Raw genomic sequence first — 72,089 nt, forward strand, 5'->3', positions numbered from 1 at the left:
TACTTGGAAACTCGAGTTAAGAAATGAGAATCATGTTTCCACAAAGTAACCCAAAGGAGATTGCCCAAATCAGATAATTTCCAAGAAGCCTAAAATTGGAGAAAGGCAAGTCATGCCTTAATCTAATTATTAAAGCATCAGAGATGATCAAATAATTTAATTACTTAGGCATGGCATATATATCACAAGTATAATAATGAACTCATATTGAAAAGTGACCCTTGAATCTGTCCCATGATGTTTTTGAAGTTCAAATCTCTACAAACCAGCACGCACAAAAAGTTATATCTAGATGTGAAACACCAACAACTCAAGACCATTGATCAAGTTAATCTTGTTCTACTAGGAAATATATGTGTTGTCTAATAATTAAATCAGCATACAATCTATTATAAAAAATAGTGTGTACTCTTAAGTTTGAGATATCTAATGGAAACCACTATCTAATTTGCTCTTTTCTAGGACACAAGTTGAAGAAAAATGGCAGCTATGCTTGAATCATGACTTCGTCTAAGTTGAAGAAAAGCTCCAGATATATAGTTTGAGCTATGCTTGAATTCTAATTTGCTTGTTTTCTGGGAAACAAGTTGAAGAAACAAGTTAGAGATGTCTAATAGAAACCACTGTCTAATTTACTTTTTTTTTTTCCGGCTTACATGATATCATCTCTTGAATCATACAGTGCGGAAAAATTAAATCCAAAGTTTTCATTAACGAAAGATTTCACACTCTGGGAGAATAATCTAGGAAGTTTCTTAAAGTATGCTTAATCTGAATTTTACGAATTTGAAAAACTGTACGAAACTTTTACTTTAAAAGATCTGTGTGATTACATGAAAATACACTTACTAGGATCAAGCTGGATGCTAATGAGCTCTAAGAGAACATATTTTCTGGCAAGTGATATGTGAAACCATCAAGGCCTGTAGTTGCAGCACTGGAATTCTTGTCTTTTGCTTTCAAAGAAACCTTAGATGCCATCGATGTGCCCTTTCTGCTCTTTGATCTTCGCATAAATTCAAAGAAGAGGAGGAGGGAGAAGAATAATCAGGTATGAAGGAGTAGATGAAGGACAAAGGACTAAGGAGAGAAGATGAAGTCGCCAGGATCGCAATGGGCATGGAGAGAAGAGACACAGAGAGGAGAGAATTTGGTTAAGGCATTGTGGTCATTTGACACTTCAAATTAATGTCAACAAAAGACTTTAATTTGGAATTTCTCCCAAGTCCTTCTCAAAAAACTTAGATTTGGTAAGGTCTTTATTAACAATTTTCCCTTTAAATTTTACATCAAACTATCTTGCTGTTGTTCAAACTAATAATATATATATATATATATATATATATTTTGTTTACAAATCACACATACCGTGGAATACTTCTCATGAAAATATTTCTCTGATATTAGTATGTCAAAATGTGCTAATGCTATATATTACTTCCTTCAGTCCTATTTATAGGACACCTTATAGAAGTAATTTTTGATCTAAAATATAAGACACTTTATAATAATTAAACCACTTTTTTTAATTTTACCCATTCTTGATTAGCTTGAAGGTATTTAATATAGTTGTATTATTAGTTAAATTTAAGAGTAAAAATAAAAGTACATTTTACTTTTTTATTATAGCAAGAAAAAAATTAACTTTTCTTAAAATGCATGAAATGATCGAAAGTGTCTAGTAATAAAAATCGAAGGGAATATATCACAATGACCGTCTTCTAATTCCATATAGAAAATATTACCTTGAAAGTTCCAGAACCAAAGGACGTAATGTTTAGGGTGTGAGTAAAAGGTGAGTTTATGTTTAGAATGTGAGTAAATGGGTGATATTGAATATACACGCATGGATTATTGGATTTGATTTTTGGTGGATAATATGCCTTTGCTTTTCCAGTTCCATAGCAATGATATTTTTGGTGTGATGTTCATAATCTCCAACAACACTATTTTAGGGTATGATCGAAGTTTAAATCCATCCCGCACCAAAAAATGAATTACACATATGATTATAAATATTTTACTTTAAAAAGATCGAATTGAAGTCGCTAAAATAAAATTGAAGAGGTTTCTTACAGTGAAAAATTGGAGCTTCTAAAGTAAGAGGTCAGAACTCACTAGATTGATTAAAAAAGAAGGGATAGGACTCTAGAACAAATAGGTAATAATGGTGAGAAATGGAATTAGAAGCAGACTTTGAATGATTGGTTTATGAAGAAATAACAAAAGAAATAGGTATTCATAAAACTCAAAAGGAAGGTCTGTGAGGTATGAGTAAATGTAGAGGGGGCATGTGAAAAGTGTAAAATACATGACTGCAATTAGAAAATACTCTTCCATTAAAAAATATAAAATATTTTTAATTAAATTTTACCTCCAACAAAGTTATTGTTTACTTTTAAACTAACCTATCTTTTCATATATATCTCTATTAAATATTTTACAATAAATATAAAATCATTATTAATAGGGGTATTTTTGAAAAAAAGGCAATGATTACATCTCGAAAGACTAAAAATATTTTATATTTTTAAATATTCAATTTCTCAAAAAATATCTTATATTTTTGAATGGAGAAAGTGTGTAATGACAAGCTTAGCATGATTGTTAAATGTCGAACATGCAATGACTAGCTTCAAATGACCGCCAAGTGCCAAATTTACTATGACAAGCTCCGCATGAGCATCAAGTGTCAAATATGCAATGACAACTGCAACATGATTGTCAAGTGTCAAACATGCAATAGAAAATGTGGTATGGCTGTCAGGTGTTAAATATATACAAGTGATATATATAGCCTGTAAAATTTTGATGTTAATTAAGTTTTTTTTTTCTAAGGAAGGTTGTGTGGTACAAGTAAATATATAAGGCATGTATGTGAGAATTTGGATTTTTTCTGAAAACAAAGATGATTGATAAGGGGTAAGGGGAAAAGGAAAGTAATGAACTGCAGCATGATAATCAATGGTCAGGTATTCAATGACAATAGCTACTGTCAAGTGTGAAACATATCATGACAAGAACGACATGCAGTTATAAAAAAAATATTCATATTTTTTAGAAAATAAAATAAAAATAATGTTTCAAAAGTAAGAAAAAAATTTAATCATAGGTTTTATAAAAAATAATAATCTATTCTATGAAAAAATATTGAGCTAAAATCAATACTTAGAAAAGGATAAAATTATTTATTCAACAACGTAGTATCATATAATAAATCAAAAGAGTGTGAAACTGTAACAAATGGGATCAACGAGTTTTAAGAATGCGGGCGAAGTGTTGATCATGTCTACATACCCTTTCGAATTAATTTTAAATCCTAAAACTACGATTTTGTAAAAATATATTAAAACATTCCTATTATATACTAAAATTAATTTCAAATTTAAAATCATGATTTTTTAAAATATCCAAATATCCCTAATACATGTTAAAATTAATTATAAATTCAAAATTATTGTTTTATTAAAAAATATCTAAACACTCTTATACATGCCAAAATTAATTATGAACCCAAAATTATTGTTTATAAAATAGAGTTTATATGGTTTTGGAAAATTTTTATGAAAGTACAATTGCAAAATACAATATAAATTGAAAAGCAGGTATTAATAACTTGTGAGATAACTATAATTTTGAGTTTATAATTAATTTTGAAAGAAGTCTAATAGAGAAATAAAAGAAATTGCGAAAAGTTTTGTACTCTAGTTTGATATGAAAATACTAAAAGCTCTTTTTATTTGTTATCACCGAAAATTTTGATAATTTGTTCAGGCTAGAGATTTGTATAACAAAGCTCTCATGCTCCCTATTTATCTTCCTTTTAGTATCTTGATGGTTCAATTCGAGTTTCTATCCTAGTAGCTCATCGATGAACTACTCCCAAGTTTCCCCCTAGTGATTTATCCATGAACCACTTCTAAGTTTCTCACATAGTGATTCATTTCTCAAAGAATCATTTTTAAGTTTTTTTGACTAGTGATTCATTCCTCAAAGAATCATTTTTAAGTTTCAAGTTAGTGATTCATTTTTTTGAGAATCACTCTTAAGTTTTTACCCAGTGATTTGTTTGTTTGATAATCATTTCTGAGTTCCCACCTAGTGATTCACTTCTTTGAGAATTACTCTCGAATTTTTTAACCAATGATTCGTTCTTCAAGAATCACTTTCAAGTTTGTTGCCCAGTAATTCATCCTCTAAGAATCACTCTAAGGTTTTGTTTGGTGATGATTTTTGAATCATAAGGTTCTAATCAATGCTATCAAGTTTGTTAGTTAGGACTGCCAAAGCCTTGGTAAACATTAATGGAATTTAAGTTTGATTAGTGTGGTTTTTTTGGACCATTTGTGATTCAATAAGGTCAAGCCAAGGTTTAAGAGAGTTAAGCTCTTATTTAAGCAAAACTTAGTTACTATATTGGTTTCAAATGGTCATGTAAGAGAAGGGTTGACAAAAAGAAAAATATTGTATAAGTTATTATCAAAACTTGGTTAACAGGCTCTAATACCAAGAAAGAAGGCAGAAGAGAAATAAAGAAGACTGAGAAAAATATCATACTTTATTAATCTATAAAGCCTTTTTCTGATAATCACTAATGAATATTCTAATAATATCAAATGAATACAAAATAATAGTAAATCTCAATAGAATATAAATTTCAATAGATAACAAATTTCCACATAATATATCTCCAAAGATAATATATTATAGCATATTTTAATGTGCATAGCAATCTAATTAAAAGGTCAAGAGAATTTCATTTAAAAATCACAATAGTTATTTATTTACAAATCACACTCAAAAAAAAATCTAAAAATCCACTCCAAGATTGGAGGACCTAATTGAAATAAATTTTTGATATGAAATGACCAAATTGCCCTAATGTTTAAAAACAAACATAATGAGATTAACAAGTAATGTTGGCAAATTTACAAATAAAGTCGATAATTTAACAAGTTATGATTGATAGATTTAACATAAGTTAGATATAAATGCAGAATTAAAGTTACGAACTTAACAAGTAAAACAAAGAAATTAACAAGTATAATTTTACAAGTACAATTAATAATTTGACAAGGTGTGATGAATGGATTTAATACAAGTTAGATAATATACAAGTAAAGTTATGGAGTTAACAAGTAATACAAGAAAATTAACAAGTCATGCTAATGATTTTACAAGTAAAGTTAATGATTTAACAAGTCTTGGTAGATAGATTTACTAAATGTTAGACAATGTACAACTAATATTATTGATTTAACAAGTAATATTCTTCTATTGAAAAAAATTCTATTCGAGGTATGGTCAGATATTAAACATAGATATCTCTCTTAAGGAGGATTTAAACCTAAATTTGTCACTCTATGAGGACTACCCCTCTCCATTAGACCTAATCCTTTTTGTTTTTTTTTAAATTTTAAATATTCTAATTTGCAAAGTAAGGTCTGGTGAAAGTTTTGAATGTTGTAGTTGTAGGCTTAATTTTTTTTTATATTAAAATTTAGCTTAAAATATCACTAGTTTATTCCCACTCAAAATTTTAAATTATTTAATTAATTTTTAGCTATATATTTTCTGAAGATTGTATGTGAAGATTCTCATGGCTAAGAGCATTTTATGATAACGCAAGCGCATGTTTTTATTTTTAACGATACCATATGTAATTTACATAAAATTAATTTCAAATGGTTACTAACAGTTTGAGATTAATGTGATATATTTTTTCTCTTGTTTTGTCACCCATTACTCTCAAAATCCAGAAACATCGTCTTTATAGGTCATACTAGTAAATCAACAACATAAATCAATAAATAAAATCTACCAGATATATTTAAATAATAAAACTCAAGATAATACATAAATTGTCATTACTTTTACATTAAACATATAAAACAAAGATATACTCCAGTTGTATATCTGTTCTGTGATAATCATAATATTTTGATACATTAGATAATTTGCATAACTTAATTAACATAAAATTGTAAATGATAATCACTTTACTCCATATGTATGAAGTCTGGCCCCTATCTGATGTCCTGAGTGATTTCTTCACTGGAAATTTTGAAGAAGAAAATCTTCACTAAGCATCATCTTTCTCCAGGACGATCTTCACCTTTCATGAAATAATCTTCAGCTAATATTGTTATTTAATTAAAGTAAAGATGTTGATATGCTTCCCCATCTTTGGTATTATTATTATTATTATTATTATTATTATTATTATTATTATTATTATTAAAAGAAGCATATATAGAAAATGGCAGAACAGAGGAGGAGACGGAGAAAGTTGCTGTATTTGGAGTCAACTTTTACTCATTTCTTAATCAGTTCCTTCCTCTGATCTCACTTTCATATATGCTTACTCTTAATTATTTTAAGTAATATAATTAATTAATTAATTGACCTCAATACCCTTCTCAATTCTTCCTCCTGCATAAAGTGTGATAAAAAAAATATTAATATAAAACTTAAATGTCTAAAATGTAAAACAGAGACATCTCAATTCTCACATGTGCAAAATGGAGAGTGGCCATTTTATCCCAAAAGGAGTGTGTGTATATATATATATAACTACTTTAGATATTTTAATAAGATCAGGTATCAAAACTAATAATTTACTGATAAAAGTTAATGTTTTTAATGTTTTTATATTAAATAAACACCTGGTATTAACGGCCATTGAAGCACTCACTCAGCTCCAAATCATCACGTCGCCATCACTGTGAAAAAAGTTGTCAAATATAAGTTTAAGGAAAATCATATCCAACCCCCTCTCAAATAAATTAATCACATATAAAGATCAGTGTGTAACAGATTATTGTTCAAATAGGAGCATGACTTTTTTTTTTTTTTAAATGGGACTTGTTGTTGGTTCTTATTTGTGATAAATGTTTTTGAGAGGAGGTTGGATGTAATTTTTTCTAGCTATAAAGACAATGAAATATCTATTTTCATGAAAAGACTAAAATGTAATAATTTATTCATACCATTAACTCCAAACAAGATCACCTCCCTCGGTATTAACTGCAAACAAAATGTTCAAAAGGCTAGTTGCATTAAAAATGGGCAACGCAGTGCAAGAATTTGAAATTGCACCTTAATTACCTTTATACCCTCGACATACTTGTTGCTAAGCCTGTTCCATCTTCTCGAGCACCTTCGCAGACTCTTGATTGTGCATAAGGGAAGCTCTTGAAAAGTGAAAAAAAGGCTCTGAGAAGGAACATTGGAGGTTGAAAGATATCTTGTTTGGACGGACGGGCGTAATGTATGAGGATGCTTATAATGTTTGGAATGTGAGTAAATAAGATGACTATAAGCATAAGGTTTGAGATTTGATTCTCGGACGATGATGATATTTGTATCCTCTCTCCCATCTGTGACCTGCAATGGAGAAATTAGGAAGTATATTGGAATGAACAAGCATGGTAGGATTATTTCTCCCTTTTGGCACATCAATGGAGGAACTGAAACCTAGACCAAACGTGATTGAACCCATGAGAAAGATGTTGAAGAATGAAAAGGAGGTAAGGGTATTTATAGAATTGAAAAGGCACTATGTGATGCTGATATACAAGGTGTGACAAGCATGATCCACACAGCTTACAGTTTCAGAAAAGAATGGATCTTCTGCTTTTAAACTTAAATTTTGGTTTGTAGGCTTGATCTGATAGCTAAGAAAGGGACTTAATCTTACGGTTGTAATACACATTGGCCATTGGATCAAGTATCTCTCATCAAATCAACAGATTAGATTTTAGGAGGAGGAAAAGCAATAGAGTATCGTATATTAGATGATCCAAATCTACTTTAGTAACGTTCTTTAATCACATACAGAGAACATGAATTTTGTTGATACAGTGCATGACAGTTTATAGCACTGTCAAAGTTAAACTATGACAAATAATTTAGAGCTGTCAAAGTTAGCTTAATCAGCAAGGAAATAGATATCCTTTTAAAAACAATTTTGTACTTTCCCATTTGAAATATGGTCTATTGATTTAAATCATTTTAGTAACGCTCTTTAATCAAATACCAGGAAATATGAATTATTGATATAATCATACAATGCATGGCAGATTATATTGAGCTGTCAAAGTTATAGCTTCACCAGAAAGGAAATGGATGTCCTTTTAAAAATCATATTTTATTCTCCTCTTTGAAATATGGTTTTGTTAATTTCATTCATTTTAGTAACGCTCTGTAATCAAATACAAAGAACATGAAATATGTTGATACAATGCACAAAAAGTGATATTGAACTGTCAGAGTTAAGGCTTCGCAAGCAATGAAACGGATATCCTTTTAAAAATCATATTTTACTCTCCTTGGTTTTTTGCCAGAAATTTTACCCTCCCATTTGAAATATGGTTTTGTTGATTTAATTCATTTTAGCAATGCTCTTTAATCAAATACGAAATACATTAATTATGTTGATGCAATACATCATAGATGATATTGAGCTGTGTAAGTTATAGCTTCGTCAGAAAGGAAATGAATGTCTTTTGAAATATGGTTTGTTGATTTAATCCATTTCAGCAATGCTCTTTAATCAAATGCAAAGAACATGGATCATAATGATACAACGTGTGACAGATAATATGGAGCTGTCAAAGTTATATTATAGCTTTTCTAGCAAAGAAATTGATATCCTTTTAAAATCTTGTATTCTCCTATTTGAAATATGAAATATGGTTTGCTTACTTAATCTATTAGGAAAGAGAATTGATCCAACAACCATAAATGAGCGTTACATAAATTACTGGTTGATCAAGTCTCTCTCTTAGTCATTGGATTAAACCAATGAAGTAAATTCTGTAAGGAAATAAGGAAAGAACAATTCAATTTTTTATATAGGAGATGATCTAAATCCTCTTAAACAACACTTAAATCAAATAGAGAGCATAAATATTGATGATATAGATCATGCCAAGTATTCATCAAAGCTGTCAAACTTACCATTTTAATAAGAAAATACACACTCACATTTTCTTTTGGTGAAATTGTTCTACTCCTCTTTAAAATCTAGTTTGTTGGCCTGATCCAACGATGTGCAACACATTACATATATTAACCATTGGATTAAATCTCTCTCTCAGTAGTTGGACCAAGCCAACAAACTAGATTTTGAACAAGAGAGAACAACTATAAATAATACGAGATCCGAACACATTTCAATAAAGTAACACTTAAATCAAATATAGAGAGAGTGATATAAAAAAGACAAACTTTAAGTTATACTTTGAAAAAATGACAGAGAGACCACAGGAGAATAAATTAATTTAATTTAAATTTCAAGTGCTAACTTTCAGTGATTTACAAGTTTGACTTTTAATTTTATAACTTTGTTATAATAAATTTGTAACTTATTTTTTAAATTTTAACATAGTTGTAAAATAAATAAATTTATCTTTTCTATTAAAATTTGAAATATAAGTTACAGATTTATCATAATAAAATTATAAAATTGAGAGTTGAACTTGTAAATTTTTAAAAGTTAATACTTAGAACCTATGTTAAATTAATTAATTCTTTTAGAATTTCTTTGTCATTCTTCTTTATATTTTTGCCAAGGAAGTATATCCTTTTCTTTTGAAAACCGTGTTATTCCTTCTTATTTGAATTTTGGTATGTTAGCTTCATCCAACATCTTGGGAAGGGACTTGATTCAACATATTATACAATGAAAATAACATGATTTTTTTATAGGAAAGGATCCAAATTCATTCCAACAGCTCTTAAATCAAGCACAAAGGGAACAGATCATGCTAGTGCGGGGCATGACAAGTATGATTTATCATTTTCAGACTTATGGTTTCTGCAAAGAAATAGCTATTCTCCTTTCACAAGGCATGTTGTACTTTACTGATCAAAATTTACTTTGTTAATGTTAACTTGATTCAAATGCAAGGACTACTATTATACTTAAGTTAGGATATATATTGAGCTCAAGAAAATCGAATTAGATCTGTTTTACTTTGATCACTTAGGTCAATTAAACTTCATTTGTTTAATTAGTTCAATTTAAATTGGAACTCCCTTAATACACAAGAAAAGAGGAATTGAAAGATAATTCCAGACTGTTACTCACTTATCCCTCACTAATAAGCCAATAAGGGATTATTGATAAAATGCTTTCTTTTTTTGGGGCTAAAGCGATAAAATGTAAATTTAATCCAAATGAGTTTGCACAGTACGCGTTATTTCCTTGCTGATTCTAAATTTGCCCAATATTAATAAACGTTGAAGGCACTTGATACTGACTTCAAACCTTAAAATATTGGATAATTTCTTCATTTCACTTTAGTTCAGTTTCAAACCTTAAAATATTGAATAACTTCTTCATTTCACTTTAGTTCAGTTAAAACCCTTGGATCCTCATGCGTGACACTGCTATTTCATTCTAAAACAATTGATACATGATCTTAATGCACTTACCAACCCCTATTTAACAATTCAAGAAAATCTAAACATTCCATTTTTCAAAATCCTTGGTCATCGTGATTCAATGGACAATTAGTCAATTACACACAATCGGAATTTGATGATACATGGTGTTACATGCAAACTAAGATACTGTACTGATTCTAATAGTATTGAGTCAACCTAATTTCTAATTCCTAATTTTCATATTACATAAGTTATTTTCTGTCAAATAATAATTGCAAGCCGAACATGTCAGGCTCCCATGGAATCAAGAACGTACGAAACAATCGAAGCAGCAAGTGCTCCAGAGGATTTCAATCTCACCAAGGCCTTCCTATTCCCCCAAGCCTACGAGCCAGCTCAAAATCCTTTTTCACTGGGGTAACAGAAGAAGCAAATAAAACAGATTGCTAAACAAGGAAAACAAAGATGTACGGTATTTTTCACACCATTTATACATCTCTTTAGTTACTTCTTCACCAATGATTCTCTTTCCCCCCTCTTCCATTTCTGTTATTATGGACAAAGGGTATTCTAAGACTTCGTTGAGAAAGAATTCACTTGGGCATTTTTAAGGACGCATTTCACCACAGCAATTCAGTACTTACAGAATTTTAGTCCCGTAGTGCTCCCAAAAAGAATTGAACACAGAATAATAAAGCAGATCAATACTCTTTCTAAACAAGTTAAGTAGTTAACTCACCCAAGTTACTTTACCAATGATTTGAAGTTAAAAAAGAAAAAAATTAGTGTAGGCTACTTTCTATAATAAGATATCAGATACCAGGGAAGGGTGAAAAATTGACGATGTAAAACTAGCACAACTAAATATTCATGAAGAAAAAAACAAATCAAAGTAATAAGCAGCCTGACAGAAGGAATAAAATTCTGGGATTTACAAATTCCAACTAGGGTCTAAATTAGGATGCCACGTTACTCACCAGAAGAAGCACCAAATTCACAATTAAACATAACTTATCAGCTTCTCATGACCATGGTAATCACTATACAGTTAGGTGTTGACTTAGTGGACCATATCCACGTTCATTCACCTTACCTTGAGATGATAGCTATTATTACTTACAGGGATTAAAAAATAGTAATCAAAACCATCATCACCACCAAAAGTAAAAAATAAAGGGGGGGGGAATGCATTGTTATATTGAAAAATTTTAACTTTTTATGTTTTAATTAGAAATACGTTGACCGTATTCCTTAATTAAGTGTTTGTGCTGAATTAGCTGCAAAGTTCCAGTCCCCTATCGATAAAGCATGTTTGCACTCAACCTTCTCTAAAGCCAAGAGAAAACTTTTCCAGACAACTTCCTAGAAGCATGGTACCACAGAAATGAAAGGTTGAGAGTGAATTGAACCGAAATAGGGCTACTCAGAATTTCAAAACTCAGTGCTCTATCTAAAAACAACAGGCAAAATGTTACATAAAATGAGCGCACGTGCCCTCCCATTGCAGAACTGCATCGATTTCTGCAAGTCCCAAACAAACATTCGCTGCTTCCCTCATGACCAACCCAACCACAAAGAGTAGAATGTTTGTTTTATAAGGTAACAAATTGTGATAAGCATTCGCCAGAAACAATGAAAGCAGCCAGAGATTAAAAGAAGAAAGATAAGCACATAATTGAACGAATTTATGACGATTGAAGGAAGAAAATTTAGAGAAATATATTAAAACAATTGTGTCAACTTACTAAGAGTAACACGCTTTGCATGAATAGCACACAGCATTCCATCCTCAAACAAATGAACCAGATAATCTTCAGCTGCCTGCAAGATTAATAAATAAAAATTCAGAATGAAATCATAAATGAACAATTATGTTACAGACCATGATAACATAAATCTTTCTTGAAGAAGCTAAAAGCGTTTGAATGCAAACCCTTGAAAGAACAAGTGATGTGTAGTCAAAAAAGAACTGGTGATGGCAGATTAGAACTTAGTATATGGGGTTATGACGGTAAAGGATATTACTGCGAATTGTAATAGTAAAACTCCAGGTCAGCAACTCAGCAAACAGAAAATGTTAAAAGAGTACAGTCAGTGAAAAAAAAAAAAAAAATCTCAGATTGATTAGTCATATTCAAATTTGCCACATGTGTAGAAAGATAATGTATCACATGTGTAGAAGCTTTAATTAGTGCGTAAAGAAGCATGTATGGCATTTGCACCCCATAAAAGCATCCTATCCCCAGAATTAACAAGAAATAAGGAAGTTTTTATTTATTTTATTTTCAAAATATTTCATTAAAAACAAGGAACTAGAGCTAATTGCCTTCTCACTTCTCAAACATATGGGGTTAAAAAAAAAAAAGTCTATCATCCAATAAGCTATGGATTCATTTCCACGAGATGTCGCAACAAGCATTCACGCATAATAAAGGGAAAATATCATATAACAATCAAGTGAATATCTTTTAATAACAATCAAATGAATCAGTTTGTTTGCACTTTGCCCTTTATGAATCAGTCAGTTAATTGCCCACATCTGCAATTTTCTCTGCAAGAATACTTCTACGATGAGCAATTTTTTGTCAGATGCTTTAACAGAAAGGGAGAGGGGTAAAATGCTTAGTTTCTAGCATCATAAACCACATGAAGTATAGTGCACCAGGATCAAACTACAAGGGAGTAAAGACCAGAAATGTGATCAGACATGCATCTGCTATGCGAATGTTTTGTTAAAATGTCGAAAGGAAATAATCGAAAGCCAAACTTTGTTAGCAGAACAAACCAAGGGATAAATGGCTCACATTGAACGATATGGCAAGAGGCAAATGAGCCAAATTAGAGTTCATTTTATATTTACCCTAGAAAATATTAATTAATTGGTCAAAGCACCAGATTATAATTTCTAATCATGTAGAGCATCAGAAATTTTGCATTTCAATCATAAGCAAAACATTGTCCAGGAGAAGCTAAGGAAATATAAGACGATTTTAAAAAAAAAACAACACCTACATGATAATTTCGATAAAATGCAGGCGCCACCGCACACTGACAAGTAATTACTGAGAATAGAGAGGAAAATGATATATACCTCTTGAAGAGCTAGCAAGGCTTCGGGTGTCCAGCGACTGACCTGTGTGGATAATTGGAATGTAATCTGTTTCACCTACAGCAAGATTAGAAACATTTCAATAAGCAACATTCCGTACTTATAAATCCAAAACCTAACCTGATGCATGCCAACATAGTTAATACCAAACTAATGAATATTGAGACCATATTCCTCATGAACTTTTAAAGAAAGAATGTAAGTAAAAGAAAAAGAAAAGCCATCAAAATGACATTATGAGAAAAATATACTATACAAGCATTAATCTACTGTTCTTATCTTCAAATAACTAACTAGATTGAAAACTTTAAATGGAGGTGCACCGACACCCCAAAACAAGTTTTTTTACCATGTCTAAACTCACAAGGACGGCAAGTTCTTTTATGAGACAAAAAGGTCATTTTGAAAAATAGGCTGAAATATAAGTACTGGCATTATCCAAAATAATCATACTAATACTAAAACAGCCAATATAATCTCCTAGTATTCACTTAATTACATCCAATGATCTCCAAAGCTGCAAATATGCCACAAAGTTCCATTGATCTATAATTACAAAGAGGTTAAAAGAGTGTCTGTGAGCTTTGTTTTTCTTTCCATGCACTGAAGCATGGGATATGCAGTCATCGTGTATAACATCTATAAACTCAACGAAAACCTACATTAGCATGACAAATGAAGTTAATAACTCACACATCTTATAAAAGGGGCAGCAGGGATTAGAAGTGTGACACTCTTCTGATAGTGACGAATTTCACGAAGAGCCACTGTTCCTGCTTTTATAGCGATGTTTTTTCTTCGACCTCCGGCTTCCTGATGCCATAATTTTATATTTAAACAGAAGATGAAAATTTAAAAACCATAAACTAGCAGAATCCAATTCTCCAACTAAATTAACTTATGGAGAAGATGACTTCAAGAAACTATAAGCACATACTTTGAGGCTGCTCTTCACTCCTCGGCGCACTTGTAGCTGCAGGCTTCAGAATACTCAATAGAAACAAAATATTAAAGAATAAAGTAGATTTGTTCCGAGAAAGTAAAGATGCAAAAATCATTAAGCTTAAAAACTAGAATATGAACATGGAAACAAAGACACATGAATTACAATTACAAGTTACAACTACATGCAAATGCTAATTTATTCCACATTGCGCTGTGGCTTTGGCAGTTATATTCTTTCATCAGTTTTAGACTTTTGAAATGAGACTCAATCCCTAAATCTACGGCAGGAAAAATTATATCGTAACCCTGCTCCAACACAATTTGAGGTTTTGACTTGGGCATCATAGAAGTTATCCGCGGACCAAAAACAAAACAATAAACGATGACCTATAAACACCAAAATGAACAAGAATCATCATGAGAAAAAAAAAAGGAGTTATTATTTGGATTACTTTGAAATTATGAGAAGAGAATTTATAGTTTCTGAATCCTGAGTTGACTTGGCATTGTTTGAATGAGAAAACCCACGTATATACAATCCCGATCTTCGGATTAAGGATAAATTGCAGGCAGCAAGATAAGGCGTCACAAATTCCAAAATAAGTCGTGAGTAAGCTCACATCTTCAGCTTAGCATAGATGAAGCGCATAACAATAGAATTCAATTTCCAACGCTTTGTCAGCTACCAAACACGACCAACAACAATCCCGATAACACAGATAGAGAGAATCTTACCGATTGTGGTGGTGGTGCGGCCTTCCTACCTGTGAATTTAGAGGAAAACAGATTTAGGTTTTCGAAAGGCAAAGGGGAATAAACTAAGAACACCAGAGAGAGAAAGGAAGCACCTCTTGTGCGAGAAGCTGGCGTATGCTTGATTCTAGCCATTAGAAAGAGCAATGCGGGTGGGCAAAGTACCCAGTGCTAAAGCGCGAAGGGCACACGCTGCTTGCAATTTTGCAGAAACCTGCTTTGCTGTCTGCCTCGTTCAAATTCTCGCGCGCCTTTAGTAGCCAAAAATAATTTCTGCTGCCCATTTTCTTTTTTAATTTCACACACACACACAGGGTGGGGTTAAAAATGTAATAATCGTTAAATTTCTTCAAAACAATTATTAGTAAGAATGATGCAGAGATAGATATTACTCGTTGTCGGCCTCTAGAGTCATGAGCCCATATTGGGAATCAAAAGCATGGGCTGAACACTGACAGCCCAATCCGTAATTACATTCCCTCGGCTGTTGTGGTTGAACTTCCAAGAGAGGCTGACGGGCCTCCTGTGGGCCTAAAGTTTACTGAAGCGGCCACTTCAGCTCTGGTGCCGTATCTTAGGCTCTTACCTAAAACAGAAATAAAGATTCTATTTAAATAAAAATTTAGATTTTAAAATTAAATTTTTTTAAAATAATTGAGCTAGAGGGCCTAACCTTAATAAATTTTATAAAAAAGAACTCGAGCTTATACAGTCCTTCAAATCCTGTTATATTATTAATATTTTTTTTGTGGAATATATGTTTGAAGTCAAGAAGGACTTGCTCGCTTGAAGTTTTGATCCTACACTCATTATATTATTATTAATTTTAATTTATTATTTTAATAAATATCAGTGTACAGTATAAATTTTTTAATATTTTTTATTTTTTTATAATTATTATATTTGTGTATTTATAAAAAATAAATTATTTTTTAATCAAGATTTAAATTTTCTTACTAGACTTATGAAAGTGTGTTGTTTAATTTTTAAAACCTTATAAGGATTTTTATTTTTTTAATGTCAAAATATTTTAATTAATTTATAGTGCTTAATTTTTTTTAATTAGCCCTTCAAATAAAGGTTAGGCCTCAAAAAAAAGATAAAAAATAAAAAATCAGACTTAAAGGCTCAGGGGTCCACCCGTTTATCCTATCTCTATAGTTTCACCCATGTCTGCAGTCACCCATGAACTAAACAATATACTCCCTCTGATCTTATTTATAAAATATCTTTTAAAAATAATTTTTTATTCAAAATATAAAATATTTGTAATAATTAAATTATTTTTTAAATTTTATTCTTTATTGATTAGTGTAAAAATATTTTTATATAATTATATTATTATAAAAAGTTAATAATAAAAGTAAAATTTATTTTATTTTTTATAAAAAATTAAATTTTTTTAAAATGCATAAAATAATTAAAAGTGTCTTTCAATAACATGAGCAAATAGCACTTAAATGTGCTTAGAAGACCATTGGAGCCTACTCTGTCTTAAATGTCGAAGGCTCTTCATTAATGATGAGACACCAGCAAAGAGGGAGTCATTATCGGCTTCACCTAAGAGCTCAAAGAAGAGAAGCTCCTGCAAAAATATTAAGAAACAAATCAAGTGTGTAAGGGGAGGAAGACAAAGGCAAGCCATGGTAGTAGTAACATCAAAAGGCAGGGTGAACAAGTACGAATTAATTTTCTGGAAGGGGCGTTTGTGTTTGGGGAAGATGATTTGTCAGAGAAGGGGGAAATTCCTGAGTCAAATGTCGATGGTAAGGATGAACCCGCTACTGGTGCATATGAAAATACTATCTTAAACTTTCAAGGGTTAGGAGTTCCCTTGACAATTAAAATTCTCAAGGATGAGTGTAGAAAGAATAATCCCCAAATAGTTTTCCTTATGGAAACTAAACAAGAGAAGCGGTATGTTAGTAAAATTAAAAGGAAATGTAGTTTTGAGGAGGTGTGGATTGTGGATCCGATTGGTAGGAAGGGGGCTTGCTGTTTGGTAAAAGCATGATGTTGTTATTTCATCTTCTATAAGTGTGATTCATACCATTATCTTCTCATCTACTCAGGATACCTTTTATTGTATCTCATTTATTTATGGTCTACCCAAAGAATGTGAAAGATTGTAGGTATGGTAGATGATAGCTGTGTAGGCATTAGGGCATTCAGGACTTGTGGATTTGTCTAGGTGATTTTAATGATATTATGTCTCATAAAGAGAAGGAGGGAGGAAAGCCTCGTACAGTTTAAAAGATGCTCAACTTTAAAGATTCATTATTGACTTTTCATTAATAGACTTGGGTTATAATGGTTCTTGTCTTACTTGGTGCAACGGGAGACAGGATCTAAAGACTATCGAGGAGTGCATTGATCGAGCTCTTAGGAATGAGATATTATGTGAAGTTTTTCGAAAAGTACAAGTTTTCAATATAGACCCAATAGGATCTGATCAATCCCTTGTCAGTGGATCTCTGTCATACAGTTGGTAAATCGGCCATATCTTTTAAATTTGAAACTTTTCTGGACCTCTCAACCTTAGTTCTTGCACGTGGTATGATAGCTAGAGGCACTAGAATGATTAGCAACAAGTTAATGAGATAGAAGTTTTTACTTCTAAACTTCAAGCTTACAAGTAGTCTCTCATTAAGTGGAGTGCAAAAGCTTTTCCTAACAATGAGAAGGGTATTAACCAATTGAGACACAAATTAGTAGACTATAGAAAAAGGGCTTTAAATGAGGACGGCATCAAGCTAGCAGATAAGATCAAAGCTGAGATCGAGGAGCTCGTGGATAGAGAGGAAGTGTCTCGGATGGCAATGCTCTAGGATCTCTTGGTCACAAGCAAGTGATAGAAATTCTAAATTTTTTCATCCATCTATAATTACAAGGCATCAAAGGAATAGCATCCTCAAGATCAAAGATGAATCAGGTTGTTGGCTAAATAATCAATTTGATATCTCACATAGTTTTCTGAGTTATTATAATAATCTTTTTACTGCCTCTATCCATACTCTTTTGATGTTGCACTTAGCTATCTAGATCTAAGAATTAATGATTTGTTAACGAGAGGTTGTTGCTATTGGATAGGGAGGTGCAATGAAAATTAAAATTTTAAAGTCTTCTATCCTGATATGAACCGAATAAACTCATTTAAGTCAAGGTGGATAGAAGATTATCTTTTAATTCTTTGAACTTGGCGCATGTTTTCTTCAAGAATTTGGATCTTAGGAGCTGACAATATAGATCTGCTCCCTATACCGGTATCCACACGAATAACTTTTTAACTCAAATAGCGTGTACTAGCGCTTCCAACGTCCGTTCTTCTTGAACGTTAGTTTTCCTTTTCTATAAGGTGTTTCGTGACTCTCAAAATTTTTTACTATCAAAACTTTTATAACCTCTCCTTCTTCATAAAAGACGTCCTTATCATATGGATCATAGTTTTCGATCTCATCCTTATCTATATATAGTATATGGATCATAGTTTTCGTCTTCCACTTAAAAAGCCCACTAAAACTTAATTAAATTTATTTCATAAATTTAATTCATGATATCATATCTAATTTAAATTTATCTTATAAATTTAAATTATAAAACTAACATGATATTTTGTCATATCATGTTAGTTATTAATTAATCTATCATATAAAATTAAATTTAAAACTAACACAATATAATATAATATAATAATACATATACATATACATATATATATATATATATTACATATACGTATTATATTTTATATATATATACACACACATATATTTCAAAAATTATATATATATTATATTTAATTTTTTATATCACATACATATGCATATATCGATACACACACATATGAATATATATATATTATATTTCAAATATATATAATTATATTTTAAATTTTATATTTCATATATAAATGTTTATCAAATAAATATTCATATATATATATATATAATTCATTCACCCTATATTACATTCATTAAATCTAGACATATTTCACATTCAATGAATTTGGACATTATAACTTAAGTTGGCTGTTCTTTGTGTGACCCTGTAGGTCCATATGAAGTTGGCAGTAGACTAATTATGCTATTAACCTCATAAGTCACAAATGGCTTCTAGCAAGACATTGCAACTACCTGATTCACATAGGGATTAATAATTCGATATAACTTATCAAGCAACCGTATCACTTCCCTTTTATTATATGATATTTTGGTCAAGTGTGAGACATGGAATTATCATTTTCCTTTACTTGATTGTTACTTTCTCGATCTTGAGTAGACTGATTATAACAATGGAAAAACTTTTTTCATTATAGTATGGCCATATATTTTCTCAGTCTTACTCATCGAGGGGCCAGTAATATCTCTCACTTAATGTGAGGGACAATTTCATCTTGACCACTCATGTTCCTCTGCATGGATATCACTAAACTCAATCATAGCCTTTATGATCACCCGGTCAAAGGTGACTTTTAATTAGGTCAAAGTTCAGTGCATCATGTAAAAAGCTATGATGACCTCAAGTTAAAGGGCTTAGTGATATAGTTACATATGAGATAAGCTTATGACTTGTACTATGCAGCTTTCTCATAGTAGGTCAATCCAGCACTTTTGTATTCTTTCAAGTGCTTATGACTTGGATTTGTATCTTTATAATTAATTCAAAGTTATACTAATCTTGTTTCATCCATGATCCCTCATAGATGACCGACTAGGGACATTTAAGATAATCACTATAGTTTGTCCAAGGATACAGTTATTATAATGAACATGCAACTGATATGATAATAAAAAAAAATTTATTAAATAACAAGGTGCATAGTATAATGATTGGCTTTAAGGGTATAATTTTCAATAGTTGTTTCCAGTTACTTTGAGTGAAGTGCCTGATACTACTTTTAGTTTGGGAGCTTCTAAAGCTCCAGGTCCTGATGGTTTCTCAAGCAAATTATTTCAATCTATTTTTGCTATGGTTAGGAATTTCTTTTATGGTAGTATTAGTGTGGTTGAAATTAATAAAGCCAATATTACTCTTATTCCTAAGATTGATAAACCTAAGTTCGTGTCTCATTTTTGACCTATTGAGCTTTGTAGTTTCTCTTACAAGGTTATTTCTAAAATCCTTGCTACTAGATTGAAGCCTACCTTAATAAGTGCACAAATCCTAGTCAAGGTGCTTTTTATTTTAGGGAGATGTATTCAAGACAATATTATTACCGTCCATGAAGTCTATCATTATCTTAGAAGGAAATATAACTATAAGAAATTCAAGTTTGCTCTTAAGATGGACATGAGCAATGCTCATGATAGGGTGGAATGGGACTTTCTTTGTCATGTGATCTTGAAATTTGGTTTTTATAGTTGTTGATTCAATTTGATTATGAATTGTGTGAATCTGTGAATCTAAACCTGTGCTTATTAGGTTGTAAGGCTGTATCTATTAAGTCAGGAAGGGGCTTAAGACAAGATGATCCATTATCACCATATCTCTTTATTCTTGTATTGGAGGTCCTGTCCAATATGATTCAAAAATCTCAGGAACAACACCTATTGGCTGGCATTAGAATGAGTAGAGATTGCCCTGAGGTGACTCATAATTCTTTGAAATGATTTTCTTTTCTTTATGAATGCCTCTATTCAGAACTATAGATATCTAGCTAAGCTTTCGAAAATTTATTGTGAGGCATTGGGTTAGGGACAAATCTACGATTTTTTTTCTAAATAAGAACACACCAATTTTGATCAGAAATGCAATTCGTGCTACTTTGAATATTGGTGCTGCTGCTGATGACCCTGGGAAGTATTTGGGCATCCCAAGTGTTTGGGGGAAAACCAAGTATCAAGCAGTCTCTTTTGTTCAAGATAGAGAGTGCAACAAAGTAAATGCATGGAGAAGAAAATTCCTCTCACAAACAGGACGCGAGACCTTGATCAAAGCTGTGATTAATATTATTCCGACCTTTTCTATGCTATGCTTCAAAATTTTGGTGCAAACTTGTATAGCCTCGATAGTCTTATCTCCAACTTTTGGTGGTATGGCTCTGATGCTGGTAATAAAATTCACTGGTTAGCTTGGAAAATATGACTGCCCCAAAGGAGGAGGGAGGTGTGGGGTTTAAAGACTTTATATGTTATAATTAATCTCTGCTAGCTAAAACAGGCTTATTCAAAATACTAATGAGTTGCGGGCACGAATGTTAAAAGGGAACTATTTTCCTAAGCATCACTTACTTGATTCTAAGAAAGGGTCTCATGCTTTTTGGTGTTGGTCGAATTTAGTTAAGCGTCGTGACTTCTCAAAACCTAATCTGTGTTGGCAAATTGGAGATGGCCTCTCTGTCCAGATTTAGAAGGATAAGTGGATTCCCTCTCTTCCCTCTAATCGTCTAACTATTGATAACTAAGCATTGGCCAAATCCAATATTATGGTTTCTACACTAATTACTAATCGATAATGGATGTTTGACGGACTGCGAAATCTAGTTGATGATCAATCTTTAACGGCAATCTTGCATATCCCTTTAGCAGCCCTTGTGTCTTGTAATAAAGTGTTCTGATACTTGGCGGATAATAGACAATACACTGTTAAATGTAGGTATGCTAAGGCGATGGAGGCAAAGAAAATCCAAAATTCTGATGTGGCTCACTTGTAGTTTCAGGTGTTGTTTGGAAAAAGGTATGGAAAATTAAAACCATCCCCCGCATTACTCATTTTTATAGCGTGTCTTATCTAGGCGTCTTGCTACAAATGAGGCCTTAGTTTGTCGTCGTAGAAGGCTTGTAAGCTTTGTCCTGTATGTGAAATTGATATTGAAACTATAGAGCACCTCTTTTTCCTTTGTCCTTGGACCCGTTGCATTTGGTTTGGTAGTGGCCTTACATTAAAAACTAATCTACTGCAACTTAAGAATTTTAGGGATTGGTGGGCTGACATTATTTCTGGAAATGGGGTTATTAAAGAGTTTAGGTGGCCCTTATTTGTTGGATTTTATGGCTCATTTGGAAGGCTCAAAATGATAAAGTTTTCAATCATTTGGATGTTAATCCAAGCTTAGTGATTGAAAATGCAAAGACAGGCATTGATGAGTACTGGAATGCCTGTGGTTTTTTCTCTGATGCTGCCCTTGCTAATCTTGAACATGCTTGTGTGCATTTCTGGAGTCTACCTCCAGCTGGGTTTTGGTAACATCTATCAAAGACACAAAGGAGGCTACCGTAGGTGTTATTTGCATAGATGGTTCTGGTTTTTTTTTTTTTTGTGGTGGGGTTTTATTGATAAAAGTAAAATCCATTTCCACATACATGACTGAAGCCCTTGTGCTTGGAAGGGCGCTGCTGCTGGTTCTGGATCTTAGTTGTGATAAAATAATATTTGAAAGCAACTGCTTATTGCTGGTAAATTGTATTCAAATGGGCCAACCTGATCTTGGTGATTGGAGATGCAGGAGCATTATTGATGATATTATCAGTCTCATGGCTACCAAAGCTAGGTTTTCTATCACCTTTGTTCTGTGCGAAAGTAATTTTGCAGCTGCCTCTCTCTCTCAAGGAAGTGAATCCGATGGATGGGTGTTTTCACCATTACCTCTTTTGTCCCTGGTTCTAGCTAAGGATGCTGTGACCCATGGAATGTCTTTAACCTTGGACGTGCCTTCTTCCTCAGGTATTGACGTTGGTTGATCTGTTTATGTCATTCTTGTATGTTCTGCTTTTGCTGTGTTTTTGACGCTTTGCTCGTTGTATTTGTTCGGTGACACTTTCTATGATTAATAGAATGGAGTACTTCCTTGGCCAAAAAATTAAATCGTGAATTTTCTATGTTTTATATTGAATGTTAACATGCATTGATTTTGATATTATAATTATAAAAAAAACTAAAGTGTTTTTCATCAGTAACAAAAACTGCCCCCTCAAGAGATTTTGAAGACACAGATGAATTTTGTTGTTACATGATGTGTACTACACGAGGTTATTGCCGTTATAATTCCACTCTTTAGCAAACAAAAAAGAATACAAAATAAGTTTTGTTTGGAGAATTTAAAAAATTATTAATTGTACATTATTCAACAATGAAATTTGAAATCATAATTTAGTTTTCTTATGTGAGAAAAGCTTAAATGAGTTAGATCATACAAGCTCGTCAGAGAGGCAGGCTTCCAGAGCCAAAGCAATTATAAAGATAATTACAGATAATCAACCAGCAAAATTCTTATATTGACATTGAGATTTGATTTCACAATCTAAGTTATAAATCAAATCCTTCATCAACCGAATCAATTTTTATTGATAAAATCAAAATTTAGTTTTCCAGTTATCCCTGTCTTACACACACACACACACACACACACACACACACACACCATTTTCACATTATTTTAGAACTACCCTCCATCTGTTCGTTTGCCACCTGTTTGATCATGTAATTCCAACCACAGTTGAAGCTCCTAAACGATGTCTGGGTGAAAATAATTAGAAGTAGAACAAAGTAGAACAAACCAAAATCACATTTTGTCAAAAGCTAAAGTAATAACGTAGTTTTAACTTGTTCCCACATTTTTTTTCTTCCAAATTTACACGGAGCTGCTGAGCAGAAGTGTCAACTAAATGCGCTATTGTTGTTTCAACAACAAAAGGTGACATCACCAATTTTCAATAATGTTCAGCGCTCATATTGACAAGGGGGAAAATCAAAAGGAGCAATTGTTAATCAAAATAACTTTCTTTCTCTCTTTAAAAGTCCTCTTTACCATTATTAGTTTTATAAATTAATCAAACAACTGACTTCATGTCAACAACAGAAGTTTGTACTAGGAGACAGTATTTTTTTTTTTTTAATCTTAAATAGCCAAAGCCGATTTAGACAATAAAAGAAAGAAAGAAACACAACTGTTGACATATGAAAGATCAAAAGAAAGATCGTTTAAGAAGAGAACTATCAACTCAAAAAATTACCATAAGACAAAGAACAAATCTCAACAGGACAAACGCAGTCACTTGGAATCTTGGACAAATAACAAAGCTTTTTAAACAAACAAGCTCCAGCCTGAGTAATGGGTAATATTAAAACCTGCTGTTTGTCGCTTTCATAGAAGATCAAAAAAGTAATCCAAACCTTGGCCAATTTCCCAGATTGAAATACCACATCCCCATAAACGGGCTTCCTCTAGGCGCAAAGAAATTGACTTTAAAGAAGGATAGAACACGACGTGCTTATTATCCTCGTCGTCAATGTAAAAGAAGAAATGCTCACCACTATTCTCATCCCACTGTAGTAAAGGGCGGTGCTTCTCCAAAAGTGATAGGTAATCCCTTCCGAGAATAGCTCCCCCTCCTGAACCTGCACTTCCAAATTTTAATGAACAACAAAGATGCCTGCATTAATTTTTTGAATGCTAAAAAGAGAGAGTAAAATATCGTGCAAAGTTCCCGTCAATATCAATATAAATATAAATTATCAAATCTATAAGAGATCAGATCATACTCTTTACAAGCCACAAACAACTGGCTCATTTCTCAGACTCATGCAATCCACATAATTATCTAATTGATTAATTGTGTAAAAAATGAAAAGGCTTTAGGTGTGCTTTTTAAGATCATCCTGGTTTTTTAATTAAAAAAAACATGAAAACATGACACGTAGGGAAAAAATTCAACTCAATTGATTTAAAAAAAAAAAAAAGAGTACCTACATATGCTATATTTTTATGTGCTTAATCAAAGTCTTATCCTATCAGAAGCCCCCAAAATAAAAACGTGCAAGATCTAGTGCAATAATGGCTTTGTAAGTAATATACTCAAATCCACCAAGGATGACAAAAGTCCTATTCAATCATCTCCAACAGTTGGGGATGAAATAGCACGGTCTTATAAATTGACAGATAAACCAAAAAAAATGGTAGACCTTGATAAGGTGCACCTCCGGAAAAGAATCAAGCTATGCATATACTGCATGTAAATCAAGGAATCAAAGCAAGCAGAAACCTCTGGAAAGGGAGAAATCATTTCCATAAAAGTTGATGCCAAGGAGTATCTTATTGGTGAGGCTCTTGGCTCTGTGGCCAGGGGTGCTAAGAAGCAGATTCAAAGTAAACTGAATCCACTTCAATGGTGCATTAGGGCCTGGGTTATGAGGACTGGAGAAGTCATATGTCATTAAAGAAAATCCATCCACAGCTTCACTCAAGCTCTCAAGATCTTTTGGACCAAAGTCATGCTCTTGGAGCTTCTCTGAAGATGGTGGGCCTATGACATAAATCAACTGCAACTGCTGTTCAACATTTCTGCCTGATGCAGAATGCAAAGCTTCTCCAAGGTGTTTTATAAACAGCAACGCCTGTACTTGAAAAAAAGGAAAAGCACAACATCAAGTACTATCATGAGCAAAATGTTGAACTGTGGCCCATGGAAAACATAACCGTTGGGCTTATAACGTTCTATTTGCCTATATGCTGAGAGAATGACAGCATTAAAATATGTCTCAGGCATGCAGGTGAAAAGATACCAAAAAAGAAACAAGTCCAAATAATTTGCAGATAAATAGCCAAATAAAGATACATGTGAAAAGGGAACTATTTAGACTGAATTTAAAGACCATAAAATTTTAAACCATCAATATGTAATATAACTAGTAGATTCTTTTTGACCAACAGTAATACCATTAGACGAAGTGCCTAAACCTAGGAAGCAGAATGGTACTTCGACAATTAGTAGCCATATCCATGAAAAAAGCGTAAACTGAATATTAGCCCTATATTATTTAAAACAGAGTTCCAACCTCCAAACAATAATTTTGCCCAATAAAAGTCTTTGGTAATGATGAAAAGGATGAACTACTCACCAAATTTCGCATGTTTGGCTCATGCAAGATCCCATAAGCTACCCATCTCGACCAAGATTCCAAGACAATACCATCATATCCCATTTCCCTACAGGCAGAGAGTATCCACATAAAAGATGGATCAGTGTACAGAATTTAACAAGAAATAAAAGGCATTATGTATAGATTTTTAATGAAGATTCATAATAGCAGTTCAATGATAGACAACTCTTCCTTTTTCAGGTTTAGATGTTTGGATTTTCCTAGCATACAGATTCTGAAATTGTCTAAAAAGATGAGTCCAGAAGAAAGATAGGATCTTTACTTGCACTCTGTGATTATAAGGTTAATAGCTTTGTTCCTTTGTTTCTTCTTTGTCAACAACTCTACTGGCGATGCTTCCAAGACAACTCTAGGCAAAATCTGCATGTAAAGTTAAATAAGGTCAGAGTTAAAGAAGAGGAGAACAATATTCAAAGGCAGATAAATAAATGCAAGGTATCACAAACTATTAAACTAGCCTTAAATAAAGGTGGTCAAAGAAGAGGTAACACGTGTATCTGATAGAGCTGGAAAACTTATCAAGACATATGAGAGGAAATTGAGGGGGAGACAAGGGACAGAGAGGAAAGATCCAGCAGTTTAAGGTTATTGCACTAAGGGTCCTGAAAATAGGGAGAAGTCATGATACTTGTGAAGTGGCTGTAGACTCAGCATAGAAGCTAGAGTTACTTTTGGGTTGCTTTAATATTGTACTTTGTTTTGGGAAGGAGTCATGAAGAATGTTTTGGAGAGAAGATACAAGTGAGGAGAGTCCTGGTCTCTCGAAAAACCAGCGAGGGGCTGTTTCAACATTTGTTCTTGTAATCTTGGTACTGAATAGGGAATAGGGTTTTGGCCAGAATCAGTGAAAGTCCTTTTGTAACACTAATTCGGTTATTCAATCATTAATAGCAAAACCTCAGCATTTCCCTCATTAATTGCTGGTTTTATAGTTTTATGTTGTTGTGCATTTAATTTTAGAGTTGGGTTCTATCAGTATCCTTATTCGTTACTAAGTTCTGAGAGGGCAAGTGGTAAAAGATAATGAAATTCATCACAATCACTCTTGGCTAAGGGACAGTAACAAAGCATTCAACATGACTTACATCGGGGATAGTGGCAATAAGAAGATTGCAATCTTTGAGGCTTGGAAAATATTCCATTTCTAGATGTGAATTTTCAAGTTACTTTTTGTTCTTAGTCATTTAAGGTGTCACATTCTATTACAGGGTTTAAAGTGGCCAAATATTTGAATGGATAAGAGATTGAACACAGTGAACCAAATCCAAACCAACTTCCTAAATCACCACCACTCCCATCAGCAAATTCATACATAATTCCCCAATTCAATTCTGACGTTCTGCTTTTTTGTTTAGAAATCCACAATCAAGAATATCATCAACTGTATAGCTTTCAAAATTAAAATCAGCTATGAGCAAAATTAATGAGTTGACCGAGGATGAAGTCAATTCAATGATGGCAAAATCCACAATCATGAGATTTACTTATTCTTACCAAAGCATCTCGTGTATTTTTAAGCTCTGAGATCCATCCCTTGTCAGCATTATGTCTTCCCTTCAAAACTAAGCTATTCTGTTGGCTGGCAATGAGAATTGATGAAGCAAACAATAGAGCAAGATAATGATGATGATGATAATTTAATAGAAACTTTCTAATTAACCCCCAGCCTTTATTAATATACACTTAAAATTCCTCTACAATGAAGAAAATTCAGATGATCCCTTTGGTTATAATATCTGTTTGAAACATTAATTTGCAAAGAAAACCTTAGCATATAACACCCTCATTCCTCCTATTCTTCAGTAAGTCATCTTGGACTTATTGATTACCTCTTCAACTCATACCAAACAGGTGATAAATGTGTGAACTTTGAGTTGAAACGTTTTGCCAATTCATAACCCTTGGAATTCCTGCAATATTTAACACATAAAGATACATAATGTGAAGATGCCTTCAATGGGGGGAATTGTTCATAGAGGAAAGTATCCGGCTAGAATATATACAATCAGAATTGAATTTTAATTACCAATATATGACGATTTTTCTTTGAGTGCATCACCTAAACAAGCAATGCTAAAGGATACATGCCTTTTACAAAAACATGGCTCTTGTAATGAATAGCGTGCATACTATAAAGTCGTTTTCCTTCTTCAAAAGGATCACCTTCCAAGACCAAACTCTAGTATGCTAATAACCATTTTCAGCAGCACTTGAATGTTAGAAACTAGGTTCAAATAAGGTTATACGATTTCCTCATTAAGTAACAAGTATTACATGTCAGGTATCAGAGTTCTATTTTAAAAGTACTAAGTTTAGAGTGGCCCCTGCACAAGGAATCGAGAATATTACTAAGTTTGTTTTTTTTTTTTTTTTTTGCGGCAAACTCAACGAGAAGCTACAAAAACATACCACGGAGTAACGTAGCCAAGCACAGGATAATCATAGTGCCGTCGAGAAGTATTTTCTGATACTTTCGAATTCTCCTAATACCTTGCAAAATCACGAAGTTAGGTATTATAAAAGCTGAACTCTCTCTTACACCCTGTTTGGCAGCCAAATTTTCAGAAAAGAAAATGCCTCCCCGAACATGACAGTTAATTTAAATGAAAGAGAAATCTCCTAATCACTAATCTCCTTTTCCTCAAAAACTTTCTCGCCGATTAAACAGTGGAATCAGTCTTTGGCACGACTTACAGTCAGCACATCTTGGCAACTTAAATCGGCTTTCACAATGTCTTGTTGATATGTGTGCGTATGAGAGTACTTAAACTGGTACACGATCACGGAAATGGTGGAAGACGCGATGAAGAAGAGGACCAAGAAGGAAACGAGTTTGCAACCTGAAACCGAGTCACCCCGTTTATCGCGTCGGGTGGACGATTCGACACGGTTATCGCTGTTGGCTGAACTCGGCGCGGATCGACGTTCTCGTTTCTTGGCCATGTCGGAAGTAACGGGACCAGTAGCTTTGCACCTTTGCAGTCCGAGCTCTGAGCTGTTCAATGCCTAATGCTTCGTTTGGTACAATGAAAATAACTTTGATAAAAATAAAAATTAACATAAAAGTAAAAATGAATATAAATGTGAAAGTGGATATGAAATTTAAAAATATATTTGATATATTCATAAAATTAAAAAAATATTTTTATTAAATATTAATATTAAAAATATGAAAAGACTAAAATGTCTCTCATTTTAAAAAATTTGCCCCAACCCATATCATTTGAATCGAAGCAAATGCATTTATGCAAGCAAAAATTAAGTAAAATACATTTATGCAAAAATCATGATCCATTAGAAATTGCAGATGCAACCTCCATTAACAATTGATTCAAATAGGTGGAAGCAAGAGATGGCACAAAGGAAGATGATGACATCATTGAGGTTCTGAAAACTAATTGCCCATGGCAATGTCGCTGCCATCGCTGAGGACTTCCTTAGATGCACTAAGGTTTCAATCGCTAACCAGATAGTTACAAAAGCAAGAACCAACAAAGTGAATCAGTGAAGAACAAAACCCATAGCACCCTCGACAACTTCTCTTTACGAATTGATAAGAGAAAGGGAAGAAGACAAAATGACAGAGAGTGGTGGAAGTAGAATTAGTAAGGGAGGAGGTTGTTGATGTTGGAAAACAAGCGACGGTGGCTAAGCAATAGAGTTTGGAGATCGAACATTGAAGGTTGATCTTCACTACCAATGTTGAGAAGGTCGGTATCATTCACTCATGAAAAGGTGTGAGGGGAGACGAGAGAAAGGGTAAAAACTGAAAGAGGATACATGGAATTGCAAAATTGACTACTTTTTTTTTATGTAACCCAATTCCATCAATTTTGATAGAAATGGTTTTCATGTGAAAGTCAAATTCAACTTCATCTTAATCAACTAAATGTAAAAAAATTTCAATTACATCTCCATATCTATTTTTACCCTTTAAATTCCATCATACCAAACGAGCCCTAAGTTCTTGCCGCTAAAACGATGTCGTTTTTCTACATCTAACTCAACAACAAAATGTCGTCGTCTAGTGCCATCTTGTCCTGTATCCAAATTTTTCATGCTCATAAGCAGTGTCTTCAATCATCAGCTCTTCTCCGTAGGTGATCAGATCCTCTCATTATTCATTTTCTTAACGTCTCTTGTAATCTTCAAATCCTATGCATTAAATAATTCATTGATCCATAGTGTGCCACATTATACAGATTTAAAAAAGGATTAAAGAGCTTATTTACTTTGCAACTTTTTTTTTCAGGAGTATTAAATATCTTAAATTTTTGTTTGGAATTTTTTTATTTAGGAACTTTTAAAGGGGAGCAATTTTGCTTTGCCATCGGATTTAACCGTCAGTTGACTGTGTTTTACCGCATGGCATACTTTAAAAAACTTAAAGAGGAAGAAGAAGAATCACATGTGGCTTTCAAGCTTCTCTACCTCCTTTTCTTCCTTCATCGACTTCTCTTCTCCATCTTTTTCCTTCCTTAATTAGACAAGTGAAGCTTTGAACCCTTCATTTGAGAGCAAAGTAAGGAGTGGGAATCGATCCCTCCTTCATTTGAGAGTAGAGCATGGCGTGTCAAAGGCTCCTTCCTTTCACCATATCTGAAGCTTCAAACCTTGAAGGAACATTCCCCTAAATGCCACCTTTCACCATCCAAATAAATGGATCCCACTCTTTTCTAACATAGATGCAATGCCCTCTACTTGATTTCCACTCAGAAAAGCTTGTCAGTAATCACACATACACCATCTAATGATCCTCGTAACCGTTAAGCCACGATATGATGTCGTTCATTGAGATAGAGTTGGAGAAGAAAGCAGATGAATTATAGAGTTGGATGTATAATGATGAGGGGGAAAGAATGGATGAGATGGAGTAAGAGAAGAGGATGACAATAAAAAAAAAAGGTTTGATTTTTCTGCTTTTAAGGTGTTAACGATCTGGATTTGTTCTGTAACTTTCTTCTAACCCATTGTTCGAGTTTCATGGAGCTAGGTTCATCTCCCTATTTTTTATATCTCTAAATTGCCCCCATTTTCAAGTTGGGTTTTTAGTCGTGCTTCCAATTAAATTGGTGATTTCTTGTATTCTACTTCTTTAGATTTTGTGGTTTTGAAAGAGTCTGTGTTTGATTAAAACCACACATGTCTGTATATTTTTTCTCAGATTAGGTGAATTCGTGTAGCTTTCTCTTGATGCTAGACATTTTTTTTCCAAAACTTTATGGTGAAGCCGCATGGTTGTTCACCCTACTAATTGAATTGATGAGTTTGATCTCTTTTATTTGTGCCTCTTCTATTTGGGCATTGCTTTTTTTACTGATCTAGTTTTTAGGATCACTTTAGTTAAATTTGTGAGTTCTAGGTTGAAGACAATATCAGCGTCTACAAATTTCATTTTGAGTTCCTAAACGCTTTGGATTTTAGATCTAAACTAGACTGTTTTTCATGCGTTGTATGAGTTGGATTTAAAAAATTTGAAACAAACACCTTAGATACTATTTATATCAACACATTTAAGATTGTTAAATTTTTGAAAGTTTCTCTATTTAATTATTTTCCTTCTTCTTCAATATTTTGTTCACATATATATTGTCTTTATTTTTAAAGCCTATAGTAAATTATAAATATAATTTAAAAAAATCAAATTTTTAATGATTCTATTATACATGATTATGGTGCGAAAACTTTTGGATAAGTATCCTTTTATTTTTTTAAATGATGTAAAAAATGTGAATTATGAACTTTTTTTTTATATTTGAAATATATAAAACATAATTATATTTCTTATTTTTATTTCATGCTTATAGCGTATTGTCAAAAAAATTGTAACACAAATATTTTTTTCATTGAAATTGTATATAATTATATGTCTAATAATTTAAAAGTGAGCAAATTAATCTTTGTAAATTGCTAAGGTTTAATAACACAGATGCTCGCTAAGAGGTATAACAAACTTCCTCAAATACTCAAGTGCATGCCATTGGCACTCTAAAAAAAAGCTGAGACAAATGGAATTATTACTCATGTAAAATTTAAATTTTATATTTAAAATTTAATAATAAGATATATAAATTTTTAAAGATAGAAATTAGAGAATATTGAGATATGTGAAATAAATGAAAAAGTTGAGACAGATGGAGTTACTACTCCCGTAAAATTTAAATTTTATATTTAAAATTTAATAATGAGATACATGAATTTTTAAAGATAGAAACTGAAAAATAATGAGAGATGTGAGATAAATGAAAAAGTTGAGATGAATGGAGTTACTACTCCGACAAAATTTAAATTTTATATTTAAAATTTAATAATAAAATACATGAATTCTTAAAGATAGAGATGAGAGAATATTGAGAGACACAAGATAAATAAAAAAGTTGAGACAGATAGACTTACTGTTCTCGTAAAACTTAAACTTTATATTTAAAATTTAATAATGAAATACATAAATTTTTAAAGATAGAGACTGAAAAATATTAAAAGATGCTAGATAAATGAAAAAGTTGAGATAGATGGAGTTACAATTTCCATAAAACTTGAATTTAATATTTAAAATTTAACAATAAGATACATGAATTCTTAAACATAAAGATCAGAGAATATTGAGATATATGAGATAAATAAAAAAGCTGAAACGAATGGAGTTAATACTCCTATAAAAATTGAATTTGATATTTAGAATTTAATATATGAATTCTTAAAGATAGAAATTAAAAAAATTGAGAGACACGAGATAAATGAAAAAGTTAAGATGAATAGAGTTACTATAGAACTTGAGTTTTATATTTAAAATTTAATAATGAGATATATGACAAATAAAATGAATCAATGAATGAACCAATAGCATCAAAGAAATTCTAACCAATCAATGATTTTCTACAATATATATATATATATATATATTGATTTAAAGTTGGTCATCTTTTTCTAAGAATATACAAGGTAGTAGGGGTGGTCGGAGGGAGTAAGTATTCAAGGTGGTGGTGGTTCAGGTGAAAGGAAACGAAGGTAGAAGAAGTGGAACTCCGTGATTGAAGATCTAAAAGAGAAAGAGGAAATTACATCCACATATTTTTTAAAAATTTTAAAATGCCACATGGTTGCCATGTGGCACTACAAGTCAAATACAAGATCAACTTATAATCAAACCTAATGGTAAGATAAAATTGCTTTCTTTTTTTAAAAGTTTTTTGTGTAAAAGAACCTTTAAATAAAAGTTTAAAATATCCAGCATCCTCAAAAAAAAAATTTAAAATAAATATGTCATTTAATTTTTAAAAAAATGAAAAATTATAGTAAAGTCCTAAAAAATTAATGATAGTTATATTTCATAAAAAAATTTAAAAATTGAGTTGTAAATATTGATTCAATTGCTAATAGAAATTTTGCAGTTGTCTAATCAATTTTTACAACCTCCTTTTTAATTTTTTTTATTTTTGATTTCATCGTTTGAGATTCTAGAAAATTTGAAAATATTACTATCATTTATCAAGACTAATCTAAAACCTCATAGTGGGGGATCATTATTTCTAACATATGCCTCGCGTGCATTTGGATGATATCTTTAACATATTTATTTAATATAATTATATATTTTAGGATTTTAACTTGAGATTTTAGGATAAGATAATTCAATTTCTTTGATCAATTAAATCAAGTATCCTTGATTTTTTTTTTATGAAGAAAATTTTGCCAGGGCATAGTTATCGTTAAATTTTTTTTTTAACTTTACTGTATTTATTATTTTTTAAAAATTTTTATGAGGTGGCACATTATGGACCGACTGGTTGTTTGAGTCCACTGGGTTTGAAGATTTTGAGTGCCGCTGAGGAAAATGACAATAAGAGGGCTCGGACCTCTCAGTAAAGCGTATCTATGCGAGGATGCGAAGGGTTTTTGAGTTTTGCGGATAAACCCTGAGCAAGTATCCATATCCTCGTCGGCACCAGTTGCAGCCCGGAAATTTTACTTGACCTAAGGGCTCACCCCGGTGAGTCTATGTGTCTCTTTCCCCTCAAAATTTTCTCTTTCTGGAATTATTTCTTGACTAGTTTCGATTTTATCCTGTCTCTCTCCGGATTCCAAAGGTAGTTAGATGGATACGCATATGATGTTTCCTTCGCCCAAAACTTATTCGCCTACTTCTTTACCATTCTTTATATCAAACACGTTTCCTTTACATGAAAAACCAATGCCTTTTGCGAAACCCCACCACTCCCCTTTAATGGTTTCGGTAGAAAGGTCGCAATTTTGGGGGAGGAATTTGGTATTGTCTCAGGAAAATGTGAACTTGGTTAATCTTAGAAAAGTTCATCCCCTAACTGGCCCAATTAGAGCGGCAGTGAAGAGGAGGAAAGAAATTCCCTTTGACAACGTGATACAGAGGGACAAGAAGCTGAAATTGGTCTTGAAGATAAGGAAGATTCTAGTTAGTCAACCTGATCGAATTATGTCGCTTCGGCAGCTGGGTAAATTTCGAAGAGAATTGGGTCTCCAAAAAAAGCGGCGGTTTATTGCATTGTTGAAGAAATTCCCAGCAGTTTTTCAGATTATGGAGGAGGGAGTTTACTCTCTGAAATTTAAATTAACACCAGAAGCTGAACGGCTTTATTTTGAGGAGTTGAAGATTAGAAATGAAATGGAGGATTTGTTAGTTGTGAAGCTGAGGAAATTGTTAATGATGTCACTGGAAAAGCGGATATTGTTGGAGAAGATTGCTCATCTGAGGACTGATTTGGGACTCCCGCACGAATTTCGTGAAACAATTTGTCATCGGTATCCACAGTACTTCAAAGTTGTTGCAACTGAGCGAGGCCCTGCACTGGAATTAAGTCATTGGGATCCAGAGCTTGCTGTTTCAGCCGCTGAGCTATCTGCAGAGGAAAATCGAATTAAAGAACTAGAAGAAAAAAATTTAATTATAGACAGGCCTGCCAAATTCAATAGAGTAAAGCTCCCTAAGGGTCTTCATCTGTCAAAGGGTGAGATTAGGAAGTTGATGCAGTTCAGAGACATGCCTTACATTTCACCATACTCAGATTTCTCAGGGCTGAGGCCTGGGTCACGGGAGAAGGAGAAGCATGCTTGTGGAGTTGTTCATGAGATTTTGAGCCTCACTCTTGAGAAACGAACCCTTGTTGATCACCTTACTCATTTTCGAGAGGAGTTCAGATTCTCTCAGCAGCTAAGAGGGATGTTGATCAGGCATCCTGATATGTTTTATGTCTCTCTGAAAGGAGACAGGGATTCTGTGTTTCTGAGAGAAGCCTATCGTGATTCACAGTTAATAGAGAAGGACCGATTTTTGCTTATAAAGGAAAAGCTTCGTTCTTTGGTTGCTGTTCCACGATTTCGCAAGGGGAGTGCTCCCGAAACAGACAGAGATGGAATGGAAGGGACCGATGACAGAGAAGATGAAAGTGGCGAAGAGGGGAATGAGTGGTCTGATCCTGAAATCTTTTTAAGTGATGATGAATTTGAAGATGAAGATGACGATGACGATGAGGACTGGAGTGATGAAGATGATGAGACACCCCCAGATTTTGATGAGGATAATGAAAGTCTGGAGATTGGACTAAAAAGACCAATTAAACAAGAAGAAAACTCAACACCTAAAGATGAAGAGGTGCTTGTTCCTGCATTCCCTGATGGTCGTCCTAGAGAACGCTGGTAAACTTATAGAAGAGCTTGCATGCTTCAATTTGTAAATCAAGAAGGCATCTAACTTCTTAACCTGCTTTTGAACCTACTGAAAAACCAGAGTTTGACGTCACTACCTTGGAAGAATATCCGTCATCTTACCAATAGGGGGGGGGGGGGAGATCCTACACTGCTCATCAACAGCCCCTATGGTGTTCTGTAAACATGAAAAACAGCTTATATTACGTTCAGATCAAAAAAGAATGCTCGATTAGCTCTTCTAGTTACTTGACTAAACATTGCTATCTTTATAATATATGTTTTGCGTTTATTGGGGCAAATGGAATAAATCAATGGCTGGCCGAAAGAACAGCTTAAATATTATAGTGATGTCCAACTTCTGGAGTCCAAGGCTCCATGTATTTATTTTTCTTTCAATTTCCCTGTTAATTTAACAAAACAATCAACTTCAGGATGCAAAAGATATATTTGCATTTTTTTTTTCGTGGAATACTTACGATTGTACGTAATCCCAAGCTTACGGGCACTGTAAAGTAGTCTTGTAGGGTTTCAAAAATCCTTTAATCTGATTCAATGTTATGGAGCAGGCAGAAATGATTTCAAGAGACTCAGAGCCTTTTAATCCTTAAGTTTACTCTGAGATTTTCACCTTCTTAATAAATAACATAGTGAGAACATCGAGGTAGGCCTAATGGTGAGAGTTCCACCAATTGATGTATCTTAGAAAAAAAACAAAGGGAAAAAAAGAAAAAGAGTTCAACCAATTGAAAGAACTCCCTATTGAATTACCCTAAACTGTATGCATACAGCCAATCTAGTTTTCCGCATCTCTCAAAATGTCAAGGGGACTTCGTTAGCGCAGTGATTAGCAAGTTCATGGACAAGCAAGGGCTGTTTTTTTGGGGGATACTTCACTTAATTTTTTAATGACAAATATGAGCGAGAACTTTAATATTTATAAACTCTAAAATACTCTTAATAGTTGATTTCCTCTAGCCCTAACACAGCTCTTCAGATGCTCTCTCGAATCTCTCCCTTTCTTCTCATTTTCACAAGCTGTAGACAGATTTATTTTTTTAGAAAAGTGTCCATGCGCCGCAGCGGACGCACAATGTGTCTTGGTGCATAACACGAAGAGCACCCCTCCAGGCATGTCAGATATATACGCCGCGACGGCCTAATCCACAACCGTAGCACGTGACGCAGAACTTTGCCCTTCAGATTTCTTCCTCTTCTTATTTTTGAGTGACCGATTCTCCTTCAGACCTGCTTTTAGAGCTGAAAATAAAATCAAACACGCTCGTTAAGCCTCTCTAGCCACACAACTTGGATGAGTTTTATGGTGATGATTAATGTTTGGATCCTGATTTTGAATGTGTGTTGCTATGGATTAATGATTTTCAGTTTTCATTTCAGACTTGGGAAGAATGTAATAATTACAGGTTAAGCTTGTGTAAGGATGGTGGATTATTTTTCCTTTGATGTTAGATTGTTATGTTATGGATTTTGCAGGTATATTATGAATTAGATATTAATATTTGTGATTTTTTCATTTTAAATGACATTTTTATATCTATATAGAAATTTAATTAATAGGTTTTAAATGTAAATTATTTTATATTAATTTATTATTTATCGGTTTGACCACGATTCAACTCTGATTCGACCATTGAACCATGAGCCATTATCTCAATTTGTTTAATGTTCGGTCTAATTTTTAAAACTTTAATTATGCCTCTATCTATGAGCGTAGGTAGGAGAAGGCCTGTACATAAATAGGTGGCCAGGCGGGGGAGCGGTGAGCAGAAAAGGGCAGTGTTGTCAAAGTGCTTATTGTTCATGTCCCCTCAAAGGCTTCCACTTTCCTGCGCTGCCAGGGAACATAAGAAGCCGGAAGCCTTCGGGAGGCCATCAACAACCTGTGCTTTGCTCACTCCCTAATATGTATCTTACTTGCTTCTTCTCTTCTTCAAGCCCTTCCCAAGTAGCAACTCATGATAATGTAGTTTCATCTTCTCCAACAAAAATAGTCTCACTCTGCTTTGGTGTGTTTTCAGGTGATCTATTTGATTGACATCAGAGAGATGGTTGAGTGACATTCAGATATTGATGACGTGGCTCACTGGGTAAACCAAAAAGAAACCAGTATGGGTTAACTTTCGACTTCTTCGTCATATAATCTCCAAAAACCTATTCCGCGTATTGGGATTGTGAGGGAAACAAGTGCCGGTGGTCACTGTAGGGTTCATGGGTGGTTTCTGCTTTTTAGAGTAAATTATGTTTCCTCATTCATTTTTATTTTATCTTGTAAGAAATTTTCGAACTTTTCTTTTTTTATAAAATTAACGTCTTAACAGAGTTCACGCTGATAGTTCCTTAGAATTTAACTGAAAAAAAATACTTGATGTCTAATAATGATTGTTACTAGTATAATCAACCACACCCAAGATACATGATCTATACTCCGAAGTCAGCTCAAGCATTTGCCTCTGGAGCGACTTTCATCGATCATTATTTTTTTTTAAATTTTTTTTCATCAATTGATTTTTCAAAGTTAAACGTCATCTAATTTGGATAAAATCAAGTCAGAATCAGAATATATATATATATATATATATATATTATTTATAAAGCTCTTAATATTGAGCTTGCTTAGTTTTTGTTTTTCCTCCAATAGCAGTGTTGCACAGGAATAAGAACTAATAAGGGAGTCCCCTTACCAGCGAAAAAATAAATAACGAAGAATTACAATCCGGTTCTGAAATAAAAAAAGATTAATTATTTTTTCAATTTATTTATAAATCAAACTTCCATATTTACTTCTTAAACTTTAATATTTACAAGTAAATGGGACCGGTTTTTTTAACCTGCAATTTATATATAATTCTCCTAGTAAATGGAGAAAGAAAAGAACCAAAGGAATTCCGGTTCGGCATTCTTTCCCGGTCCGCTGGGATAAACATAAACCTTATCCACAAAATCCAATTTCTTGCTTCGGACAGCCATCTCATCTCCCAGAATATTGTAGTAAAAAATAATAATAATAAAAAGAAACGAATCAAAATTCGAGAACGACTCAATTCACATTATACCTCCCATTATATTCACCGTCCAATGGCATTTTTCTTGCCTTCTCGGTGTCAATGCTCTATGGATAAACTAGCTCATGTTCATCATCTTAATCCTTGTTCTGTTCCCTATCGACGAACCAAATGGGCACCTCGAAGCCATTCACGTGCTTCAATTTCTCAGGGAATGATAGACACCTCAAATATTGCTTCTGCTCAGTTTTCATCGCCTAAATTTTCCTCAAGCTTTCACCTTTTGGAAAACATGGTTCAGATTAGGACTTTGGAATCTGTCAGAGTGTTGCATGCCCAGATACTCAAAATGCCATATGAGGGGAACTTGCATGCCATGGATAAAAGCTTGATCAGGTACTACTTAGAATTTGGGGGTTTTATGTGTGCAACGAAAGTGTTCTTTGTAGGTTTTACGAGAAATTATCTTCTCTGGAATTCGTTTGTGGAGGAGTGCGAAAGTTTTGGGGGTGATCCCCTTGAGATTATGGAGGCCTTCAAGGAATTGCATAATATAGGAGTGCAGTTAAATAGTAGAGCTCTTACTGTTGTTTTGAAAATTTGCTCCGCTCTGATGGATTTGTGGCTTGGGTTGGAAATTCATGCTAGTGTGATCAAGAGAGGCCTTGACTTTGACGTGCACTTGAATTGTGCATTGATCAATTTCTATGGGAAGTGCTGGAATGTAGATAAAGCGAATCAAGTGTTTGATGAAACGCCACACCATGAAAATTTCTTGTGGAATACAATAATTATAGTGAACTTGAGAAGTGAGAGGTGGGGAGAAGCTTTAGCATTGTTCAATAGGATGCAGCTATCTTCTGCCAAGCCCACTTGTGGAACCATGGTGAAGTTGCTTCAAGCTAGTGGGAAACTAAGAGCTCTCAACGAAGGGAAACAGATTCATGGGTATGTTTTAAGATGCGGTTTAGAATCAAATGTGTCCATTTGCAACTCCTTAATTAGCATGTACTCTAGAAACAATGAGCTGAAGCTAGCTAGAACAGTTTTCTATTCTATGGAAAATCATAACATATCTTCATGGAACTCAATAATTTCAAGTCATGCTGTCACTGGCAGTTTGAATGATGTGTGGGATATCTTCCGAAAAATGGAGTCACTGACTATCAAACCAGACATTATAACTTGGAATTCTCTTTTGTCTGCACATCTTCTTCAGGGCTCATACAATACAGTCCTCACCATTTTCCGGAGACTGCAAAGTGGTGGTTTCAAGCCGGATTCTTGCTCGGTCACTAGTGCCATACAAGCAATCATTGAATTGGGATTCTTCACTTTAGGGAAAGAAATCCATGGTTATGTTATAAGAAATAAGCTTGACTATGATGTCTATGTGTGTACTTCATTGGTGGATATGTATGTCAAGAATGATTCCTTAGAAAAAGCTCAAGCATTGTTTGATAATGCAGAGACCAAAAACATTTGTTCTTGGAATTCTTTGATATCTGGCTATTCCTTCAAGGGCCAGTTTAATAATGCCGAAACACTTTTAACTCAGATGAAGGAGGAAGGTATAGAACCTGATTTGGTGACATGGAATAGTTTGGTGTCAGGGTATTCAATGTGCGGCCATAGTGACAAAGCTTTGGCTGTGGTTCATCGGATCAAGAGTTCAGGATTGACTCCTAATGTGGTTTCGTGGACTGCTATTATATCAGGATGTTCACAGAATGAGAATTACAGGGATGCCTTGAAGTTTTTCAGCCAAATGCAAGCAGAAAATGTAAAACCCAACTCTACTACTATTTGCAGCTTACTATCTGCATGTGCAGGCCTATCCTTTTTAAAGAAAGGAGAAGAGATACACTGCTTAAGCATAAGACTGGTTTTGCGGATGACATTTATGCAGCCACAGCCCTCATTGACATGTACAGCAAGGCAGGTAGACTGAAAGTGGCTATTGATATTTTCAGTAGAATTCAGAACAAAACACGTCCTTGTTGGAATTGTATGATGATGGGATATGCCATTTATGGCCACGGGGAAGAGGTAATGACTCTTTTCGATGAACTATGCAAAACGGGTATCCAGCCTGATTCTATAACCTTCACTGCTCTTCTCTCTGGCTGCAAGAATTCAGGTTTAATTGATGAAGGATGGAAGTGTTTTGACAGTATGAAGACAGATTACAACTTGAACCCAACTATTGAGCACTACTCTTGCATGGTAGACCTTCTTGGAAAAGCTGGCTATCTTGATGAAGCATGGGATTTCATACAAACTATGCCCATAAAGCCAGATGCTAGCATTTGGGGTGCTCTTCTTGCATCCTGTAGAATTTACAACAACATGAAACTAGCAGAGGTTGCTGCGAAAAATCTTTTTGAGTTGGAACCACAGAATTCTTCTAATTATGTGTTGATGATGAACTTATATTCCGCTTTAAACCACTGGGAGGATGTGGAGCGTCTTAAAGAATCAATGATTGCCCGGGGGTTGAAGATCCCACATGTATGGAGCTGGACACAAGTTAATCAGACAATTCATCTGTTCTCCACGGAGGGGAAACCACATCCAGAAGAAGGGGACATATATTTTGAGCTATATCATTTGATTTCCGAAATCCGAAAGCTGGGTTATGTACCTGATATTAAGTGTGTGTATCAAAACATTGATGACAATGAGAAGCAGAAGGTTCTCCTGAGTCACACTGAGAAGTTGGCAATCACATATGCACTGATGAAGTCAAAAGGTGGGGCACCTATAAGGGTTGTTAAGAACACAAGAATTTGCCAAGATTGTCATGCTGCAGCAAAATACATCTCTTTGGCTAAAAATCGAAGTATTTTCCTTAGGGATGGTGGTCGCTTTCACCATTTTGTTAATGGTAAGTGCTCCTGCAATGATAGATGGTAATGAGAAATGTAGGTGAGAGAACTCAGGGCAGTTTATTGTCATTTTCTTATGTTCAAAATATGTCAACAAAAAGGGACTCCAATACATCATAGGAAGAGCATGCTAGATTCTGTGAGCAAACAACCAACAAACAATAACAAGTTATAGATGATGTTATTATGCTCTATCATTGCAAAAGAAGATTTCTTCAAGGTTGTGGGTTCCTTCTCTTTGGGCTAAAGGCAAAATGTGATTTATGGGGACAAAACGATGCAGAATTGGTCATTTATTCTTTGTAAATCATAAAGATCGCGTTATCTGAAGGATCAAAATTTCTTCTACGACACATTATATATATATATATATATTTGAAAAAATATAACTTTAAATTCTTATACTTTATTCATGTTTTACTATTAATTTTTGCATTTTTTTTGTGTTTTTGATCCCTGTATTTTTGTTTCATTATTTTAGATCTCGTTATGAGTAAAGTATAAGAATCTTGAAGGGATTTAAAATAACAAAAAATAAAAGTGCAGGGATCAAAAATATCAAAAAAAATTATAGGAGCTAATAGCAAAATGTTAGCAAAGTACAGTGACCTAAAATTATATTTTTTCTATATTTTTTGTTATTTACTGTACGATTTTATTTTACTCACAGGCCTTTAATACTTTCACGGAAAGTTAATGTTAGTGAGAAATATTATTTCATGCTGCACATGTTCTTTTTTTTCTTTTTTTCCTTCGTCAGAACACATATTTATTAGAAATTAGATTTTGTTAATAAAATAAGAGAAAATTTCAATCAACCTCCTTGGCCCAACATAATTTCAGTCAACCCCTAAAATTCTAAAATCTCACTACATTTGGCAACTAAAATGAAATTTAAGAAATGGCTCAAATAATCTTTTTTTTTTAATGAAGTTAAGCGCATGAACAATTCGTGTAAGAAAAATGAACAACTGATATATGAAAAATAAACAATTAAAATTAATAAAATTTATATCGCTCATTAATAATATAACACTACCATTAATTTGCAACTCTCATTCTAACATTAATTGTTCATTATATAAAAAATATATATATATATATATATTAATTGTTCATTTTTTTTACATGAGTTCTTCTTCATACAAATAACTTCACTAGAGACAATAAAATCAATTGAGTTATCTCTTTAATTTTACTTCTTTTTTTTTTAACGAAATCTCTTTAATTTTATTTCAATTCCCTAAATATGCAGTGAAATTTCACAATTTTAAAAGATTGATTGAAATTATATTGGGTTAAGGGACTGATTTTTCCATAAAACAATGAATGATTTAAGTTATTTTTTGTCATATGATCATATATGTCAGCTTAACACCATTCATTCACCAAAGGAAAAGCGTAATGGCCCATTCATGGACATGTGAAAGTAAAAGAGCCATGGTAATATCAATTCATGTAAACATTTCATTATAGACATGCGTCGATGATGAATAACAGCATTTTCCTTTATTAAGAATTAAAAAAAATACAAAAGGGGAAAAAGGAAACCAAGATCACCTCCATGGTTTCACGGTTTCACCCAAAAAAGAAAAGTAAAAATTCTCCATAGTCGGAAATTTGCAAATTGGATGCCAAAAGAATATTTCCAATTTCATGCAACCAAAAAAAAAAACTTTAAAAAAAAGACAAGAGATGTGTAAAAAAGAAATAAACATAAAAAGTTACACGCGCGCACACGAAAGAGCTAAATTTTAAAGCTAGGTTTGAAAGTCCTGAACACCTGATAAAATTGGAACGAAAAGAGAAAAGATAGGTTTATAGAACTTGATATTCCTCACAAAAAGAGATGCACCATGTACAGTTAGTTCAATGATTTCCGATAGGATTAAAAAATATCAGGGAAAAAATGGTTTCTCAGAGAAAAGCAATGGGGCAGTGAGAAATATCAAATTTTGTCCAAGAAAAATGTTAATCTGCTATCTGTTAATCTACGAATTGAAATAAATAATGTTAGCCCAAAAAATGCAATAAATCATGCCTTGGAATAACCATCCTACCTCCTCTTATTATGAGGAAGCTTCCACTAATTGCAATAAATCATGCTAATGATCTCTGGTTTCTACATTTCTCCCTACTCTGCCCCACCCCTATTCTTTTCCTGGGGCCTCAGGGCCTCTCTTTTATAGAAAAAGTTGGATTTGCAACCACCTCACAATTAGAATCATGCCTTATAGTTAGAATAACCATCCCACCTCCTATTATTGAGGAAGCTTCCACCAATCGCTTTCAAAAACAAAGGGAAGAAAAAAGTGGATAAATCAACTTACAAACAAGTAACACTAAACTTATACAAGAAAGATAGATAAGAGCAACAAAGGCAGCGGATACTAAGAGGGGTCTTCTCCTACCAGTACAGAGATCTTGCTGATGAACATGAAATAGCAAAGGCTGCAGTTCTCTTTCTTTTCTTTTCTTTTTTCTTTTTTCTTTTTTCCAACATAAATATTTACAAATAGCCCTAGCAACACACCACCATGCAGATACCCCAGGAAGAATAGCAGAGAACAAGGAACTTTCCCCGCTCCCATCCTCTCATGTTCATGAAGCTGAGAATCTCATCTCGCAAAAACTGAAGGAGAGAAACTTAGCTGTTCTTAAGTAGATTACACAAAGCTACAGATGCAGAAGGGATGGTAGGGAAAGGCATCCTTGATATTGAAATACAAATTGGCAGCAACCCACACCCAAAACTTCTGAGAACGTGGAAGAAATACTCCAACCAATCTCTACACCTGACCTGGGATTAGAAAGCCACAGATCGAATAGTTGCAACCCGACCTTGTTCACCCATACCTACTTAATGCTTGATGGGATCGGTCCGGCCCTGCACAGCCATCCTCTCGGAGACATCAGCCAAGGAGCTTAGATTGCACCTGATCAACGCCTCCACAAAGTAACAGGTTTCATCCCTGGTGTTCCCATCAGGTACGTCCACCACAAAGGATTCAATCACCATTGTTCCAGGTCTTCCATCAATGATCTCTGGATGCACTGTGATTATAGAGGAATAGTTCTGCAGAATTCACATAATATCGTTTATTACTTTAATTGCACCCTGCAAACTTAAAAGAAGGGAAGAACTAACAAATACATATGCACAACAGTGGAAAAGACTGAACGTCTCACATATTAGCCTGTACCGAGCACATTTATGAAAATTTAGAGAAATACCAGTAGTTAGTGCATACAATATGTAGGAATCTTCCAAAGCATGGTAACCTTATGTGCTTGCAAGTTGCAAGCATGTCTGATGACTCTAACCAAAATACCAGATTGAGTAAATACGAGAAACAAACCATGGGCTCTCTATTCCCCATTCATTTCACACAATTCCTTATCTATTTGATTACAGAAACTGGTCAATGGCATAATTATAAGAAGTAGAGGAAACATCCCAGATATTTATTACCAATTGAATATCATATCAGGATGAGGTAGCTTGTGGCATTTCCAACAGTAACACTGAACAGTCAGAGAAAAGATACATTTAAACAGTAGAACAAAACTCGTGTTTTCTACAAAGCAAAGAAACACACAGACATAGCATGCACGAATACCGGGTCATAACAGTGGTTCTCCAAACTTCCAAGCATTTCAGTTTTTCAATGTCTTTTCTTCACTTTAGCGCAAGAAATAATGCGGGTACTACTTTCAGAAGATTTAATAACCATGAGTGAAGGTTCCCAAACTTCGCTTTATTCAGATAAAACATAAATGTTTACTTTTTCTGTTTATTCCCCCCTTTCCAATTATTTTCGCAATGAGAATCACTTAGAAGAATAAAATGATAAAGGGGGAAAAGGGAAGAACAGTCACACCCGCAGCCTGTGGTCGCCACCAACAATCTTGACGCAAAGAATGTGTTCCTCATCGTCAAGTTGTTCCAACCTCTCAGTACTAGTTGTAGCAGGAAGTCCCGATTTAACATTCACTTCTCTCACGCTCCCAATACCAAGGTCTCCCTGCATGATACACCTGCTTACAAAAGGTTTGTACTTCTGAGGCTGATCAAACCTTCTAACCAGCGACCACACCTAACAGAAGAAAATAGTTCGAGTCAGATCAGTTATTTTCTTTCTTCTGCCACAAATTTCACCCAATAATGAAACGTACAATGAAATACACATGCGGAGCACGTTATAATCTTGACCCTAAACCTAGAGTTCAACTGATCATAAAAACAAACGGAGATAAAATAGCAGATATTAAGATATTAATGCTTTCCATTCGCTAGGTTTTCGGGAAAAAACAGGTCAGCAAAAAACTTAAAAGCGCTACACAAGTGGGAGAATGCTCATAACGCCAACATCCTCGTCGTTTTTCGCATTCCAATTGAAATTTAAGCGAAATCTGACAAAAAAAAAAAGGTGAAAGGGTTGTGACATGTGAATGAAGGACATTTGTTGCCATAACCGATTCCATAACCACTCACATGAAATTCACATAAGTCAAAAACCATCCCAGCGTCTCACGAGTTTCGATTGACAGAATCAACAATGAAGAAAGAGACAAAATCAGGAGGAAACCATAAAGGGAAACGTCAAGGCTGAAGAGTGGAATTGCTCAGATCTTGAAAAGGCAAAAGTCAAAGCATTGAAAAACGAAACAAATTAAGACCGACCAATCGCAAAAAAGCTCAGAAGCCAAATCAACCATGATGAATAACCAATTCTGATCGCAATATTAACACAAGCAACTTACAAGGTGAACAGGAGCTCGTATGTGCTTGACGAGGGCGGAAGTACACTGGTTCTCCCTGGGTTCATGCTTGTGATGTCTCCGTATGTACTGGGTCTCTGTGGCACCGTACGATTCGTCTCCGCTCATCCTTCACTCCACCTTCCTTCTTCGCTGTGTACGAGATGTGGCAGAGGGTTCGAGAGAGGGATAAGGTTTGGTTTCGCAGAGAAGGTTATGTTAGGCGCAAAAGAAAGTTAGAGCCTTAAACGCTTAAAGCTAAGCTTGGATTGGCAAGTGGCAAGGCAATCAAAAAAGTCCATGAACCCACCGACACAGTTTTATTTTATTTTATCCTTTAAATGCTCCTAACGACCCATTGGCTGCTTTCCGTGGGGCAGGTATCGGCCTATCAAATGAAAATATTACGGTTTAAACCCCAAGTATTAAAACATTTGGATCCAATAGCCTTGAGCTTCATGATTATTACGATAACCCCATAATGAACATTGCGTTGCTTTTTGTGGTGAGCAAATTGAATTTAAGGATGTGATTGTAAGAATAATAAGTTGATTAAAATGCCCCTGATGGTGATCAAGTTTGCAAGTCCAAGAGAAAAGTCTTTTTCAACTCAGTTAAAATTATTTCAGTGCCAATTAATTTTAAGTTGGCCAATTATAGTTTGATAGTAAAAATATTTTTACCTCAAATAAAATGATGTTATAACCCTTTAAACTAAATTTCCAATACAGTTAAAGTAATTTCAGCATTAGCAAATTTTAAATTAACCAATCAGAAGTCTAGAAGTAAACTTTTTCAATTCAAATAAAGTAATGTTATAACTCTCTTAATGAATTTTTGATTCAATTAAAGTGATTTTAACACTAATAAATATTAAATTGGCCAATTATCAGTTGGATGACCAATTTTGCAGGTTTGATAGTAAAAAAAAATTTTAACTCAAATAAAATAATGAGATTTTTGCACATAGTGCCATTCAATAGGACCAAATAAAGATAACAACATAACATTTTAAATATTTTGTAATGTGGCTGAATTAATATTTTAGTTAAATTAAAATGACAAAAATGCCTCTTCTCCTCAAATATGAAACCTTATTCTCAAATGTAAAATATAATATACCCACTAAGCTAATGGTGAAGTATTCAAGAGCATTTAAATATTGAAACAATATATGATTATAATTGGGCCATGATTATAATCATTTAGCTACGGGAGTTTTGCTATTTTGTTACACAAGTTTTTTTTATTTGTTTTGGAAATAAAAAGAAAAAATCACACCCCAATTAATTATAAATAGTCTACGTTTTAAAATTTTTAAAAACTTCTTTCATAATTTTTTGTCAATATATTTTTTATAACCATTAGGCCAATTTACTTTAAAGTAATTTCATAACTTTCTTCAACTAAGTTTTTAATTCAATTAAAGTTATTTCAACGCCATCAAATGTTAAGTTGGCCAATGAATAAAGACATTTCTAATTCAAATAAAGTAATTTCATATCTCACTTTAACTAAATTTTTAATTCAATTAAAATGATTTTAACATTAGGAATCCAGCATTTCAAATAAGGTCATTTTAATTAAAGTATTATTTTTTAAAACTAAAAAAATCCTGTGGTCCTGAAATATAATTTCAAGGCCCTGGCTTAGTAATTGTAATATTTGAAGGTTTTTGTTTGTGATTTTCACTTAATTAATGTATTGCCCCCGAATTGTCATTTCCCCCAAAATGGTTACTTTAGGACTTTATCCGTCATTGTTTTTTTTCCATATAATTTTGTTTGTTAAATTGATTTTAAAAAAAGTACAAGTTGGTACAATCACGTGCCCACGGTAATAAGTAATGCTAGAATTTTGCATTGGGAAATTATCAATGGGGGCCCTTAAAATTAAATTAAGGCATGCCTAACTTAAAGCATTTGGAAACCCTTCTATAGACTCAAATATCTCAATAGCAGTTAATTTTTTTGATTCAATTACAAAAACATTCTTTATTTTTATTTAAAAAAAAAAGTAAACTTGCTATCGCTAGAGCTCTGTAGTCAACCAATGAACCTCCGTGCTAGCGAGTGGTCAACAATAGGTCATCTTAAAAAAAGAATCAAGGGATTATTTGATTCTTTAACCTCTTTAGTATCAAAAAGAAAAGTTATTACTGAACCACTAAATACTTTTAATTATATAATATATTATAACTTTTTTTCAAGTATTTATATAATTATTGTTAATCATGAATATATTATTTATATCTGAACAACCATTGTATGTATATAAATATGACTTGTTTATATATAAAAAATTATCAAGTTTTCAAACCTAATTTTTAAAAAAAATTTTAATAACTTGTTGTTCCAATATTGACTTTTTGTCAATATTAAACTACATAAAAAGTATATGTGTTGCAAATTTACTTTTCACATTTTTTTCATTAACTCTAGTTATTCATGGATGTACTGTTATTCATATTCAAATAGTTACTCATGCACATGTGAACGTGACTTATTTATATATAAAAAAGTTTTTAATTTTTTAAACCAAATTTTTTTCAATTTTTTTGACAACTTGTTGTTTCAAAATTAATATTTTATCAGCGTTATGCTAAATAAAAAACATGTGTTATAAATTTATTTTTCAAGTATTTTCATATGCTTTGATTAATCATGAATACATCCTTGTTCATATCCGAAAAATCACTTGTTCATATTCAAACAATCAATTGTACATATACGAATATGACTTATTCATACATAAAAAAGCTGTGATATATATTTGGGAGAATGACAATTAAGGACCTGCTAAGGACATTAATCCCAATTACGGACCGTGAAATTTTGAAATCAGAGTTAAGGACTATGGTCCTTAATTGTGATAAAAAAATATAATTTGTGAGGTGGGATTCACTAACGCGACTTGGGAATTCACTAACCTAATTTGAAAAAATTACTAACGTATATTGTGAAAACATGAAACCCCACTTAGAAATGGAATGTTTAAAAAAAAGCACCACTTGAGAATTCACTAACTAGACTTAAAAAAATTTTTAATGTATATTGTGAAAAAATGAAAACCCCACTTGAGAATCATTAATAAAAAGTGACTTATCCAAATTGGTGTTTTTTATTAAACAATCGATTCTCAAGTGAAGTTTCATATTTTCACAATATACGTTAGAAATTTTTTCAAGTCAAGTTAGTGAATTTTCAAGTGGCACTTTTTGTTAAACATTTAATTTCTAAGTGGGGTTTCATGTTTTCACAATATACGTTACAAATTTTCTTAAGTTAGGTTAGTGAATTCTCAAGTGACAATAATGAATCCCACCTCATAAATTACATTTTTTTAATCACAATTAAGGACCATGGTCCTTAACTGAGATTTCAGAATTTCACGGTCCGTAATTGAGATTAATGTTCTTAGCAGGTCCTTAATTGTCATTCTCCCTATATATTTATAAGTGATTGTTCAGATATGAGTAACAATGTGTCAATGAATAACCAAAGCTAATAAAAATACTTGAAAAATAAATTTACAGCACTTATTTTTTATTTAGTCTAATATTGATAAAATGTCAATTTTGAAACAACAAGTTGTCAAAAAATTCAAAAAAAAATTAGGTTTAAAAAATTAATAACTTTTTTATGCATGAACAAGTTGTGTTCGTATATGTACAAGTAATTGTTCAAATATGAATAACAATGCATACATGAATAACCAAAGTTGATGAAAATACTTGAAAATAAATTTATAACATATATTTTTTTATTTATTAAAACATTAATAAAATGTAAATTTTGAAAAAACAAGTTGTTAAACAAAATTGAAAAAAGTTAGTTTTAAATAATTAATAATTTTTTTATATATGAATAAGTTCTATTCGTATATGTATAAGTAACTGTTTGAATATGTACAATAACATGTCCAAGGTGGACAACAAATCATATAAATGTTTAGAAAAAGTATTATAATATATATAATATATATTATAATTTGCTATATATAATTAAAAGTATTCAATAATTCAGTGGCAACTCTCCTTTTTAACACTTAAGGGCTTAAGGGATCAAATTATCCTTTGGCCCCGACAGCGGAGCACCGATGATAGTGGGTTGTTTTGTTTTTAAAAAAATCAAGGTTATTTTCATAATTAGACTAAAAAAATCAATTGTTGTTGAGGCTTGGAAGAGTTTTAAAATATTTTGAGCCCCACATGCTATTAATTTAATTGTGAAGGCCCTCGTTGAAACTCTCTCTCTCTCTCTCTCTATCTACTAATAAGGTAACTGGTAAGCATCGCTGAATTACTCGAGACATCGCTTTTGTAGATCCAAGTCATTTTGCATGCTTTCTTTCTAAAATTAACATTTGTTATAAAGAAGTTAAATGACCCATACTTTATCACAAGTACTGTTACAGATAGTATTATCATTTATTCTTTAAACTTTATGTAAATTTAGATATTAAATATATGAAACATAAAACTCTTGTCATCTAAGTTTTTCATCAATTATTAATTCAACGTTTGAATTCTAATTCAAAATAACTTAGCATCCATTTGAGCTAAAATCTAATTTTAATCCCAAGCCCAATTATTTGGGATTAAAAAAATAATTTTAGCCTAATTTACATGAATCTTTAGAAAAAAGATGGCTGTTTATTATGAAAAATGTTATAGTGAAAAGTGAAACTAATAACCCTAAAAATTGGAGCACGAAGCCATGGAAGAAGCCACCAAATGTAAAAGGTCTCTCTTCTACACTATATACAACCTTTCAATAACCTCTTTAAACACTTCAAATTTGCCTATTCTGTCCAAACTCAATCTTTGATCCCATGTCATCCCTTATTTCGCCATACATGACTCCTATTTTTCCTAGCAAATTTAACACTATGCTTTTAGGGCACTACACATCCAACAAAGAGTGCTAAAGTTATTTGGTAATCAATAAAACGTCAACTCCTAACAAAACAACAATAATAGTGCACTAGTGTTTTTTCTTTGGTTTTTCATCTTTTATTTTGCTATAATTTCCTTTTTATTATTATTGATATCATGTCTGCTCTCATCATACAAGTGTTGCATGTTTCTCCATTTTTATTCATTCATTCCTTTCACTTTTAAGCACTTGCATTTGAAAAAATTGTGACAATAAACCTTAAAAATTCACTGTTTGGTTTAAAAATTAGGAACACTATACCTTTTGAGAACATGTTCCTCTAGCATGCCTGCACAAAAAACACCATAAATAATATCTATAATTTTTTTACTTGAAACAGTTCAACTCTCTTAATTTATTGACCCAATATATTATAGTTTGTATAATTCCTTAACTTAATAATTAATGGACTGAGTTGCATTTGATTAATGATCATGAGCTAAATTTGGAATTAAAAAGGTTTAGAGACAACAAAATATTTTACTCCTAAAATCCATAATGCATTATATTTCTTATTAATTATGATCAATAAAGGCCTTTTTCAAAAACCTCATATAATTGGTGAGAAAAACGCACTTCCTTCTATCTCTATTATAAGAAAAATATAAATATATCGCTGGGAGTAATGAGAAGTACTTAAGTTATTAACTTTATCTGAAAATAAAATAAATTTTTAATTTTACCCCTACTTAAATGAAGAAATGTTTAAATTTATATTATATTCTATTTCATGGTTAATGATTTTAAATTTAAATAATATTAAAAAAATAATTAACACCTCATCAAAACAAAAAAAAACCTTTAAAATATATCTTATAACAAAAACCGAAGAAAATACACGAGAGAGAGCAGCAAAACTTTATTAGTCTTATTTTTTTTTTATTGAAGAAATGCACTCATAATTAAAATGAGATTTCATCAATGATATATAACCTACTGAACCACTCTCATCATCTACTATCTCTTATGATAAAAGTAAGGGATAATTAAAGGTATAAAAGTTAATGTATAATCCATGAAATATTTTAATAAGGTGATTGGCATAAATATTAGAACACCTACTAATATAATGAATGAGTATGCTCCAACTTTACCTTTTTCTCGCAAGACATAAAATAACAACTATAAAAATATTAACATTAAGCTTTTAAAAATTTGTTATTAAGAACAGAAAAATTGATTTTATTTGACTCAACTATGGAGCTTGAGTGGATCTCGAAGAAGATCAACTCAAAAGGGAATCGGATGCCAATAGTCAGGCGCAGCCTATAGTACAAGGACTAAACTCCAATTTACTGTTATAGGAAATCTGATGAGAAATGAGAGAGCAAGCATAAAATATGACTTCTTTCATCATAATTCATAAAATATTTTTATATACAATTATATATATTAAAAAAATTTATTAAATACACTTTATAACATTAATTTTTTAAAATATAAATATAAACTTTTAGAAATATTTTTTGTTGAATATTTTATTTATAAAAGAATGTTAAAGAAAAATAAGATATAAGAATGATAATATTAAAAAATTATTAATAAAAATTTATTTTTATCAATGTATTTTTTATTTTGTAAAGTCAAATATTATTCAAAAATATCTTACAATTTAAAAATATAAAATATTAATTTATAAAATCAGTGTTGAAAATTAATTTACTTATGTGGAATTCACCGACCAAACCCGGACATAATATTTATTATATTTATTATTACTTGTTCTCTTGATTCAATCAACATGTACATACAAGTTAAACCAAAATCAGTTTTGCTCTCAAGTGTGGCCCTCGATTTGCATGCAATTTTTTTCAATTGGTTTTATGTCTGTCGTACAATAATTGCATAGCTTATATATGTATATATATAAAAGATAAGGACTAGGCTCTACACACGATCAAAATACCCAAAACACTGAAGATAAATGATATATTTTTCAATTAAATTAGTACATTTACAAGGTAAAAATTCGAATTCTCAACTACTTACTTAATTAATAAGAGCTAATATCACTTATGTCAATTTTAATTGATATTATATATGGTTAACTCTAGTTTATTTGACACACGAAATTGAATGTAGTAAAAGACTACATAGAATGAAAACAGTGACTCTGCCGTTATTTTTTTTTTAAATATCTGAAAAGTGTATCATTGATGTTAAATAATACAACAAATATTACTTATTATCTGTTTTGTTTTGGGGGAAAAAAAAGAATCCGCTTTTTTTTATATTACCTAAAAAAAGAATCCACTTTTTAAGTCATTCGACTGGGAGACAAAGATACAAGTGGCTATTATATTATTTAATTTAATAAACAAAAAGCAAACGAGCTAGTAGTATAATATAAGGAGATGCACATGCCTAACGTTTTCATAAAATAATAATTTCGTAATTGTACCTCTTGTTTCTAAAAGCCTTATCTTGAGATTTGGGGTCATCAACTCCATATCCTACTGCATTCAATATAAAATATTATAATGCTTTCCACCCTGAGTATAATTGCAAATCTAGAATCAATCTAGCTTATGTACTCTTTTTTTTCAGTTTTACTTTTCACATGTCTCAAATAAGAAACTATCTTGTCATGTATTTGTTACAGATGAGGCCAAGGGGAGAACCAGCGTAGAAGTAATGGGGGCCAGATTTTTTTGTTTTTTTGTTTTTTAAATCAGTGTATATATATGTGCAGCTTGTTGAGGAGAAAATCATAAGCCAGTAATTTATATGCAACTTAAATAAATTTTTATCTATTTGATACAATTTTTGAGGAGCAAATAAATAAGTATATAACAAAAAATAAATAGTACAATTTTAACAAGAGACACTAGAATTATTAATGTGGAAAATCCCTCTATATAAAGGTAAAAATCACATGTTGTCCAGGCTAATTAAAAACAATTCCAATATGATCAAAAATAAAATACAAGAGAGTCGTAGTTAGATGCACAAACAAATACAAATAACCAGCCAAAAAACCATACTAACAAAGTTATAAAAGAGGATGAAGAAGATGAAAAAACACCACACTATAAGCTATAGTGTGAACAAGATATCTCTCACACCAGGGAATGAATCAACAATCCAATCGTTAAAAATGACAAATTGGATGTTGCAAGTAAGCTTACCAAATTTCATATCAATCCAATAGTTAGCGAATATGAAAATGCCAATTTACTAAGACTGTTATGTGAATATGTAAAAATGACTCTCTCTTCTTCTCTCTCAAGTGGTCGCCCATGAAAACTAAACATGACCTATTTTTCATTGTCTAATATGACTTCTCTCTAATTTACTTAACGAAGCTCACAATAAGTTTTAATATTGGGCTTTTCTCTACATATTAAGGGACTCGAAACCCAATATACCTCCCCCTCATGACTATATGGGGATAAACGCCAATTCAACAATCTCAAACAAGTTTAATACTTCCATCTTGTTGTTGTCCTCGTCATTATATTAGCAACATTTTCATCATTATAAATTCTCACCAAATCCAACAGCTTGGCATTCAAAACATCACGTATCCAATGATACCTTATATTAATGTGTTTGGACCTATAATGGAAGGTTGGATTTTTAACAAGATGAATAGTGCTTTAGTTGTCACAAAATAATGAGTATTTTTCTTGAGTAAAACTTGCATGCACAGTAATGGCAATATACTTAGCCTTTGTCATAAACAGAGCTATCCACTTCTACAATTTAGATTGCCAAGCTATAACTCCCCCTGCAAATTTAATCACACAACCCAAAGCAAACTATCTGAAGTTAACATCACCAATAATATTTAAGTTTGCATACCCCTTAAGGATAGACTTATCACCTCCCAAACAAAGCCTCATACTAGTAGTACTATGAAAATATCTCAAAATCAATTTTGTGGATTTACAATGCTCTCTACCTAGGTTAGACAAAAATCTACTAATTATACCAACAACATCTGCTATATTTAGTCTAGTGCATACCATTGTATACATCAAACATGTCTAATTTTTTTACTTCATTTAAAGGACTTTGCTCAACACTCAATTTACAATGAGTAGTAAGAGAAGTGCTTACCAACTCAGCATTAAATGTTCATTTTAAACCTTTGCAACACTTTTTCAATGCAATATTTTTGAGATAGTCAAAGCCTTTTCTCCTTTCTATCATGCAAAATTATTATACCAAGAATTTGCCTAACAGCTCCCATGTCTTTTATGAAAAATGACTCACCAAGTTGTTTCTTTAACCTGTCAATCTTAGAAATATCTTCCCCAACAATTAGCATGTCGTCAACATATAATAATAGGATAATAATGTCATTACTAAAAAAACATTTAACAAAGACATAATGATTGAAAATAGTCTTCTTGTAGCCTTGATCATGCATAACAGACTCAAACTTCTTATACCATTGCCTAGAGCTTGCTTTAATTCATACAGGCTCTTTTTTAATCTACACATAGTCTTCTTTGCATTTAACAAGAAAACCTTAGATTACTTTATGTAAGTATCTTCCTCTACATTACCATGAAAGAAAGTAGTTTTCACATTCATATGCTCTTCAAGTGTGAGTGAATTTAACTTAGTATGGATAAAAGCCAACATCAAATAGAGTTGGGTTAAAAAACTAGTATGTAAGTGGCAAAAACTTGTAAACTCAAAGCCTTAAAATTTTTGATTAAGATGTGGTGTCATACTCAATTATGCATGTCATCTTAGAACCATTGGGTGGCCTAGCTATATTCTCCGCTCTTATGAGATATTGTCTAGCTAGGCCTAACAAGTGGTGTCAAAACCTGATTATAGGAAGGGACCCATTATGAAGATGTGGGAAAAGCCTTAAAAGCCCACAAGTGTTATTAGGCTGAGCTATCTCAGCTATATTTTTCCTTCTTTTGAGATACTCCTTGGGCCCAACACTTTTTATTTTTTAATATTCAAAATAAGTGATTTTATGAGATAATGATAATAGTAATACTTTATAATTTTATAATATTTTTGAATGACAAAAATAATTAAAATGACATCATTTATTTATTATATTATTATTAAAATAAATATGAAAAATGCATAGACATTTTATATTTTAAATACAGTTTGGTATATTTATAAGATACATTCTAGAAGTAATTTTTAATCTAAAATATATGAAATCTTATAATAATTAAATTATTTTTTTAAATTTACCCCTTCTTAATTAGTGTTAAGGTATTTAATATAGTTACCTTATTATTTAAAGCTAAAGGTAAAAATAAAATTATCTCTCACTTTTTATGAGATAAAAAAAATAATTTTTTTATATGCATGAAATGGTTAAAACTGTCTTATAATAAGGATTAAAGGGAGTATATATATATAACATATAGATTACCAATATATATATATATAATATAACTTCAAAAAAATAATTGATTTGTGATTTCTAAATTTAGTAAAAAAAGAAGCATAACATTTAGAATACAAATGTGAAGTTTTGATCTTTTCTTTCTATCAAAATGAATTGTCAATATTGCTGATAAAAAATATGAATAGTTAATATTAATCATATTGGACTTATAAAACATTTAGAGCGCGCGCACAAATAGACACACACAGAAACTGGTATTAGCTTTTTAATTGATTGGATGTCCTAAATGATGAGTAAGGGCCCGGAAATGAAAGAAGGGAAGAAATGGACAAGATTTGTGAAAGGAAATCATATCTTAAATATACTTTAATTTAGCAATTCCCTATAACTAAGAATTCGAGATGCATGATAGATTTAATATTAAAATATGCACCCATCAAATCCAACCTCAAAGTTATCTCTATTTAATATTATGATTCCTTCGATCTGGCGAGATGTCATCCAGCTGTACGATTGGCAAAGCTCCGGACCATGCACAATAAAATAAGTCCCATGGTTGAACAGTCATGTGATGCCTGCTGCCTTATGTTTCTCAAAAATAGAGACAACATGAATATATTAGTTTGGTTTATTATTATTGTAACATGCCTCTTTTTCAAAATAAAAAGGCTATAGAATTTCTCCACCATACACAAGGAAAAACTAGGGGCAAGATGCCTACAATTCGAAATCTATTAAAAGATCATTATACTAAAAGCGCAGCTAGTCCATGTTCTTATAATATTTGTCTATGTAGTGAACTTGCCCTGCATTCCCAACCGCATAAATGTTTGCTTTTCAATGATGTACTCAATAGAAATAGACTAATCCTGCGTAGTCGGATCAGTATTTTTTTTGTCTATTGTGTTGGCAATTTGATGAGTTTTCTTCAATTTTTATATACGTGTCTGAGAGACAGAGAGAGAGATGCAGTTAGAGTACAAGAACTTAATATCTACTCTCTTTTCAGTACAAATCTAAGCCAACAAATATTAGTCTAATTAGTAATAATTTAATTCATAATTTATAACTTTATGTGTTCAAATTCTAATATAGAATGAATAATCATTAGTATTATTATAAATATTTTTTAAATTTAAAGACATGTTTTAATCCTGATAAATCTTAATATCCAACTCAACTAAATTTTTCTTAATGTGTAAAAAAGAAGTATACCCTTCATTAATTATAGTTATATTTATGGACAGATGAAATTCCAACCAATTCATCACATTATGTTTCTAAACTTTGTTGTGCCTCTATTATATTCCATTCAAAATTTCGCACCATTCAAGTTGTAGGGAGACAGAGACTATATTATAAGCAGTTGTTTAAATGGTATTAGAGGTTAGATAATGAAAACGAAGAATTGAAGAACTAGGGTGTGGTGTGCGACTGTAGGTGGTGCTTGAGGTGACTAGATCTTTTTTAGGAATGTGACATGTTTCTTCATTTAGCGCATTCGGTTTTAGCGGATCGGATTTAAACATAAAGCTTATATAAAGGACATCTTTTCTACCATTTTTTCTCCATAAAGTTTATAAACTATTGATCTTACCTTAGAAAAGATTGGACATATTATGTTTTGACCCAACCATTTTATTATTAGTAGATTTTACATATTTAAACAGATTGAGTTTATATGTTAAATTTGAATGATTTAAATTTAGTATATTATGCAAATATATTTAAATTAATCAGTTAATTAAAATGTCAAAACGGCGAATTCAGCAAGGGTCCATTTGGTAGCATGGAAGTGAGGCTTGAAAAGTGAAACTGACGAGGAAAGTGAAAATTTGGCTTGTTTGGTGTGGTGTAAGTGGATTCTCTATGAAATTTAGTTCCATAAAAAATGATGGAACCAGGTGCCTTGCCCACCTCGATGGGAATAAACCACTTCCAGATAGCAACAGTTTTTATGACTACTATACCCATTATAATTTAATTTATTGACAATTATGCTGTCCTCATTTTCCAACCCTATCCATTTTCTCTCTCGGTCACGGCTCTTCCTCCACCATCGTAGCCCCCTTCTCCTTCATCTATCGTCTCCTCTCCTCACTCAGCCTCCACCATTGCCATCGCCTCCTCCTCCTCCTCCTCCTCCTCCTCCTCCTCCTTCTCTCATCGACATCCCCTCCTTCGCTTGATCTCGACCTTCTCCACCGAAGATTAGGGCCCAGAATAATAGGGGTTATTTTTTAGATCGCGTGATGCAAGCAAATGTCGATGACGGCAGTGAACTTGCTTGGATTCTTGGTTCGCTACTTAATTTCTGGTTTCGAAGTCATCTTCTTCATTGCTTAGATTCTTGCTTTCGAGATTGAGTTCTTCGCTGCTTAGATTAATGAACTTTCTTGTTCTTATTTTCGTTTATTGGGATTCTGATAGTTGTTCCTCTAATCTAATTCGGGTTTGAGATGAATTTTTCGGAATAGCTATTCTTTCCTTGGAGAGAAGAAATTTTCACAGTTTGGATATCGATTTAAATATTGTCATTTTATTTGGGTGAGATTACAAGTTTTGGGTAAAATCTAAAAGCACTATACTAAAATGTTTTTTAATTATTTGATTTTGTCACCAGTGTTTTCAGTCCAGCCACGTTGGCGGCCGCTTGAAGTTGAAGGTGGTTGGTGGCAATACTGAGACTTGTGAACGGTTTTTTTTTTTTAAAGGGTATTTTAATCATTTCAAAATATCCATTTATATGCCAAATGTATTCTTAAATTTTAATTTTGCTTTCATTTTCACCTATAATTTTTACCTTTACCTTCATCAAAAACACTTCTCTGTACAAACGAGGCCTACATTTTGATGTGGTGCGGGGGCAGCTAGTGGAAGTGAAGGGGGATAACCGGATAAGACGGCTTTTGAGTTTTGAAGGATGTTCATTGTTCTCAGGCGATACCCTGCAAGCAAAGCACGAGCATATATGAGGTCGTTGGGTCCCACGATTCTGAGTGATAAAATATTTTAGCAATTTATCAGGCATTTCTTTAAAGGGAGGCCGCTCCTCAATGCTTAAATGGTCGGTGGGCCCATTGCTCCACATTTCTTGACTCTGTCATCCAATTGTCATCATAGAATTAATAATTAATATTTCATATTTGATATAACCCCCAGTCTCAAAAGTAACTACATGAGTGATTTTTTTTCTTAACTCTTAATTTGGGTAGAGACAAGATAGGAAGAAAAAAATTAGGATTTTTTTTTTCTCAAAATTTCCTCTACTAGTTTCTCTCATTCATATTTTTTCCTTACTTTCTTCTATCAATGCAAACCCCTCATTCAAGTTATGGAATTTCACAAATGCCCCTACTTATTATTATATGCTTATTTTGAGAATCAACGTCAACGAGTAAAAAGATAGAAATATTACTTATCAAGGGCAAACATAAAAAAAAAAATCAATTTGGAACCAAAAATAATTTAACAAAAATTTCATAAGGTAGATTGTTAGGACTTATATTTCAGATCGGATGTAATACACAACATATAATCATATTATTTAAAAGTTATAAACGACATAGATTATCCAATAATTTTTATAAATTTTGAAAAAAAATATTAAAAACAATCAATTAAAGAAGGGAAGATTACGTGTAGGTCCTGTGGAGCAGATTTATCTACACATAAGTTTCACAAAATTCAGAAATCATAACTAAATTTCTTAAAACTTGAGGGTAATTTGAAATTAGAGTCAAAAGATAATAATGTCCTTGTTTAAAATATATTACATTAATTAAATAATTTACAATTACTTCATCACTAATTCACAACCATCACTTCAACTTTTTATAACAATAATTTTACATATATAATAATTAAACCGATTATGCATCATTAAAAAGTTTAACACTAATTGTTTATAGTTACTTTATTAGTAATTTATAATTATTACTCTAACATTTTATAAGTGTAACTTCATATATCTAATAGTTAAACTGATTATTCATTACTAACAAAATTTAACACTAATTATTTATAATGACTTCATTACTAATTTACAACTATCGCTTTAACTTTTTATAAGTGTATCTTCACATATCCAATATTTAAAATGTTTGAAATATTTAATATAAAAAGTTAAAATTATATTTGTAAAAAGTTGAATTGATAGTTCTAAATTATTGATGAAGTAGATGTAAATATTTTTATTTATGTAATATATTTTTAATAGAGATATTATTATTTCTTAACCTCAATTTTAAATTACATTCAAGTTCTAAGAGACTTGATTGTTATTTCTAAATTTCGCTAAATTTATTTATAAATAAGTCTACTTCACGAAATTTATATGCTCTTTTTCCATTATAGGATACTCTTGGTAGCTCCAAAAAAAGGTATAGCTTTATAATTTATTTTTTTATTATTTAAAACTATTAAAATAGAATTTTCACGTGTCTATTGGATCTTATTCAAAATTAGAAGACTCCGAATAGAAGATATTTTTTCTCAAAAAGTAAATTTTTAGTTTTGACTGCTACAATAAAAAATGTATTAAAAGAACTTCTACTTCAGGTTTCATAAAAATATCAAACAACAGTTTTTTTTTTTTACAGAAAAGATATGTTCATAAATAATTTAGAGTGTTTTGCCAACATAATTGATTTAGAGTTTGATCATGTTATCATTATTTGATTACTGCTAACATGCACTGAAAATTGCAATCTTTTTTCAAATGGTATGAATATTGATTATTAAATTTCATTTATGAAGAGGGTATAGACTACAGAGCGAAGGAAGGAAAAAAGTAAGCAGATTTTAGGTAGAATTTTTATTTTTTTAAAAAAATATTACGGGAAGTTAGCAACGCTACGTTACTAGGGTTCGGCACGGCTAAATTTAATGCAAGTGGGCATCTTTGGTGAAGTGATCAGTTTTTTTTTTTTTTTTTTTTATAATTACTTTATCATAAATCACATTATTAAGTCTCTTCCTTTCATGTGTTTGATATATATTCTCCTTCTAGACCCTCAAACAATTTCTTTATCAAATACATGATGATAAATATAAGATTAAATTTAGAAAGAAGAGAGAGAGGGAGAGGGAGAGGGAGAGAGAGAGAGTGTGTGTAACTAGCTTCCCATCAGAAACAGCCAAATTTATATTCCTCGTCCCTAATTTCAAAAAGGATGCATGAAAATTACTCTTTTCAATCAACAAAATTTTAATTCAGTATAACTAATTCTGTATAGTTTGACTTGTTTATAATGCAACATGATACAACTTGATTTTAATAATTTTAACTGGTGTTTTAAAAACTAAATCAGATGATTTAATCGATTAGATCATCAATTCGATGGCATGATGGCTTGATTTTTTTAAAAAAAATTGTCTGAAAAGTTGAATTGACTAACTTTGGCTTTTAAAACATTGATTTTAACTATTTTTAAATTTTGTACTCCTATACTCCTTCTGAGTCACAATATAATACATCTTTTAAAAATTTTTCTTGATTCAAAATATAAGACATTAGATAATTTTTATATTTATTTTTTCAACTATACCCTTACTTTATTTCTTACTTTTTTTAAAAAAATTATGTATTAAAATTTTAATTATTGTTATCAAAACTCTTATATAAAATATTTAATGAGAGTATAAATAAAAAGATGTCGACATTTTTAAAAATTTAAAATTTTAATTAAAATTATTTATAAATTATAAATTAATCAACTAGCACTTATATTGTAGTTCGGATATATAATTAATAGTCAAGATGTTAAGCCTTTTCATGAGCGAAATGTAATTAATGTTTTGGCAAAAATAAATTGCAATTAAGGTTACGGCAACCAACGCTTTTTACTGGAGCTAGCCCAATGAGACATCCTCAAGTGGTCCAAGAACAACCTTGATGTTGGAGTTGCCTGTATATTGTCGTCTCACTTTTTTTAAACAAAAAATTTAAAGTATATATTTCTTTTCTCAAATGCATGAAATAAAGAAATAGTGATTCAAAAGTTTTTGAAAGACTACATACTCGTTTTTGGAATATACTTGATGTTACGATTGCTTACGATATTTACTTTGAAATTTTCATATTATTGACAAAAATCAAATAAAAAGCCAAGAGTAGAAATCTTAACATTCCATCTGCTTCTTAATATTCTACATTTTTCTTTCTTTTTCTTGAAAATGCAGCTCAGAATAAGCCAATAATCTTCTTTCCATAAAAATAAAATAAAATAATGCAATTTATTTTTAAAACCATGCAGCATACAAGGCTACACTAACTTTGCAAAATATTTAATTTTAGGAGTTTTGGCTCCTCTCTCTCTTCTATGAGTTTTGGTATCAAGTCTTTGATCCAAACTAATCTAGTTGAAAATTGAAAACAGCTCTTTTGGAGACATATCTATCACTAAAAATTAAATCACTGCATACTCATGACTTGAATCCGAAATCATTAGTTAAGTTGAACCAATACTTTTATTGGTTGATCCAAGTGGTAGAAGGTTATCCTTGTTAGAGAGTATTATGCTTGTTGCCCATCCCATCTATTATCATAAAATTTAATTTAACTTTTTAAAGTGAATCTAAAATCAAAAGTTAACTTATAGAAAAAAAAAAAGAGAAACTGTGTCAATATTGAGAATTATTTCATCTTACCAGAATTCTTTTTACAGGAGCAATCCGAAAACAATAATAAGGAAATTTAGATGAGAAGCACTTGGTTGTCCCGAAGAGGATGCGAGAATCCAGGCAAGCAGAATCAATCTCAAGCTAGAAAAAGTGAAACATTACCTGGCCGACATCGTTACACGGGCAAAGGGAAATTGTGGGTTTGAATTGCAATTTTACAAGTCTAATCTAATATCACATCTTAATATATATAGTAAAGCTTCTTTTCTTATGTATTCCAAGCAAATCAAAAGTCCACCCTTTTCATGAAAAATTCACCAGCCTTTTTCTCTCTACATCCATAACCAACCTGTCTTGTTCGTTAGTTGATTTTGATCAAGTTGATGAAGTTATCCGAAATAAGGTTTAATGGTAAAAAAATTAGTTTGATCAGTTATGAAAAGAAAAAGAAAACCAAAAAGCGGCATAACAATAACAGTAACAGTCATCAAGTTTGGGGGTTGTCTTACAAATATGTTTTTTTTTTTTTTATGGTTGTACATTAGTGTCAACTAAAAATTCTATCATCAAATATTCCCTCAAAAAATATAAGGTATTTTTAAAAATAAAATATTAAAAAATATAAGGTCTTTTTGACATCTCAAAGTGCAATACTGCAATTGATGAGTTTTTCCCCTAAAAATACCCTTAATTAATGATGTAATAATTACTATGTTTTTTAATTAAGATATCTTATTGGATAAAGATAAATATTGAGAGGTGTAATTTAATTAAAAATATTTTATAATATTGAACAAAGGGAGCATGTTTCAGCACAGTAAACGCAAAGTAAAAAAAATTACTGCTTCCTGCTTTTATTATAAGACCTTTAATATTAGATGCTTCATCTAAAGCAATAATATTTTGACCTAATATTCACTACTAACTATAAAATTTCTCACGAAAATATATTATTTTCGTCTCGACGCTTTAATTGAGTTTTGATATATATTTCTACACTTTTTTTATATTCTATATTTTTATATTTTTATCCATCTGAAATATTGGTCCTTACACTTTCAAAAGGATATTAACATAGCACAAATGGTATTAATAATGCTAATATATCAATAAATACCACTAATTTGGTGCTCACATGTCAAATTAATATTAACATGAATTTTTAATAAGAAAAAATTAAAAAAACTCTCATATTAGATGAAATAAAAAGGCTGACATAAACTCTTTAAATATTCATCATCATTTACTATCTCTAGTGTCATCCAGCAGTCTTCTTGTCATCATGGGGTTGTAGGGTCGTGATGTTGATCATTTAAAAAGTTTAAGTCAATTTTTTTATTTAATTTGATATAGGTTTTTTTTGCTTTAAAAAAATCTATAATAGTAACAATTTGACACGTAAATACAAAATTAATGGCATTAGTTGACATATCAATATTATTAATACTGTTTGTACTACATCAACATTCATCTAAAACTGTAAGGACCAAATGGAGAAAAGTGTAAAGATTTGAAATATTGGGGGAAAAAAGTATAGGGACTTATATTAAAATTCATGTAAAGTGTAGGGATCAAAAGTAATATTTTTTTAATTTCTTAACTAATTAAACATATTTTCTAACTAATGACTTTTATTGAAGATAATTTTGAGACTCTACAAGAAATAACTAATTTTATTAATTTACTTAAAATTATCAATGGATGTTTCATGGAAAAGATGGAAGAATGTAAACAATGTCCTGTTATGACAGTTGTGTCCACTGTCAGTGTGTAATTATTTTTTCACTCTTATAAGAAGTAAGCCCTATCAATAAAAAAAAAAAAGAATATTTCCTCTAAGATATTGGAAACAATGAATGTATTGTATATCTCCTAACCATATCATTACATATAGAAAAGCTGGGGTTCAAATCTTCTAACTTGTGTGTGTGGGGTACTCAACAATTAACCGATCGTGCAGATGTATAACTAAAACAAGCTCAACCCAGGAAATGATGTTTTGTATTATCACTATGCTAATAAACATGCAATTAGTACTATCATTGTCAGCTGAATACATCAATCAGCATGATGTACTTAATTTGGTTACAAACAACGGGTCAGGAATGGGCTTGGAATTGTCAAGAGGAATCACAAAGGCCCAAAACAAATTCGATCATAAACTGGCCCATCTAGAAGGCTCGAGAGGGAGACAGATGATGGGGCCAGTGGACGTAGCGGAGAAAATACCGACCATCCAATTCGGTAGTAAAAGACACGTGTTAACAGGACAAATACTCAAGAAGTCTGGAGTTCAAATGTTCGGTGCCTTAAAAGAGAGAGAGGGCGGGCATTTCGCGCGTGACACGGGAGGATGGCCACCGGTTGCAGGAAATGTGGCTGCTTCTGGCATCCCCCCTTGGCCTCTTCCATGCAACCGCACATTTGGCCTAACTTCCTCCTTCCTCCTCTTCTTCTTCACTCCCAACGAACAAAGTTTAAAGCGGTCACAGCACGTGAGAGAAGTGTGACCAATACATGTGATAGGACGAGAATGCCCCCCGCACTTCATTCATTTCCAGCTTGTACGGCATTTATGTGGCCGACCCAACTTGGACCGCCTCGTTATTCGGTGTTCATTAGCTTGAATTTGTGGTTTTCCACATTTAATTTGTCTTGGCTTGTATTGGTTGGTTTCCTGTTAGCATTGATTCGAAAGCTGCCAAATTCAAAGCGGCCATGACCACCAAATTGCCAAAATAACTAAGTATACGACTATAGAATTCATTAACTTTTCGGTTAATAAAAGCGAAAGATCGCCTCTCAATAAAACCACACCAATTGTTTTGGGTTCTTTTCATCGATTATAGTTTATAAAACAACTTTGTATTTTTTTTTAATTTTTTTTACTTCTATTTATAAATTATTTTTAACATATTTTATCAAAATTTAAAAAATTTATATTTTATTAATTTGGTTTAAAATTTTAATAAATTTATTACTTTAACCCTATATATATATATATATATATATAATATTGAAGTGAAAAAGTATAAATAGACATAAAAATAATTAAGATGCCCGTAAATAAGTAACAAAAACAAATGCTTTTTCTGTCATATAAATACGATTAAAAAAATAATCCCTTCTTTTAACTATATCAATATTCCATACTCACTTTAATTATATCGCATACAAATTTCCTCAGACATAAATTTGATTTTTTTTGCAACTTAATTAACCAAAATTCAGCAATTTATCACATTCAATCAATTAATATTAGGGTTAACTCCATCAACATATCCTGTCCATTTTGTTTTATTTATATAGACTTCCCTTTTATTAAAATAAAATAATATTTCCGTATTTGCATGCTTATTTTTTTAATAAAAACTAAATAAGTACTCTTGCCATTCAAAGATGTAAAGAACTTTTTGAGAAGATGAATTTTAAAAAATATGAGAAATTTTTAATATTTTAAAATATAATTATTACATTTTTTAAGTATTCATAATAAAAAATCACTTTATATATGTTTTAGAGTAAATTGTCATATTCAATAAAAAACATAAAAAATGATGTTAATTTTTAAAAAACCATTTCATGCAGGGATGAAGTTTAGTTAATAATATTTTGTATTTTTTAATTGAGGGAATATATTATTAATAAAACCACATACACAAGTTTTGGAGGTGGGCAAGCAAGAGGGTATTTTGGTCATGGCATTATTTGAAGTAGGCAAGCCTCAACATCCACGTGAGCAGATTCTGCAATGCCTACTTCTCTCTGATTCATTCATGCTCTTTCGTTCTCCGTCTCTCCTCTCCACCCTGTGAGGTTCTATTAGATCTAGAAAATATCTCGGGTGTTCGAGAGAGAGAGAGAGACGTGCGTTCAAACAAGTGCTTTTACATGTATGTATGTATATATATGTATATTGTACCGACAATCTCACAGATCGAACCAATCGTTGCGGTATGTGTGAGTGTGAGAGAGCGAGAGGGAGAGGGAGAGGAATCATCACTGGTTTGAATTAATACTCGAGATTCCTGAGTGGCTGCCATTGTTGGAGCTTGATCGCAGTGAGGTTTCTGCCAAATCTTCTTCGGAAAATAGTGGATGATTTGCTGGATCCATCCTGCATTTTCTCGATCGCCTCTATATGTCAAGGTAAGTTCATCAATTTCTTCTTCATTACTTTCCACAAGCTCCTCCTTATTCTCTGTGTAGACTGGAACTGTGGTTTTCAGTTACGTTCTTAGTAGCATGGATTATGTGCTAAGCTTTCAATCGGATTTGTCCCCCCATCTCTTTCACTTTCTTTGATCTTCGTCTCTTTACTTTCTCTGTATGTTTTGTGTATCCTTCTTTTGACTTCTTCTTTTCTAGAAATATAAACGACCAGACTCGTGACATTGAACAACTGTCAATCTATTTTCGGAATACTAAAATTAATAGTTTCAAATGATCACTTGCAACTTGATGCATTTCTGGAATCTAGTCACGTTCTTCCTTTTTCCAAATCAAACATCATTCTTAAATTCCAAATTTAACCTTGGCAGTATTGGCTCTAATACTTGGACATGTAAAATAAAAGAGATTAATGGAATAGATAATTTCATTACAAGTATTCCTGGTACACTTGAATACAAGTAATTGTAAAGATATTAGAAAAAATGAATAAAGTAAGTGTGATAGCATATCTAATCTTTTTTTCTGCAACAAAAAATTTTTCCATTCTGGATAATAATAAAATAATTCAAATTTCGATCGATAATGTATCTCGGAATAATTAAGAAGTATTTATTATTTTTTAATCAATTATGAGTGATCGTATGCCAGATCATAACTTTTATTAAACAAAACAATGATAAATTTAAAAAGTATACGCAGTCTTTCACATATTGATTACTAAAGTATATATGGGTGAATCACATACATAAGTTTCACCTAACACAATTAATTACTCTCAATAGTTGTCATTTTTATAAATTCAATTCTCAATAAATTTGAGAGTAATTAATTGTATTGGGTAAAGTAATTCTTCCTTAAACTATAGATGTCTCTATAAGCATACAGGTTATATTATTTATGATTTATAAATAGTATGACTTATTATCAATTGTACATTGACATTTGTTAATAAAATTTCAAATAAAATATAAATGACTTCTATGATCTTTCATAATTAATTGTATACTTGCTCAATTAAATGATGCAATTTCTATTGTTATTGAAGAAATATATCCTAAGCGTATTTCAGTTAATAACTTAGGAATGTATGAAAATTGTATCATGATAAAACATTTGAAAATATTTGAGTTCGAACAAATTCTTCATTTATTCATTCAAAGTTTTACTTCAGACATGCATGGTTGTTTAGTCTCTAAAATTTTGCTATGTTGTATTAAATTACGTTCCTTCAAATTGGTCAGAATTAAAAGATTTTAGGAAATCAAACATTTTTATTAAGGTATTGATAGTTAACGACACTTTTAAAATTTAAAATTTTAAGATAAAGTATTATTGTCAATTGTGTCAAAATAATTTTTATTTCCTTTTTTCTAGTTGAAACAGTAACTCCATCTCAGCCCACATAATAAGAGATTTCTCTTTCTGGAAAGAGTGAGGAGATTTTATACTTTATAAAAAATATAAAACAAAAAAATTAAAAAAATTATTAATTTATGAATATCAACTTCGTAAAACATTTGCTCTTGTAATTTCAAACACTATTCACTTCCGAGAAGTGAAGCATTTTGGAATTTTGAATGTTCTCAAGTTGAGATTCTTGCGATTACATTGTGCATGGGTTAGATCGGTATTAAGAGACTTGGAGACATTTACAAAATTTCAGGTTAAAAAAAGGAAAAAAATTCTTCTTCCTAAATTTCTGGCATATGCAGTGAAGTCAAACTGTCAGAGAATCATTCGAAGCCGCGAACCATAATTTAAGAAAATGTTAATACTTCTACTTCAACAAAGTTGGAAATTTCGGGCTAGCTATTTGTCTTTCGGTTTGAAGTCTTTTTTTTTTTTTTTAAATTTTTGGCAACAGAACAATTATTTTTCTTTAAGTTTTCTTCCTTCCTGCCTCGTCGGCTCTAACTTCTAAGCTTGAAATATTAAATATCATGCGACGATACCAAGAAAATAGCCCATGACAAGTCACAGCGTATCGGCCACTCTTCACAAATTTGGTGCCCTTCTGTTCATTTTCATGACCAATAGTGTTTACTTGCATCATTTTACCCCGCACGTGCGTTTTATTCATTAAATTTTTAAGAAATTATTATCACAATCTAGTTACAAATATTTCACAAAACACACTCTAGAAAAAAAAACGGAAATTTTTTTTAAAAGTCTACTATATTTTTTATTATTATTAATTCAATTATATCTATTTATTAATTTTTAAATGTAGCGATCGGGTAATTTATTCCCAAAATTAATTTATGTTAAATTATTTTATATTCTCATTATTTCAATGTATCACGCGCATCAATTGAAATGTTCAACTATTCATATATTTAAAAGTTCTAATAAAATTTACTTGTTAGATATTTCAATGAGTAGGAAAGATTATCTTTTTTTTTTAAGGAGAAATTTTCTTCCTACAACTAGCTAGGTGTAATAAAGAGATCCTATTTTTTAGTTCTCAGATCACTGGTGCCTGATGGAGTTCATATTCGGTCCTAGGAATTAACGTGAGAGAAAGAAAAAGAAGGGATATCACCCGCTGTGTCTTTCTCAATTACTGAATCTAATCCCTGTTAATCATGACAGGTATTGCAGATTCTGAAGCATGGACGACGTTTCCAAAGGAAAAGAAGATCCACAAGTTGAAACCTTCCATTGGAATTCAAAACATAACTCCACCATTTGATTCCTGCAGGTAGATTACCTAATTCATTTACCATCATCAAACAACAATAATATGTATACATACACATCCAGTTACATACTTTTATTCATTCCATAGGAACTGTGCGTGTTCTTGAAGTTACGTATATGACAGATGTTAAAAATATTCAGAATATATATATATATATATATATACATATATCCTAGAACTCAACGAGAATATATTTGTCTTGCCGTCTCAATATTCACTTAGTCTTTATTTAAGTTAGAAAGATTAATGGTTTCAATCGTCAAGATCTTCATGCCTCTCTTTGGAACATACATGCATGTATACAAAGCTCAAGTTTTACCATGTCTTGCTTTTGGCAGTGACAAACGCAACAAAAAACTTGACATAAAGAGTTGCGTATCTTCATGGGTAATTCCAACAAATCTAACTGCCCATTGATATTACCAAGAAACATACAACATACTACTTGATAACATTGTCTTGCAAAATTAGTCCTTCTTCATTAATTAACATTACCTCAGACTCTGTTTCAGTCTCTCATATTGATCATCGATCTCTTTGCTGGGTTGTGAAATTTTGACATAGAAACTGTAAGCAATGGCATATACTACGGTGAGCATCCCTTCATATTCTGCCGCAGCTTCTGCAACATTGATGGACATGGCCAAAGACCAGAATGGTCTCCGGCGATCAAGGTCCCACAAGGATCTGTATAGGCATTCCAAGATGCGAAGGTCTTACTCCGACAACCACCTATGCCATGCCGTCACCGGCGTCCAAGCCTCGGTGGTGGAGCCCAAGTTAAAGAGCAGTAGATCCATGGGGATCTTCCCATTTCAACTTTCGGGTTCGGTTCTTTCGAACTCACTTCGGTCCTTCTTATTTGATCCAGAAACAAGCAAGGACATGAATTTGATGGAGAAGGAGAAGGAGATTAGTATTGTAGAGGAAAGTAAGAGTGAAAGTGGTGTGGAAGATGATGTGAAGAGGGCTAATTGGGTAGAGAGGCTAATGGAAATCAAGAGGCATTGGAGGAACAGAACAGCGAAAGAGAATATGGATCCAGATAATGATGAATATGATGGTGATGATGATGACGGTGTTTGTATGGTGGATTACGAAGACGACGACGAAGTAGAAGAAGGGCAAGAAGAGGCGTACGGTCGTGAGTCTTTCTCCAAGTTTCTAGTGCGAGTTCCTTGGTCCGGTACCAAACTATACTCTCAGCTCGCTTTTCTCAGCAATATGGCTTATGTAATACCACAGATTAAGGTAATTAACTCATCAATCCTTTACACACAATCTAAGATCAAGGTAATTAAGCTCGTCAATCCTTTCCGCACAATCTAAATTCTCTAATCTCTATGCATGAGTGTAAAGCATGTAACTTGTGATGTATCATGCACCTTGTTTAAAAGTTTGCTCTACACTAGTTTCACATTAATTTTGTTTCTCTTTTTTCCATTCTTGAATGAAAATTGACGTAGATAGAATTCGAAGTTCAAGCAGAAGCCATAATTAAAACCATCAATTTGCTGTAGGCTAAGGACTTGAGGAGATACTATGGTCTTCAATTTTTAACGTCATCTTTAGAGAAAAAAGCAGAGGTGGCTAAGATTAGAACAAATCTTGACCAAGACTCTACCCAAGTACCTCCAGCTTCCTCATCATCAGTAGAATCCTCTCATGATAACTCAAAGAAGAGGCCTAAAATTCAGCCCTCTGCTGCGTACAAGATTGCAGCCTCAGCAGCGTTGTATGTCCAGTCAAGAGCCAAGGATCTTTTGTCTCTTGGCTCTATGTCACAGAAAAAGCTTGACAACGAGGATTCACGTGGCAGAGGAGATGTTGAAGTTGAAGATGCAGAAGAGGCCTCACGGGTTGCAGCTTGTGTCGCCGCGTCGACGATGACG

The 72,089-nt window shown here is 32.1% G+C and overlaps 6 protein-coding genes and 3 long non-coding RNA genes across 10 annotated transcripts in view; 5 read left to right on the forward strand and 4 right to left on the reverse strand.

Moving 5' to 3' along the window:
* Positions 1-5,850: 5,850 nt before the first annotated feature.
* LOC129290350 (uncharacterized) lies at positions 5,851-7,245 on the reverse strand. The gene is made up of 4 exons (XR_008588324.1): positions 7,108-7,245; positions 6,990-7,026; positions 6,666-6,722; positions 5,851-6,432 (listed from the first exon to the last, which is right to left on the reverse strand). It is a non-coding gene; the product is annotated as an uncharacterized LOC129290350 (long non-coding RNA).
* Positions 7,246-10,449: 3,204 nt separating this feature from the next.
* LOC129290907 (histone H3-like centromeric protein CENH3) lies at positions 10,450-15,334 on the reverse strand. Its single transcript, XM_054927975.1, has 7 exons — positions 15,275-15,334; positions 15,182-15,210; positions 14,439-14,481; positions 14,195-14,314; positions 13,484-13,558; positions 12,138-12,213; positions 10,450-10,804 (listed from the first exon to the last, which is right to left on the reverse strand). Exons 1-7 carry the CDS (start codon positions 15,332-15,334, stop codon positions 10,749-10,751), a joined length of 459 nt encoding a protein of 152 aa, XP_054783950.1. The 3' UTR covers positions 10,450-10,748.
* Positions 15,335-24,087: 8,753 nt separating this feature from the next.
* Positions 24,088-29,079, reverse strand: LOC129290263 (uncharacterized). The gene is made up of 8 exons (XM_054926984.1): positions 28,772-29,079; positions 28,487-28,560; positions 27,907-27,987; positions 27,572-27,656; positions 26,340-26,437; positions 26,036-26,123; positions 25,180-25,531; positions 24,088-24,535 (listed from the first exon to the last, which is right to left on the reverse strand). Exons 1-8 carry the CDS (start codon positions 29,018-29,020, stop codon positions 24,282-24,284), a joined length of 1,281 nt encoding a protein of 426 aa, XP_054782959.1. The 5' UTR covers positions 29,021-29,079; the 3' UTR covers positions 24,088-24,281.
* Positions 29,080-33,945: 4,866 nt separating this feature from the next.
* LOC129291187 (protein WHAT'S THIS FACTOR 1 homolog, chloroplastic) lies at positions 33,946-36,100 on the forward strand. The gene has a single exon (XM_054928424.1). The coding sequence runs from the start codon at positions 34,173-34,175 to the stop codon at positions 35,748-35,750; it is 1,578 nt and encodes a 525-aa protein (XP_054784399.1). The 5' UTR covers positions 33,946-34,172; the 3' UTR covers positions 35,751-36,100.
* A 1,485-nt stretch (positions 36,101-37,585) lies between these two features.
* On the forward strand, positions 37,586-38,095 carry LOC129290557 (uncharacterized). The gene is made up of 2 exons (XR_008588446.1): positions 37,586-37,681; positions 37,795-38,095. It is a non-coding gene; the product is annotated as an uncharacterized LOC129290557 (long non-coding RNA).
* A 530-nt stretch (positions 38,096-38,625) lies between these two features.
* Positions 38,626-42,012, forward strand: LOC129290383 (pentatricopeptide repeat-containing protein At4g01030, mitochondrial). Its single transcript, XM_054927141.1, is given in 2 exon segments — positions 38,626-40,669; positions 40,672-42,012. Coding segments are annotated over 2 exon segments (2,841 nt in total). The 5' UTR covers positions 38,626-38,851; the 3' UTR covers positions 41,695-42,012.
* A 1,885-nt stretch (positions 42,013-43,897) lies between these two features.
* Positions 43,898-46,684, reverse strand: LOC129289791 (abscisic acid receptor PYL9-like). The gene is made up of 3 exons (XM_054926554.1): positions 46,431-46,684; positions 45,548-45,763; positions 43,898-44,742 (listed from the first exon to the last, which is right to left on the reverse strand). Exons 1-3 carry the CDS (start codon positions 46,554-46,556, stop codon positions 44,527-44,529), a joined length of 558 nt encoding a protein of 185 aa, XP_054782529.1. The 5' UTR covers positions 46,557-46,684; the 3' UTR covers positions 43,898-44,526.
* Positions 46,685-58,705: 12,021 nt separating this feature from the next.
* LOC129291870 (uncharacterized) lies at positions 58,706-59,854 on the forward strand. Its single transcript, XR_008588782.1, has 2 exons — positions 58,706-59,246; positions 59,323-59,854. It is a non-coding gene; the product is annotated as an uncharacterized LOC129291870 (long non-coding RNA).
* Positions 59,855-67,076: 7,222 nt separating this feature from the next.
* Positions 67,077-72,089, forward strand: part of LOC129290326 (phospholipase A1 PLIP1, chloroplastic) — a 6,665-nt gene continuing 1,652 nt past the window's right edge. Inside the window, exons 1-4 of one of the 2 annotated variants that reach the window (XM_054927071.1) lie at positions 67,077-67,472; positions 70,089-70,197; positions 70,762-71,490; positions 71,718-72,089. The exon at positions 71,718-72,089 is cut by the window's right edge and continues 129 nt beyond it. In XM_054927071.1, coding sequence (XP_054783046.1) covers positions 70,774-71,490; positions 71,718-72,089 — 1,089 coding nt within the window. In that variant the 5' untranslated portion in view covers positions 67,077-67,472; positions 70,089-70,197; positions 70,762-70,773. The remainder of the gene's footprint in view (positions 67,473-70,088; positions 70,198-70,761; positions 71,491-71,717) is intronic. The other variant, XM_054927072.1, reaches the window with a different exon arrangement.

The sequence above is a fragment of the Prosopis cineraria genome, unplaced genomic scaffold (assembly GCF_029017545.1).
Source record: "Prosopis cineraria cultivar Desert tree isolate PC_DT_omini unplaced genomic scaffold, ASM2901754v1 PC13, whole genome shotgun sequence".
Classification (NCBI taxonomy): Eukaryota; Viridiplantae; Streptophyta; class Magnoliopsida; order Fabales; family Fabaceae; genus Prosopis; species Prosopis cineraria.

Coding starts and splice junctions, on each gene's coding strand:
- LOC129290263 (XM_054926984.1), bottom strand. CDS start 29,020: ATGGCCAAGAAACGAGAACGTCGATCCGCGCCGAGTTCAGCCAACAGC. Junction 27,988..28,486: donor CTTGGCTACGTTACTCCGTG/GTATGTTTTTGT, acceptor TAAATATTGCAG/GAATTCCAAGGGTTATGAAT. Junction 26,124..26,339: donor CTTATAATCACAGAGTGCAA/GTAAAGATCCTA, acceptor CTCTGCCTGTAG/GGAAATGGGATATGATGGTA.
- LOC129289791 (XM_054926554.1), bottom strand. CDS start 46,556: ATGAGCGGAGACGAATCGTACGGTGCCACAGAGACCCAGTACATACGG. Junction 45,764..46,430: donor TACGAGCTCCTGTTCACCTT/GTAAGTTGCTTG, acceptor TTCTTCTGTTAG/GTGTGGTCGCTGGTTAGAAG. Junction 44,743..45,547: donor GTGGCGACCACAGGCTGCGG/GTGTGACTGTTC, acceptor TGAATTCTGCAG/AACTATTCCTCTATAATCAC.
- LOC129291187 (XM_054928424.1), top strand. CDS start 34,173: ATGGATACGCATATGATGTTTCCTTCGCCCAAAACTTATTCGCCTACT.
- LOC129290907 (XM_054927975.1), bottom strand. CDS start 15,334: ATGGCTAGAATCAAGCATACGCCAGCTTCTCGCACAAGAGGTGCTTCC. Junction 15,211..15,274: donor GTGCTTCCTTTCTCTCTCTG/GTGTTCTTAGTT, acceptor CTAAATTCACAG/GTAGGAAGGCCGCACCACCA. Junction 10,805..12,137: donor TGCAAAGCGTGTTACTCTTA/GTAAGTTGACAC, acceptor CTGTTACCCCAG/TGAAAAAGGATTTTGAGCTG.